Source organism: Triticum urartu, chromosome 7 (assembly GCF_003073215.2).
Source record: "Triticum urartu cultivar G1812 chromosome 7, Tu2.1, whole genome shotgun sequence".
In the NCBI taxonomy this organism is placed as follows: domain Eukaryota; kingdom Viridiplantae; phylum Streptophyta; class Magnoliopsida; order Poales; family Poaceae; genus Triticum; species Triticum urartu.
Window position 1 is genome coordinate 47,684,602 of NC_053028.1, and position 72,089 is coordinate 47,756,690.

General features: G+C 44.9%; 1 long non-coding RNA gene across 20 annotated transcripts; it reads left to right on the forward strand.

The window, feature by feature from the left end:
• The first annotated feature begins 6,320 nt into the window (after positions 1–6,320).
• On the forward strand, positions 6,321–30,126 carry LOC125521666. Of its 20 annotated transcripts, XR_007289376.1 has the most exons (11): positions 6,322–6,793; positions 6,881–6,950; positions 7,412–7,578; positions 8,070–8,184; positions 10,073–10,194; positions 11,189–23,347; positions 23,477–23,548; positions 23,637–24,645; positions 24,685–24,806; positions 25,035–25,410; positions 26,716–27,644. It is a non-coding gene; the product is annotated as an uncharacterized LOC125521666 (long non-coding RNA). The 20 variants fall into 20 exon arrangements; XR_007289380.1 differs by adding an exon at positions 25,818–25,942 and having other exon boundaries at positions 6,321–6,793; positions 23,637–25,410; XR_007289387.1 differs by having other exon boundaries at positions 6,321–6,793; positions 11,189–17,108; positions 17,963–23,347; positions 23,637–25,410.
• The last annotated feature ends 41,963 nt before the right edge of the window (positions 30,127–72,089 follow it).

Sequence of the window (72,089 nt, forward strand, 5' to 3'; positions counted from 1 at the left end):
CATGCTTATCTTATTTTATACCCTGCTCTCATGTATCCCGTGCTTAGAACTTTTGGACTATAAAATATAGGGGGAGTGTTGATCCAAATGTGTGTGTCTTGCATTCCAAAGGCACTACTAACTAGGTGCACATATTCAGGGGGAGCCCATCTATATTTTGTAGTTCTAAGTATCCTTACTTTTATGTCTTTTCCCTGTGCAAATCCCTGGTTGTCATCAATCCACCAAAAGGGGGAGATTGTTAAGGCGTATCTCTCTCGATGTAGTTTTGGTGATTGACGACAACATATTTGCAGACTAACCTTGTGCTTTGAGCATTTCAGAGATTCATCCTTTGGCTCGAGACGATTTCTTTCCTCTCGAAGTGTTTTTCAAGATGGTGTAGCTCTTTCGTTTCTTGTTGGTGGATTAGTTTCGTATAGGAGTCACCGTACTATCAAGAGGGGGTCCGCTTTGGTATGGCTAGGGTGGAATCATCACGTACACTTTCGTTTCACACCCTCTGGGCCTCCCCGTGTCGTTGGAGGTCTTATTCCCTGCTGTTTGGGCAGTCTTTAGCCCCAGCGGTAGTACCGCGGTGCCCAGCGGTAGTACCGCTTGTGTGTCCTCAGCGGCAGTACCGCTGCGGTACCGGGCCACTACCGCCTCGACTCGAGGGGGGCACTTCTCGTGTCGGGTTGAGCAGCACTTGCAGCGGTAGTAGGTGCAGTAGTACCGCTCGAGAGCGGTAGTACCGCCCTGCCACCGCGGCATTACCGCGCTGGGCTTGTCCGGCAGTTCCGCATTGGGCCAGTCCCTCCTCTATCTTCAAGCCCTCTCTGGCTGGGCGGTAGTACCGTAAGGGGGAGCGGTAGTACCGCTGGGTCCAGCGGTAGTACCACTGCCCACTGCGATAGTACCGCCCTCTGCGGGGCTGTTTAGTGGGGTAACGGTTGGATTGTTCCCCTCACTATAAAAGGGGGTCCCCTTCTTCTTCGTTGACCTACCTCTTCCCCCAAAAGCTCCATTATTGCTCCAAGCTCCATTTTCGCCCGATCTCTTTCTCTAGCCAACCAAACTTGTTGATTTGCTCGGGAGTAGTTGAGAAGGCCCCGATCTACACTTCCACCAAGAGATATTTGATTCCCCCACTAATCCCTAGCGGATCTTGTTACTTTTGAGTGTTTGAGCACCCTAGACGGTTGAGGTCACCACGGAGCCATAGTCCATTGTGGTGAAGCTTCGTGGGATTGTTGGGAGCCTCCGATTGAGTTGTGGAGTTTGCCCCAACCTTGTTTGTAAAGGTCCGGTCGCCGCCTCCAAGGGCACCAATAGTGGAATCATGGCATCTCGCATTGTGTGAGGGCGTGAGGAGAATACGATGGCCCTAGTGGCTTCTTGGGGAGCATTGTGCCTCCACACCGCTCTAACGGAGACGTACTTCCCCTCAAAAGGAAGGAACTTCGGTAACACATCCTCGTCTTCACCGGATCCACTCTTGGTTATCTCTTACCTTTACTTGTGCAAGCTTATTAGTGTTACTTCTCTTGCTTGCGTGTATGTTCGTTGTTGTTGCATCATATAAGTTGCTCACCTAGTTGCACATCTAGACAACCTACTTTGTTGCAAAGTTTAATTTGGTAAAGAAAAGTTAAAAATTGTTAGTTGTCTATTCACCCCCCCTCTAGTCAACCATATTGATCCTTTCAGCTGCCCCTATTGCCAGACGTCTCCATGGGTGATCTCTCCGATCCCGAGTCTCATAGCATGGCTCATCCATGCAGGATAATCTTCTCGCCCTACGCCACTGATTGGCACCTTCAGAATGTCCTCGATATCACAGGGAAGCATTGTTCTTTCCAAGGTAGGCACGTCCCATTCTCTTCCTAGCAAATCGACCACACCTTGGAAACGTTGGTGCGGTCCAGCGCTCCCGGTGGTTTCGTTGATCTATCTCTCGGGATCCAACCATCTGCCCACACATCGACAATAGACCCGTCCCCTATGCACCAAACAAAGGCCGACCTTCAACAGTTCTCGCCCAAACATGATGCTACGCCAAGTGTATGATGTGTTCTTTGGGCATGTGACGTCCAGAAATCCTGTCTCTTGAAAATACCGTTCTTTCAACACTCTAGCACAAAGAGACAACGGGTTAGATAAAATCCACCAAGCCTGTTTGGAGAGCAAAATGCTTGGTGGAAAACTTCGAAGTCTCGAAACCCCATGCCTCCCATTCTCTTGCTCATGCATGTCCCATTCTCTTTCCCATTCTCCGCTCCCTGCCCATTTTTTGATGAAATAGATGTCAATTTCTGGCATGTTATTTTTTTGGCAAATTTGAAATAGCTCATGGAGAACATAGGAGTCGCTTGAAGCACTGATTTGATCAACACCTCCGTTCCAGCTTTCGAGTGCCCTTGCATTTGATGAGATCATTTACTAGTTACATAGGCCTCATGGTTGTAGCAGATGTGAACATAATTTTCTTTTCATTTGCGACTCATATATTTTCATAATGTTGATATTGATACTATATTTTAAACATGATAATATTTTATTTATATTTGTTGGAGTACGATCAACATTTTCCTCCCCCCCCCTATCAAATCGCTCTGCCCTTGCACTTGCTAATAAAGGGAGTGGAAAGTTATATAAAAAAGTATAGATTTAAATAGTAATATAGAGAGAGAGAGAAGAAAGAAGGTTTGTTTCTCCAAAAAAAATTATGTATCAATTTTTTTGTACGTCGTCCGCTTCCTCAGAATTCCCTATTTGATGCATACTGCGTCAAATAGTGGGGGCACCGCACATGAGGATCGCACCATTGAACACAATGGGTCGGTCCACGCAGAGGTGTTATGTTCCGGTTTTAGAAACCTTCTAGAAGGTTCCGAGTTCCTGGTTGGTTTTTGTTGTTGGTTTTTTATTGGTTTTGGTTTTGTTTTCTTCCTTTTTGTGTTTTCATAATTTCAAAAATCGTTCATGTTTAAAAAAATTGGATTTCAAAATTTTGTTTGTGTTATAAAAGAAATGTTTGCAATTCGATTTTGTTCATGTTTTAATAAAATGTTCGGAATTCATTTTTTTTCATGTTTTTCAAAATATGATTGAAATATTGAAACTTGTTAAAAAATTCAATAAATGTTCAAATATTTGAAGAAAATGATGCGAACTACAAAATTTTGTTCACGCGTTCAGAAATTCTGCGAGTTTTTCAAAATTTGTTTGAAATTTGGAAAAAAAGAATTTTAAATAAATGTGTGAGAATTCAAAAAAGTTTTGTAATTTTCATTTGTTGTTCACATTTTTCGAAAATGTTGGAAGTTTAAAAAATTGTTCAAAATTTCAAAAAATAATGTTCACTCTTTTTTGAATTTTCCTTCACAACTTCTGAATCGCGAACTACATTTGGGCGCTACAAGTATTTTTACGAGCTGCAGTGGACCGATACAGCGTCGCATTAGTTGGCTTGCCTGCCAATGGGCCATCCCAGTTCGCTGCCCGCCCGTGCTTGCTGGTGCTATACGATAAAAATGTGTCATATAGGACGACCCCGCCTCCACGGGATTCCTATTGGGCGTGTAGACTTCCTCGTGCGCTGGGAGTCGGATGGGCCAACCCATTTCAGGACTTTTTCTTTTGGTTTTCCCTTCTTTTTGTTCTTTTTCTTTTTACATTTCTCTTCCCTTTCTTATTATTTTTCTGTTTTCTTTTTATTTTATTTTCCCTCCTTTACTTTTTCACTTTTGTTTAAGAATTTTCTTTCAAAATTCGCAAACATTTTTTTCATCGAATTCAAAAAATGTTTATCAATGTAAAAAATGTTCATCAATTCAAAAACTGTTTATTGAATTCATTTTATTCCATTGGGATTGAAAAAATGTTCACTAAACTTCAATTTTTGTGCAGGAAATTAAAAAAATATTCATCAAATTCGAAATTTGTTCATCTTTTTCAAAAAATGTTCATAAATATGAAATTTGTTCATCCATTTTGTTCAACAAAAATCGTCGAATACAAAGTTTTTTCATCAAGTTAAAAAAATGTTTGCCAAAAAATGTCCATGAAAATTGTTCATTCTTTTGAAATCCCAAATGTTTTTTGAATTCTAGAACTCTTTTTGAATTCGGTTTTTTTTTTGAATCCGTGAAGATTTTTGAAAGTCAGAATTTTTTCCGAAATCTCAAAGAAAAAAAATAGGAGGGAACCTTGCTCCCCACATGGGCCAGCCCAGGAGGGCGTACAGAAAGCTCCCGGCCTCCACTTACCAAAGTTGTTCTTGAACACGAAGGAGAAGACAAAAAAATCCAACCCGGTAGCCCCCGTAATCGTCCGTCTTCCACACGAAGCAGTTGTCCATCTCCGTGTCCGTCTCCAACACGAACACGAGTGGGGCACTGAAAACCCAATCCACGATCCCTCCCCCCCCCCGCCCCACTCCATCGTTTTTACCTCTCTCATATCTCGCCGCTTTCGCCGTGAATTTGTGCTTTTATGTATGATTTTACTTGTTGCTTTAGAATGGCCAATTGGTATGCTTGGAATCAAATAAAAATGTTACATTGGTATGCTTGGAATTTGTGCTCTATGTATGATTTTACTTGTTGCTCTAGAATGAGGATTAACCATCTTCCCTTTCGACATGAGTTTAATGATAATAAAACCTTGGATTCTTACGCTAATATTGTATATGATTACTATGACGTGAAACAAATAGAAGAACTTGTTGCTTTTAAGGGTGCTTATGAAATTGTTTCTTTGCTTGAAAAATATGATGATGCACTTTACAAATTTGAAAATCTTGCCATACTTAAATATTACTATGAAAACTATGGATACAATGCTCATATTAATTATTTTATTGAGAGAATGTCTACTGCCCTGGACGAGACTAATATTTTGCAGGAATATATAGAAGAAGAAATTGCTGAAACCGTGAGCTCATTAGATGAAAAAGACGAGGAGGAGAGTGAAGGACATAAGGAGGAAGAGCGGATTGATCACCCGTGCCCACCTTCTAACGAGAGTAACTCTTTAACTCATACATTATTTAATTTTCCTTCGTACTTACCGGTGGATGAATGATTAGTTTGAAATGTCCCTTTTTGATGAAGTTGATGCTTCCTATGCTTACCGGTGGATGAATGCTATGGGCATTGTTGATCAACTCGGACAACTTAAAAGTCGTGGAAACTACGAAGAATGAAGGTTGATCAGTGGGGATAGCAACGGTGATTTCGATGACTACTACAATCTTGCTTGCAAGTTTCCTCATATATTTTGTATAATGGCGTAGCTCATGAGCTAGTAAGGATGCCCATTAGAGTTCCTTCTTGCGTGTGGATAGATGATGCCCCATCGAAGTTTCTTCTTCGTTGAATGATGTAACCACGGTCACTTGCTAATAAAAGGGAGAGGAAATTATATAACAATGATATAGATATAAATTGTAGTAGAGATATGAAAGGAAGTTTGTTTCTCCAATCTGTTTGTCTGTATAATGTTTTTTTACGTCGTCCGCCTCCTAGGAATTCACTATTTGATGCATTTTGCGTCAAATAGTCGGGGCATCGCATAGGAGGTTCATGACAGCGAGCGCAATGGGCAAGTCCATAATTTATAGCGGTACGCAGAGGCGTTTTGTTCCGGTTTTAGGAACGTTCTAGATGGTTCCCAGTTCCTGACTGGTTTTTTTGATTCCTTTTTTGTTCTATTTACTCGTTTTCGGTTTCCTTTTTTGAGTTTTCATTTTTACGTTTTTGTGTTTTATGTTTCTTTTTCTTCCTTTTTGTTGTTTCATAAATACAAAAGTTGTTTGCGTATTGAAAACAATTCTAAATTCGAAAATTTTGTCCGTGTTTTAAAACACAATGTTCATAATTTCAAATATTTGTTCATGTTTTTCAAAGGTGTACGCAAATTCGAAACATGTTCAAATATTTCAATAAATATTCTATTATTTAAAAATATCAGCATTTCAATTTTTTTTCACGGTTTTAGAAATTCCGCATGTTTGTCAAAATTTGTTTGGAATTTCTAAAATTCTTCACACTTTTTAACAAATGTTTTAAAATTCAAAAAATGTTTGTTTGTTGTTCAGGTTTTCCAAAAAATGTTCGAAATTCCAAAAATGGTTCAAAAGTTTTATAAAAAAGAAGGTTCCTTCTTTTTTCAAACTTCGTTCAGAAATTTTGGAATCACAAGCTACCGTATTTTTTTGAGAAGGCAGAAGCTACAGTAAGGCGCTGCAGTATTTATTTTTTCTGACCGTTGGTGCGTGGCCTCCACTTACCAAAGTTGTTCTTCAACACAGGAAAGGAAAACCCAGCCCAGTAGCCCACGCAATCGTCCGTCTCCCACACCAAGCAGTCGTCGTCCGTCTCCGTCTCCAACACAATCCGCCGCCGCCTTCTCCTCCCATCACCGTCTCGCATCCCGTCGCTTCCGCCGTCGGCCGATTGATGAGTGTTTCCTGTTTCTTCGTCCGCCGTCGCTCCCCGCACTCACGCACGCGTACAACCATCTTGCTCGCCTCAGCCCACGAACCCTAGACGCCACGGAGATGGAGCATCTCCGCCGCCTCGCCCAGTTCTTGCTCGCCTCAGCTCGCGGGGATGGAGCAGGACGGCGCCACCCGTCCCCTCGCACCATGCCCAGGACGGCGGCGCCGTGGACGGCTGGGCGCACGACGGCACGGAGCCCCCCCTCCCTTACGGCGCCCCGGCAGAGTGCCCCGAGGCCGCAGATCCTCCTCTTTGTCGGCGCTTCCGCGGCCACGTCTCCGCTGCCGCCTCCGCGTGCGCGACCCTCGGTGCGTGCCCTTCAACCATCTGTCGGGAATCCATTGATTGTAAAATTGTCATTTGTTTCTGATCTGAGCGTCCATGGATGGTGGCAGCGGTGGGGAGGAGGCCTGCAACGACCTTGATGCCTGCTCCTCGACCACAACTACTGCGTCCGCAAGAAAGGTACTAAACAAACCACACATCCCCCCTCAGGAATCAGAAACAACCATACATGCTGCCATGAACGACCCATACATTGCATTGCGTTGTTAAGACAAGCGAATTCACATGGTAGGAACGGTTAATAAGATGAGCAGCCGTGGAAGTGGCTATAGAATTTCAGAATCCAGACTGTTGCTGCTATAGATCTACTCTGCTCCGCCATTTGGTAATTAAATGGCAATGCAGCAGTTGTGTGGTTTACCGTTTATGCAGCAGCTAGCCGATCTTCTACCGATCTGTTGCTCGGTGATCAATTGTGTGTGGTTGGTTAATTTACTGGGTAAACTGCGCAACTCAGTAGCATGCACACCTGAATGCGCTTGGAATGACCGCAAAAGTCACATGTTCAGTCAGTCATTCCCTGCCAGCCTATGGCTACGCTTTCCAGTGTTTTCCTTATAATTTCCACATGTTATCTACAGCCGCATGGATTGGGGATATGTACTTGGGTTTGGGTTTAAAGGGGCAATCTTTGAGCATTTGTATCAACTATCAAGGATCTCAAGTTCACATCGATCGCACTATGATCAAGTGCATTCCGGTGCTATGATGATTGTCACAGAAGATGTTAGCTGCAGAAGCAATCGCTGTAAGTGTGACGTCTCTTTTGATCATGCTTTGTTTATTTTTCAATCATTAATATTTCCATTGCTTTTCTTGTTGCATAATTGCTCTAATCTCCAGAAATTTTTCGTTGTTGACAAAAATTGCTAGTATATGCAGTTGTGATCATGAAGTTGTATTGGGCAGAATAGGGAAAGGTCATTTGATTAATGGAATAGATGATGCCTTAACTCTGTTCAAGATAGGTCTCAGCTGTGATCATGAAATTGTATTGGGCAGAATAGGGAAAGGTCATTTGATTAATGGAATAGTTGATGCCTTAACTCTGTTCAAGATAGGTCTCAGCTGTGATCATGAAATTGTATTGGGCAGAATAGGGAAAAGGTCTTTTGATTAATGGAATAGATGATGCCTAACTCTGTTCAAGATAGGTCTTAGCTGTGATAATGAAATTGTACTGAGCAAAACAAGGAAAATGTTATTTGTTTAATGGAATAGATTATGCCCTCATGACAGGTCTCAGCTTCAATATTAAAAATCAGTGCACCTGAATTGCGACACAGTTTTTCTCATTTGGAACTGCGGTTATAAGGTGTTTAATCTGAAAGCTACGCTTTCATGAAATCATCAGGTATGGAAATGCTTGACCATTTCTGTAAATTACATAGTACAACCTATCTTCCTGCCTACTAGATGAAAGAGGGTTTTTATTTACTTAACATGGTTGCCTTATTAACAAAGTCATGGTTTCTGCCAGTTAGTATTTTTTATACACTACCTAAGGAACAACTCATCTTCCTACCTACCAGATATACTACTGTTTGATTGCGTTGCTCCCTGCTTAAGAAGCTCCACCGTTCTTTTATATGATCCTAAAAAAATTGAGTTCTAATTTTGTGGAAAGACATGCACAGTGCTGATGTTTTGAGGGCCGGTGTTCATTTCTAGTGGCAAATAATCTCAGATTTCTATGTGAACTATAATCCCCATCTAGATAATCCCTCTCGATATAGCTCCCTTCATTTGCACAACACAATCTAGCTAGCTTACAACGGTTCTGATTTGGATTATGGGTGTTTCTCCAAAAACTAAGATTATATACCTGAGAACAAACAAATAGCATTATAAACTTACCTCAAAGCCTATGGGATGACTGAAGCTTGATAAATAGTTTCATACACACTATGGTCTTGTAACAGTAGAAATAACCTTTGAGGGAAAGAGAACCACAAGTATATGTCACTGCATAGTAGAAGGCCTGTAATCGTGTTCATATGCACTAGTCTCTGTCAACGATTACGAGTCGAACGACTAGTCTAGACTAGTCGCTCGACTAGTCTATGAGTCGCAAACTGGCTGTCGACTCGGTTTCTCGTGTAGACTACTTGTACGAGTCGAGCCAGTCATCGACTAGTCGACGACTAGTCCAGACTAGTCGACATGTTCGAGTCGAACGACTCAAAAAACTGGGGGAGTATAAATACGATGCCTCATCCCGCGGGAGACCTAATCCTTTCTTTCCCCTCCTCACCTGGACGCGCCGCCGGCTGCTGGACGCGCCCGTCGAGCCCTCCTCGTGCCGCCGGCCGCTGGACGCCCGCCGCCACGGATCTGAAGCTCCACCGTCGCCGGCCCCACGTCGCGGATCTGAAGCTCCACCGTCGCCTTCGTCTCGCGCCCCTCCTGCTCCTTCATCTCGCGCCCCTCCTCACGCCGCCGGCCCCTCGTGCTCTTCTCCTCTTCAGGCAGGTGAGCCTCAGTGCTGCTCTGCCTCGCTGCTGGACTGCTGGTGTTGCTCTGCCTTGCCCCTCCTTTCTCCTCCTCTTTCTTCTTGGCTTGCCGCTGCTGTTGCTCTGCTTCGCTGCTGGACTGCTGGTGCTGCTCTGCTTGCTGTTGGTGCTGCTCTGCTCGCAGATAGACTGCTGGTGCTGCTGTGCTTGCTGCTAGTTGCTGGTGCTGCTCTGCCTCAGTGACTCCACTTTGCTTGTTTCAATTGTATACTGTACTTGTATACTTATATAGTGTAATACTACATACTACTACTAGGTATTATTAGTTATGTACTGTAAGTTCAGTGCTACAGTATGATGTCGACTAGTCTCGCACTAGTCTAGACTTGTCTAGACTAGTCTATGAGTCTCAACCTTGGAACGACTCGTCGACTCTTCGACTCGTAAACGTTGGTCTCTGTATAGAAGCCGACAAAAACAGAGGCATCCTAAATTTGGTTTTCTGTTCTTTCTCGTCAGTTAAGAACAGAACATTAACTCTTGGATTATCAGTAAGGGAATATGCCTTATTAGCATACTCTTATGGTGGTTATTATTGCTCAACGTTGTGAGGGCAAAGAAGAATATCACGTTTTTTTCTTAGGAAAGGGTTGTGGCAAACTTTTTATAAGCGCACCTTGTTATAAGAAATGGAAGTATAGATAATTAGATCAGCTGCATATTTCCTTTGTTATATATGTAATCCAGAAGTGCAGGTTCGTGAACTGAAAAAATGGTAGCTCCATGCAGGATTTTGACCTCCATACGAAATCTGCAAGGGTAACAACAACAAAGGAAACTGGTGTAAGATTGAGTACTAAGACTCGAAGATGAGCTACCATCAAGATTATGTCTCGACAATCAAGTATAGTGTGAGCACTTATTTTTCTTTATACATCAACTAAAATTATCAATTAACTACAAAGTGATCAACATATTTGTCTTAGATATTAAGGAAACTTAGTACTGTCATGTGCCGTATAGACTTAACTTTGTCTCATCTAGTTAATTAGAGCACAAAGAGTGAGTATCAAATTGGCTAACTTGAATTATCTGGAACTTTCACCATACCATCTGTACAGTATCCATTAAAATCTGAAATTGGCTCAGTAGTGGCCTTCCCTACTGATTTTTACTCAAAAAAACTTAACTTAAGACTGCAATGCAATATGGGTGCATGCCATTTTTATGATCCCCGAGTAACCGAGAAAAATAAGTTCATATATAGTTTCGTTGAGTAAACTAAGAAGGGTAAAGTTGCGAAGAAGAAACACAATGATCAACAGTAGTTATATCTTTATTTTTGAATTAAACTAAAGTTGCCATGGTAGCAATATTTTAGAAAAATCTGATTTTGTAGCAGGGCTCTAGGTTTGACTTAACCTGCAAAAAGTTAAATCAGATTGTAGCGCGAACATAGAGGTAAATATTATGATGGCAAGCAGATATGAATGTTTCTGGAATAAGTATATCTGATAAACTTACACACTTTACTGGCTTGATTGATCTAAAAAATTATGGTTATGCACCCACATTATATTTCTATAAAGTTGTTACTATATATAAATTCGAGAAGTGATATAAACAAAGCAGTACGTAAACATGCAAAAAATGTCAGAAGAATATCATATTAGTTTCATAATCACAGTTATGCAAGAGAATACAGAAATAAAGTGTACTATTGCTTGAATCTCGAAATAACGCATGATCCATATTAAGTTAATTACCAATATGGTGTCACTTACATAGCACTTCAGATAATATTCCTCCAAACCTGATGAAAGTTCTTTTACGGTTGAGATTTTTGTTAAAAGGAAATACAAATTCAGTATTTTTGCAATATAACTGGTGTTGGCTGTTATGCAGGATGTTTTTTACCGAACTCACAGAAGCATATTGTGTATCCCATCCAGCGTTCAACCTAATGGACATCGAGGGAACCACTTTGAGTAGGCAATTGTTTGTGTGGAAAATGCATGGTACTAAAGCTAACCTTCCTCTGGTCCAGATGAAATCAAGGCAAGTGGGTCTTCTATCTTCAAACATCAATTTGTTAGTTTTTCCTGGCTTCAGTGCATCCCATCATATTACTGTGTTTAAACATAATTGCAATGTGCTAATTATTTTCTAAAAAAATTACAGTGTACTAATTAAGTAAAACTTATTTGAAGTAGATGTAGCATGACCTTGGATTTTGCACATGGACCTCTCAAATTTCGAGTAGTCGTACTTCTACATATGTGCTCACCAAATATCTGCATGATTATTATGAACGTGGTAAACTCTGAAGCTATTTTCTTTATTAGTCCTAAAAGAAACTAAACTATTTGTGTGGGACCAGAGAAGCGTACTTTCAATACAAACTGCAATTGCTTGGGCAAGAGAAATCAACTCAATACTGCAATTTTCCATATGAAGTAGTAAGAGGAGGTGTACAATTGTAAACTGATTTAGGCTGAAGGCTAGCTGCATTTTGGTATGTGGTCAAACCCGGCAAGCTGCAACTATGTGGAGCATCCACACTACTGCCACCGCATGCTTGCTAAAAGGCTTAATCTGACCGTCCCTGTAGTCCACATCTTCGGCGAGCATGTTTGATGGCAAGCTCGGGCAACTGTTGTTCTGTTGAGTATCCAGATGATAACCGTCATGAAAATCACTACATGGATCGATGTGCCCATCATGTCTGGTAGTAGATGATGCATTATTTGAGCTTGATAGAGTATGACTATATCCCACGCGGTCTTGTTTGCATCAAAAGTGTGGCCCACTTTGGAGACACACCAACCATTTTGGTAGTGGGCATCTTAACAGTTTTATTTGGGCCTCATTCCCCTAATACGCTAGTAATTGTCTCCTTTCTCGTATTTCTCTTAGTCTCACTCCCATACACTTCATGATCTGAGAGAGGGAATGCTAGCAGCCATGGTGGCAGTGTCCCCTCCCAAGAAAAAAAAGTAGGTACAGCTAGTCCTATAGTCAGCCATCGCACTGTAAAAATAGGATAGGTTCGATCTATGGTAATTGAGGGCCTCCTAAAAGGATCTACTAAATTCATCTGAGTTGTTCTAAAGAATAAAAACGATCGGTTGTTCATGCAACTTGAGAGGATGAAGGATCTAGCGATGTTGCGTGAAAGGCATCGGCGCCAGTGAGTTTGCCACCATCCTAGCGACGACGACAATGAGGCAAAGCATATAGTGGAGGGCAGAGCAAGACGGCTGAGGGAGATGGCTCATTAAAAGAATTCACAACACGCAAATGACCAATGTAGTAGAGAAGAGGATGAGGGGGAATCACTGGGGACAAGCCAGGTGAGGTAGTCTCAGGAAATGAATGAGGCGGGAAAGCCGCAGGTGATGATGAGCTTGATAAAGAAGCGATTAGAGGTAGAAGACACCTCAATCCCTAGGAAGTAGCAAAGAGGACCAAGATCAGACATAAGAAACCCACTATGATGAGCCTTCACAAAGGCAATGTACTTAGAGTCATCGCAGTGATGATCGACATATAGAAGGAGAGTGGAAAGAAGTGTAGGATCATGAGCACTCGCCGAAAACTTGCCGCAATCACCACTGAGACAAAATGCTCAAAGTGGGCACGAGGGGTTTGCTTAAGGCCATAAAAGAGCGATGAAGACGACAAACCATGCCATCAGGAAGAGAATACCCAGGTGGTGGGTATATGTAGACCTCATGCAACAGGAAGAGAAATGATATCCCACATGCCTATGCGTGCAAGAGAAATAATCTCTTCTACAATCGCATGCTGCTATTCATGATGAACAAATGCGTCATACTAAGAAGTCGTCTTGAGAAAAGCGACGCTAGAATAACCAATAACCATAGGGCCAATAGGCAGAAGCGAGCGAGCTCGGAAGCCATAAGTAGGCCGAGCTTTACGTGGTGCGTTGCCAACAGGAAAGGCCATTGTAGTCCAGGGAGATGGCTCATTAGAAGGATCCACAACACGTGGACCATAGGTGTAGTGAAGATGATAAGGGGGAATCATCGGGGAAACCTCATGGATGAGCGAGGTGAGGTAGCCTCAGGTAATGAACAAGGTGGGGAAGCCGCATGTGGCGACGTGTGGGGTCTATAACAGTAATATGTGAGGATAAACTGGGATAGGTGGGCGAGGGCAATAAATGAGTGATAAGTGTATCAGGAAAATTGACGGAAGAAATATCGTCAATGGGGGAGGCCCAAGGAGAGGATGGTCTTGGATAGAAAGGACGAGACTCAATCAGAAGTCACATATCAAGGAACACCCATCTGACGACTAACAAGATCCCAACACCGGTAGCCCTTGTGCTTATCACTGCAATTTAAGAAGACACATTCAATAGACTGATCAAATAGTTTGGTGCATGAAGAACGTAGCAAACACAACCAAACAAATGAAGTGTTGAGTAGTTAGGAGAGAATGCTCACAAAGACACTCGAGAGGAATGTCGCCCTGTAGAGCTGAGGAAAGATGAATGTTGATGAGATAGGTGGCTATGGTCATCAACGCGCTAGCCGCCTCATGAAGGTGAGGATGCTTGCGCTCAACAACCCTATTCTAAGCATGAGCACCAGGACAAGAGAACTGAGCAAGTGTGCTTTGCTCAACAAGGAATTTGCGCAACAAATGAGAGAGATACACACAAGCAGAATCTGCACGAAAGACATGGATAGTAGTGAAAAACTGGGTATGAACCAAGGCGACAAACTTCTTATAGATAGATAGACCTCACTACAAGAAGGCATAAAATATATTGACTTGTGTCGAGAGAAATAATTGTAAAGATAATATAGTGGCGATGGCCTCCTTTCGAGGCGAAGAGAGCTAGGTCCCAAATATTAGAGTGAACAAGATTGAAAGTACGCCGAGACACAATCTCGCTATGAGGATACGGTAACTAAACGTGTTTACCTAGCAGACAAACTTGGCCATCTAAAGTTACATTGCGAGACAGATCCTAGAATACCACATCGTTCTAAGGATGAGAGACTAGAGCCACACATGTGACTGAGATGATGTCGCCACAAAGAGTCAGTAGACAAGGTAAGAGAGTCGAAGAGAGTGGCGGATGTGCTAGTGGAGGGAAGGCATAGCCTGGCAAGCTTCAGTGGCTGTGTGAGTCACAACGTCGAGGGCCAACACCAAGCAGAGCACCCGTGTGCCGTTCCTAAATTAGGACAAGAGTTAAAGTCAAGAATATTGGAGATGATGTCGCCACAAAGAGTCGGTAGACAAGGTAAGAGAGTCGAAGAGAATGGCGGATGTGGTAGCGGAGGGAAGGCATAGACTGGCAAGCTTCAGTGGCTGCGTGAGTCACAATGTCGAGGGCTAACACCAAGCAGAGCACACGTGTGCCGTTCCTAAATTAGGACAAGAGTTAAAGTCAAGAATATTGGAGTAATAGAAATATTGTTTGTGTTAGGTTCAATGATACATTTGCTTGGATTCTAGGACGGAGTTAAGCTTGATATTGGGCACTTGGATTTGTGATATTTTGACATGAGCTTGAAACTGGAGAACTTTAGGGTGTACCATGATGAATCTGAGATATATTGAATTTATATAGGTATAGTATGATTAGCATGAATGTGGTATTTGTGGACTATTGGATCATCTTGGATATTACTAGTTGGATTCTAGGTTAGAGATAACTTGAGCAGTTGGATTTGTGATATTTTGACCTAAGCTTAGTAGCTTGTATGTGCCCCATATGGCTATGAGCATGCAGATAATACGATCGTAGTTGGTAGACCATGATGATTTTGCTAACCCTCCCCAAGAATATTACAAGTACAAGATCATCATGGGAGGATGATTTGGATTAATTAGAATAGATGACAATTTCAGTTGTATGAGCTCTGTTGGAGCAGCTGATGTTGCTTTTATTATGTTTTTGTGCTCCTTTAGATGTGGTAGTAGGACGATAGGACTTATGAAGTGATACTATATTGGTGGATAAATAGATCTTTAATAACCTTGAAACTGGAGAACTTTAGGGTAGGACTTATGAAGTATGGATTTACTTGCACGATTGTGATCTTGAAGAAAATCTGGTGGATAAATAACTTCTAAGTTTTGGATCTATAGTCATCCATTGGAAGCTCGCTTTATACTGGACTTAGATAACCATGATAGTGGGCTTGGTTGGATCATAGTTATGATTTGTACTAGATGCACACCTTTAGAGATTGAAACTAGAGAACTTTAGGGTGTAATATGAATATGATCAATTGGATATATTGGATTTATATGATTATAATATGATCAATATGATTGTGAAAATTGATGGAAGAAAGCAAAGATATTGGAGTAATAGAAATGTTGCTTGTGTTAGGTTCAAATGATGTATCTTCTTGAATGCTAGGTCGGAGTTGCTTGGATTCTAGGTCGGAGTTAAACTTGAGATTGGGCACTAGGATTTGTGATATTTTGGCATGTGCTTGAAACTGGAGAACTTTAGGGTGTAGCATGATCAACCGGAGATGTATTGGATTTATATAGCTATAGTATGATTAGCATGAATTTGGTATTGGTGGACTATTGGATGATCTTGGATATTACTAGTTGGATTCTAGGTTGGAGATAACTTGTGCACCTAGATTTGTGATATTTTGACCTAAGCTTAGTAGCTTTTATGTGCCCCATATGGATATGAGCATGGAGATGATAGAATCGGATCGTAGTTGGTAGACTTTGATGATTTTGCTAGCCCTCCCCAAGAATGTTACGAGTACAAGATCATCATGGGAGGATGATTTGGTTAATTAGAATAGATGATTATTTCAGTGGTATGAGCCTTGTTGGAGCAGCTGATCTTGCTTTTATTATGTGTTTGTGCTCCTTTAGATGCAGTAGGAGGAGGCTAGTAGTTATGACGTGATATTATATTGGTGGATAAGTAGATCTTTAACAATGTTGGAATAGTTTGGATTTACTTAGATGATTGTGATCTTGAAAACTAATCTGGTGGGTAAATAACTTCTAATATTTGGATCTATAGTAATCCAGTGGAGGCTGAGGTAGTTGGAGAGGACCGATGAGAAAGCACATGAGAAGCTTTACTCGATCTCCTTAAGATCGACATTGCCGCACGGCTTGGCGCAAAGCCGGTGCGGTTGACAGGGTTTTCACCCTCTCCCACACCTCATGTGCATTGTTCATTCTCGCCAATTCGGCTTGGTGTCCTTCCCTTGTTTGCGAGTTCCGTGCCAATGACTTGATCTGGCATCACACGTTCTCCCGCCGTGCGTCCTTGGTCTTGGCGGTAGGTAATGTCGTGCTCTCGGGCTGTGTCTCGTGGGTTAGCCATTGCGGTGCCGACTGCCTGTGTGGCTATGGCGGCGCCCAGCTGGGAAACACGAGATGTGGGATTGAGGCATCGCACATAATAACCCGAAGCCAGGCAAAGGATGCCGGTCGGACTGGCAGGGAGCGGATGGCACCTGTGGTATGGTGGAAGGGATGAAAACATTGGTGGGAGCGAACTGTCATTGCCGTTATTCATTGTACTTGGAGCCAAGCGTTGCGGGGATGACGATTGGGGAAGGTGGGAAGATGGTTGGATCATAGTTATGATCACTACTAGATTCACAGCGTTTGAGATTGAAACTGGAGAACTTTAGTGTGTAGTATGATCAATTGGAGATATATTTTATTTATGTGTAATATGATCCGCATGATTGTGAAAATTGATGGACTATTACATTATCTTGGATTGAATTAGTAGGAAGAAAACAAAGATATTGGAGTAATAGAAATGTTGTTTGTGTTAGATTCAAATGTTCAATGAAATATGTGCTTGGATTCTAGGTCGGAGTTACGATAGGGCACTTGGATTTGTGATATTTTGACAGCTTGAAACTGGAGAACTTTGGGGTGTAGCATGATCAACCTGAGATGTATTGGATTTATATAGGTATAGTATGATTAGCATGAATGCGGTGTTGGTGGACTATTGGATGATCTTGGATATTACTATTTGGACTGTAGGTTGGATATAACTGGAGCAGTTGGATTTGTGATATTTTGGCCTAAGCTTAGTAGCTTGTATGTGCTCCATATGGATATGAGCATAGAGATGATACAAGTGGATCGTAGTTGGTAGACTTTGATGATTTCGCTAGCCCTCCCCAAGAATGTTACAAGTACAAGATTACCATGGGACGATGATTTGGATTAATTAGAATAGATGACCATTTTGTGCTCCTTTAGATGCAGTAGTGGGAGGAGAGTAGTACTTATGAAGTGATATTATATTGGTGGATAAATAGATCTTTAATAACCTTGGAAAAATTTGGATTTACTTAGTTGATTGTGATGTTGAAAAAAAATTGATGGATAAGTAAATTCTAATTTTTTGATCTATAGTGATGTAGTGAAAGCTTGCTTTATACTGGATGATAACCATGATAGTGGGCTTGTTTGGATCATAGTTATGATTTGTACAAGATGCACACCTTTAGAGATTGAACGTGGAGAACTTTAGGGTCTAGTATGATCAATCAGACATATGTTGGATTTATATGTGTAATATGATCAGCAGGATTGTGAAAATTGATGGACCATTACATCATCTTGGGTTGAATTAGTAGGTAGAAAACAAAGATATTGGTGTAATAGAAATGTTTGTGTAAGGTTCAATGATATATTTGCTTGGATTCTAGGTCGGAGTTAAACTTGAGATCGGGCACTTGGATGATGTTTTGACATGAGCTTGAAGCTAGAATTTTAGGGTGTAGCATGATCAACTTGAGATGTATTGAATTTATATAGGTATGGTATGATTAGCACGAATGGGCTATTGGTGGGCTATTGGATCATCTTTGATATTACTAGTTGGATTCTAGGTTAGAGATAACTTGAGCACTTGGATTTGTCATATTTTGACCTGCTTAGTAGCTTGTATGTGCCCCATATGGATATGAGCATGGAGATGGTACAAATAGATCATAGTTGGTAAACTTGATGATTTTGCTAGCCCTCCCCAAGAATGTTACCAGTACAAGATCATCATGGAAGAATGATTTGGATTAATTAGAATATATGACAATTTCAGTGTATGAGCCTTGTTGGAGCAGTTGATCTTGCTTTTATTATGTGTTTGTGCTCCTTTAGATGCCGTAGTAGGAGGAGGGTACTAGTTATGACATGATATTATATTAGTGGATAAATATATCTTTGATAACTTTGGAACAGTTTGGATTTACTTAAGATGATTGTGATCTTGAAAAAAAATCTGGTGGATAAATAACTTCTAGATTTTGAATATATAGCCATCCAGTGGAAGATTGCTTTATACTGGACTTAGATAAACCATGATAGTGGGCTTGGTTGGATCATAGTTATGATTTGTACTAGATGCACACCTTTAGAGATTGAAACTAGAGAACTTTAGGGTGTAATATGAATATGATCAATTGGATATATTGGATTTATATGATTATAATATGATCAATATGATTGTGAAAATTGATGGAAGAAAGCAAAGATATTGGAGTAATAGAAATGTTGCTTGTGTTAGGTTCAAATGATGTATCTTCTTGAATGCTAGGTCGGAGTTGCTTGGATTCTAGGTCGGAGTTAAACTTGAGATTGGGCACTAGGATTTGTGATATTTTGGCATGTGCTTGAAACTGGAGAACTTTAGGGTGTAGCATGATCAACCGGAGATGTATTGGATTTATATAGCTATAGTATGATTAGCATGAATTTGGTATTGGTGGACTATTGGATGATCTTGGATATTACTAGTTGGATTCTAGGTTGGAGATAACTTGTGCACCTAGATTTGTGATATTCTGACCTAAGCTTAGTAGCTTTTATGTGCCCCATATGGATATGAGCATGGAGATGATAGAATCTGATCGTAGTTGGTAGACTTTGATGATTTTGCTAGCCCTCCCCAAGAATGTTACGAGTACAAGATCATCATGGGAGGATGATTTGGATTAATTAGAATTAGAATAGATGATTATTTCAGTGGTATGAGCCTTGTTGGAGCAGCTGATCTTGTTTTTATTATGTGTTTGTGCTCCTTTAGATGCAGTAGGAGAAGGAGGTTAGTAGTTATGACGTGATATTATATTGGTGGATAAGTACATCTTTAACAATGTTGGAATAGTTTGGATTTACTTAGATGATTGTGATCTTGAAAACTAATCTGGTGGGTAAATAACTTCTAATGTTTGGATGTATAGTAATCCAGTGGAGGCTGAGGTAGTTGGAGAAGACTGATGAGAAAGCACATGAGAAGCTTTACTCGATCTCCTTAAGATCGACATTGCCGCACGGCTTGGCGCAAAGCCGGTGCGGCTGACAGGGTTTTCACCCTCTCCCACACCTCATGTGCATTGTTCATTCCCGCCAATTCGGCTTGGTGCCCTTCCCTTGTTTGCGAGTTCCGTGCCAATGACTTGATCTGACATCACTCGTTCTCCCGACGTGCGTCCTTGGTCTTGGTGGTAGGTAACGTCGTGCTCTCGGGCTGTGTCTTGTGGGTTAGCCATCGCGGTGCCGACTGCCTGTGTGGCTATGCCGGCGCCCAGCAGAGAAACACGAGATGTGGGATTGAGGCATCGCACATAGTAACCCGAAGCCAGGCAAAGGATGCCGGTAGGACTGGCAGGGAGCGGATTGCATATGAGGTATGGCGGAATGGATGAAAATGTTGTTGGGAGCCAACTGTACTTGGAGCCAAGCGTCGAGGGGATGGCGATTGGGTAAGGCGGGAAGATGGTTGGATCATAGTTATATTACTACTAGATTCACACCTTCAGAGATTGAAACTTGTGAACTTTAGGGTGTAGCATGATCAACCTGAGATGTAATTAGATTTATATGTTGGGAGCCAACTATACTTGGAGCCAAGCGTCGAGGGGATGGCGATTGGGTAAGGCGGGAAGATGGTTGGATCATAGTTATATTACTACTAGATTCACACCTTCAGAGATTGAAACTTGTGAACTTTAGGGTGTAGCATGATCAACCTGAGATGTAATTAGATTTATATGTTGGGAGCCAACTATACTTGGAGCCAAGCGTCGAGGGGATGGCGATTGGGTAAGGCGGGAAGATGGTTGGATCATAGTTATATTACTACTAGATTCACACCTTCAGAGATTGAAACTTGTGAACTTTAGGGTGTAGCATGATCAACCTGAGATGTAATTAGATTTATATGTGTAATGATTGACATGCATGCTGTATTGGTGGACTATTGGATGGTCTTGGATATTACTAGTTGGATTGTAGGCTGGAGATAACTTGAGCACTTGGACTTGTGATATTTTGACCTAAGCTTAGTACCTTGTATGTGCCCCATATGGATATGAGCATGGAGATGATACAAACGGATCGTAGTTGGTAGGCTTTGATGGTTTTGCTAGCCCTCCCCAAGATTTGTGATATTTTGACCTAAGCTTAGTACCTTGTATGTGCCCCATATGGAAATGAGAATGGAGATGATACAAACGGATCATAGTTGGTAGACTTTGATGGTTTTGCTAGCCCTCCCCAAGAATGTTACGAGTACAAGATCATTGGAGGATGATTTGGATTAATTAGAATAGAATTTCAGTGGTATGAGCCTTGTTGGAGTAGCTAATCTTGCCTTTATTATTTGTTTGCGCTCCTTTAGATGCAGTAGTAGAAGGAGGGTAGTACTTATGAAGTGATATTATATTGGTGGATAAATAGATCTTCAATAACCATGGAACAGTTTGGATTTAGTTAGGTGATTGTGATCTTGAAAAACATCTCGTAGATAAATAAATTCTTTTTTTTGGGTCTATAGTCATCTAGTGGAAGCTTGGTTTATACTGGACTTAGATAACCATGATAGTGAGCTTGGTTGGATCATAGTTATGATTTGTACTAGATGCACACCTTTAGCGATTGGAACTTGAGACCTTTAGAGGTTGGATCATAGTTAGAGATGCACACCTTTAGAGATTGGAGATATATTGGATTTATATGAGTATAATATGAATTGTGAAAATTGATGGACTATTACATCATCTTGGATTGAAATAGTTGAAAGAAAACAAAGATATTGGAGTAATAGAAATGTTGTTTGTGTTAGGTTTAATGATATATATCTGCTTGGATTCTAGGTCGGAGTTAAACTTGAGATTGGACACTTGGATTTCTGATATTTTCGCATGAGCTTGAAACGGGAGAACTTTGGGGTGTAGCATGATCAACCTGAGATATATTGGATTTATATAGGTATAGTATATGATTAGCATGAATGTGGGATTGGTGGACTATTGGATCATCTTGGATATTACTAGTTGGATTATAGGTTGGAGATAACTTGAGCACTTGGATTTGTGATATTTTAACCTAAGCTTGTGCCCCATATGGACATGAGCATGAAGATGATACAAACAGATTGTAGTTGGTTGACTTTGATGATTTTGCTAGCCCTACCCAAGAATGTTACGAGTACAAGATCATCATGGGAGGATGATTTGGATTAATTAGAATAGATGACAATTTCAGTGGTACGAGCCTCGTTGGAGAAGTTGACCTTGCTTTTATTATGTGTTTGTGCTCCTTTAGATACAGTAGTAGGAGGGTATCACTTATGAAGTGATTTTATATTGGTGAATAAATAGATTTTTAGTAACCTTGGAACAATTTGGATTTACTTATGTGATTGTGACACAGCGGCGGATAAATAACTTCTAATTTTTGGATCTATAGTAATCCAATGGAAACTTGCTTTGACTTAGATAACGATGATAGTGGGCTTGGTTGGATCATCGAACATATAAAGGATGAGCTGGGTGCTAGGCACAACCGCTGTGTCCACGTAGGCTATGAATAGTGCTGGCGAAGTGAGCGTTCTGCCGGCACTGCGTCCACCGCTCCCCCGCCTCGAGCCAGACAACGCCATGGAGCCTCCGCTCCTCCGCCTCGAGCCACCCCGCGCCTCGTCCGCCTCCTCTCCTCCCTCTCCCTCCTCTTCTCTCCCGCACCGCAAGCCCCTTCTCTCTCCTCCCCCGCGCAAGCCAGCCTCGGATCTGGAGGAAGAGGAGATCCGGGCCTCCCGGCGGTGGCTCGACCGATGCAAGGTGATGACAAGCTGCCTCCTCCTGCGTGCCCTCTCCCTCGCCGCCGCCACGGCCTCTCCCACCGCTCATCTCCACCTCCTCCCGCTTTCCCTGTCGCTCACATCCCTCTCAGTCCATGGCTTCCGGCGCATCCCCTCGCGGCGGCCACCACTCCTTGTCTCCTCCTAGGTTCTTGATCTGGAGCGGGAGGGACAGACGAGGCTACAAGCACCGGCATGATTGTCCACAGCACCGTCGCCGTCGTCCTCGACAGTGGGAGGGCGGGCCGCCAAGAAAGCCGGCTCTGTCTTGCTCTCGCGCCACTGTCCATCCACCTGAGAAGCCCGTCCACACACCTGTCATTCACGCCCCTCCTCCTCGGCTCATTCTCATCTCTGTCAGGCAGATGAGCTCCTGCTTCCTCTCTGTCTCCCTTTGATTTTGTGCTTGTGCTGTACTGTGTGTTTGTGCAGTTGCTTTTTGAGCTACGGCTACTACTTGTGCTGCTAGATGTGTGTGCTGGTTCTGGTGCTGCTAGCTGCTGCTGGTTGCTTGTGTTGCTACTGCTACTACCTGTTGCTGGTTGCTTCTTTATTTGGTTAATTGTGACACTGAAAAGCCTTTGTGAAAAGCAAAAATTGATGAGAAGGCTATGAGCTGATGAGATGACCTTCATTTTCAATATTTTATTTAATAATTGATGAAGGATATGTCATATATTCAGTTGCTAACATTTTCTCTATGGTGTATGTACCTATTGTTCATTGCATTCGAGGGAGAGGACAACAAGATTAAGAGAGCCTTGGGACGCGAAGGCAGTAGCATGCAGCGCCAGGTCAAGTGCACCGACCTCGACGACAAGAGACCAGTACACTTAACAAGAGTAAGAGAGCCTTGGGACAACACTGGATGAGGGCGTCGACTAAAGGACCGCGAAGACGTCTTCCTCCAAAATCTTGCCGAGGTGCTCCTCTCTCTTTGCCTCTTCTCTTTTCTCTGTACTTTATATTGGCAGTATTTTCCCTATCGTGTCTGATGTGTTCATGAGCTAATTTGTTCTTATAGTGGTTCCAACTTTATTTCTATGTCGCAGGATTTTGTTGCAACGACACAGTGCTGACAATTTTTGTTTTTGGAATTTGTCAATGAAATTCTGCTTGATCAGGTAAACCTTTTGTTTGGATTGTCGGCCGCCTTGTCTATATTTGTAGATACTGATTTTGTTGTTTGCTTAATGGCTCATTATTTCACAGGGTTCTTAAATATATGTTCACCAATTCAGATGAACTGCTTATTTTATGTGCATACTGGATATTTGTCATATATGTAGAAGGTTCTACAATATATCAAAGAAAAACAAAACAGAGAGGATGCTGGGGCTCGGCCAAGGGAGGCTGCGCTCAGTGCAGTACTGCGGTCTTTACTGCCTTTCACTGTTAATTAAATATATATTCTCTTCATAGTTCATACAGTTTTAGGCTTTTAGCAGTATGAAAAGTCACAGATAATGTGATGGTGACATTTGGGCTTATACAAGTGTTAGTTGTCAGTCTCTGCCCGCATGCATTTGAACGTTGCCTTGGCCATGATCCTTAAGCTTGTCAAAAGTTGTGGATCGATAGGCATTGACAAAAAAAATATAAGCTCTATGTTCTGAAATACAGGTAGAGCAGCAGCTATAGCACCCCTAGAGAGATTGCGTTGATTGATTCTCATCGTATATATAACTCAACTATTTAAAGTATTCTATATACACTGAAATCGTGCTCATAATTTTTTAAAGTATTCTATATGCACTGAAATCGAGCTCATAATTTTTTTATCATGTGCCTTTTCTACTAAAGATCATTACACTTCTCTTCAGTACATCAATGTTACTTCCAAAGCAGAGTCCCTCCTAGAGGACAGTTTCTTTTATCAGAAGGGTGAGTGTTGTATATTTTTCTGTCCACTAAATGAACTACTTCTGGTTACATATTGTGACAGAATTAAGTAGGCATAGGCTTGTTCGTTGATTTTTTTATACCGAAACTGAATTGGTATTGTGTTAATACATTATAGTCATCCTTGAAGGACATGTGTTTTATTGCCATGCTTGCTTAATAATTGCTTGCTGAAGCATTGGTCCTAATTTTCCACGGGTTTCGCTGGCGTTGCATTTTCTTTTTGTATATGGTTGCTGCAGTGGCCATTGAATAGTGATTCTATCCATTAGTAGTATCTTGTTATTATGAAAGTTTGTGTATTTTTGTACATATGAAGGTTTGTGTATTTTTCTGATTTTATCTTGTCATCATGAAGGTTTGTGTATTTGTTTTTGTGCTGCATATAAATTTGAGGAGAATGATTTTATGGTTCAAAGAGACAGTTTAATCATATTTGAGCTGCCAGCTTGCTTCAGCCATGTGATACCGGAGCCCGAGGTTGACAGTGGCCAAATGACTGAACTTTTTCGCAACATCAATAGTACTTCCTCCGTCCGAAAAAGCTTGTCCCAAGCTTGTCTCTCAAATGGATGTATCTAGCACTAACTTGGTCTAGATACATCTATTTTAGGAACATACTTTTTCGGACGGAGGGAGTAGTACTCTTGATAAACATAGCAATCCTGACCTTTTTGTATCGTTCGCCTGTTTGCATGTTTATAACAGGGGAATTAGTCCGAGTGTTATTGGTTCAGTTGCTACAGGTGGAATATATCTTTGGTGTTATTGAATCTTTAACCAAGACATGGCTGGAGGCTGGAGCACACTAATCCTGATTGAATTTGTCATCTCACTTTATAGGTGGAGTAATTGGTGAGATTTTTTCGGTCTCTTGTATTTTACTTTCCAGAAAATCTGCATGATGGTACTCAAAATTTATGAATGGTTTTATTGGCATGTCATGGTGTGGATCGAGATGATGTTCAGTAGACTCCCTCATCACCTTTCCAGTGCTATTGATCGCTCACAGCTTGAATCTGAATGTGCTTCTTCCAGTCTATGCTCCCTCTCTTTGGTTCATTGGCCTCCCAAGACTACTTTGGTATGAAAGTAAAGCCTTCACTTACTGCCAGTGTAATTTTGGCTATTTTTTTCATTTCATTACACATATACGTTTCTGGAGTGATCTTCATAACATACACAGTCAAATTTGTTTTTCTCACAAGCTGGATCATCGCATAACTTATTGGTGGTTGCACTAGCTGAGCTTTGTTATAAGTTCTGGTGCGAATTGTACATCATAGAAAAAGTGTATGTAATCTTCATGGTGAGTAGGTTTTAGAATGATATAAATTTTAAATAATTGAGCTAGCATTATAATGCTTCAGGTTTTTTCTTTCAATCAATTAACTTTTAACTGCTCACTAATTGGTGCCCATGCATGTTCTGTTTTATTTTTCTCACTTCATTAAACATATAAGTTTCTGGAGTGATCTTCATAACATACAGAGTCAAATTTGTTCTTCTCACAAGCTGGATCATCGCATAACTTATTGGTGGTTGCACTAGCTGAACTTTGTTATAAGTTCTGGTGCGCATTGTATATCATAGATACAGTGTATGTAATCTTCTTGGTGAGTAGGTTTTAGAATGATATAAATTTTAAATATTGAAGCTAGCATTATAATGCTTCAGGATTTTTCTTTCAATCAATTAACTTTTAACTGCTCACTAATTGATGCCCATGCATGTTCTGTTACAATTGAAGGTAATTTACAAGAAACGGTAGATGTTTTAGTTTTAGTAAATATATCAAAATGAAATCTGTGGTCAATCTAGGTTGTACTAATATATATGTTTTTAAGAGACTGCTCTGTATTTATTTCCTAGCAGGAATTCCATACCATTTCATGGCCATTGAAACTTGCCTATTAACCACGAGAAACCACTTTAGCTCTCTCTGTACGTTGATCATTGTAGTGCAGTGTTTGATATGTTGCCAATAGCCTTTCCCTTGGCTCTTCCTCTCTATTTAGTTATTCCTCGAATCAAGTGCATAGTTATTTTGCCTATTGCAGGTTTTGTTATCGTTATAATTGTGTACTCACTTTGTTCTAGGATATAAACGCATATTAGTTATTCCTTTATCATGCCTGCAATGTTCTAAACTTTGAAATCATATGGGATAAAGATCACGTCTCTTTTTATTTTGACATGGCCACCTTTATCGTTATACAGTATTTTTTATGAAAAACATTGCAGATATTATTTACAGATGCAAATTTGTATCAGGACTTGAAAATTTGTAGTCACTGCATGTTCTCTTATATACTCTGTCATGGTGTACTTCATTTTAAGCTTCAGAACTAGGAGATTGGTTTAGAGGTTATGTGCCTTTGTTTTGTAGTAAGTTGTGGATGTCAATGTCAGTTCTTCTGCTGCAAAGTTGGGGAAAGAATTGCAGTGCAATCAAGTTTCGTCCGAGCACACAACATCAGGGACGTGACGATGAAGCAATGCCATTGTCTGGCTATTCATACAATTCTATAGAAGATGCAATGGACGTTGCAACTGCTCGAGTAATGAAATATATGGAGACCATGTGTGCCAAGGTATTGAAAGACTATAGTTACAACGAGCTGCAACAAACAAAGGAAAGAGAACTGCATCTGATTGGTTTGTTAGGACAAAGAGAAAGAAATCAAAGAACAGGCTCTGAAGATTAGAGAACTTAGCAAAGACTTTGCAGATCAGGTTAAAAGCACTTCTTCTGAGATTCACCGCCCAGCTAAAGGAAGTGTATGCTCAGCCAATTCCATAAGTGGTCGCGAGCTCGACAAAGCGGCTATAGATATTCACAATGCAATTGCTCATCTTGGCCAGTTGAGTGAAAACTCTATGCAGGTAATCCAAAACACATCGGTATATCCACGTAGGAGAGGATCTACTTCCACAGCCTATGTGCCTTCAGAAGATGCCGATACTACCAGCTACAGCAGCCTTCTTTTTGAATATCAAGTGATTACCTTTGTCTAGAGAAGATCACCGCCATAGTTCATCTGCCAGTCTTTCCAGAGCTTCTATCCCGTTGATGGACTTTGAACTTAAGCTATCCCCAGCTATGTATGTTAGTTGCGGCAATCGCATGTATATAGATTAAACCATCAGCTACGTTCTATGTTGCGAGGCAAATGTCAGTAGTCTCTCAATATAACATGCAGCAGCTTATTACGTATTTCCTACGAACATATGTTCACTATTAATAAACCTACCATGCATTGTAATATATAAAGCTATGTAACACGGAAATCCTCTTTGGTGCCCGAGCACCATGTAGCTCGGAATCACGGCCATCACATTGGCTCGTGATTTCTGCCCTGTGCGCGTCTCATCGAAGTATATGGACCGTATTCCCACCATAGCAGGTCGGTAAGAGACATAAATGGCACGGGTTAAGGTGTCCAACTGATGGGCTAGAAAAGATGCTGGACAGGGGTTTGTTCAGTCTTGACTAATTTATGTCTATCTAATTTATTAGTGCATACTTAGTGAGAACGGACGTTTGGCTCTTGGCCTTCATAGAGGCCTTTAAAAAAAATCAAATTTCAAACTTTTTGGTTTCAAAAGTCTGAAAAATTTGTGCAAGTAAACAAGGATGTTATGTGTATGTATGTAAAATTTCAAGATGAAATACGTTGAAATGCGATCTGTACAAAAAAGATAAATTCATGCTTGCGAGGATGAATAGTATCATGTGTTAAAAATCCCCAGATTTGTCTTTTTTTGCATAGCCTTCATTTCAATGTATTTTGACCTGAAAATTTACACACATGTGTGTTCTGCCTCCATGTATATCTGTATTTTTTTCAGAATTTTTTAAAACATAGAAAATATGAAAATAGACGAAATTTAATTTTTTCAAAATCGAGCTCCGCCTCCAAAGGCAATATCTTATACTTAGCATGATGTCAACTGCATAAACCTTCAATGTTATGAATATTAATGTAATCAAGGGCATAGATCTTCCTGACACAATTTACTAATGTTCTGCCCATGATTTTTAGTAATTGATAGGATTTTTTTTTACTAAAGCAACTAGGGCTGTTATATATTCTCCAGATGAAGACATTCTTATCGGTCAGTTTGGCAATCAAAAAGTACACTTCACTTCAATGTCCTCCATGATTCAAATGATAACACCACAAATTGACCCCAATAAATCAAAATGGGCACATTATGAAATTTCAAAATTAATATGGAGCTTTTATTTCACGATTAAGTACCACATCATGGCATATTGCCCCAAACAAATTATCTGGCCATGCATGAAATGAAGGACAACCAAAGATCCGTATAAGCAAACTTAGAAAAAAAAACAATGTTCAATCACTGCACAGAAAAAGAAAAGAAAAGAAAATGAATTTCAAAAGAAAACATATGTAAAGAAAATGGGAAAACAAGGAATGATGAAAAATAATGAAAAAAATTAACAAAGAGAAAAGAAGCCTTCCTAGTGTTTTGAGCCACTAGAAAAAAGTTCAGTGTTTCCACCATCGTACTTAATCATCATTCTTTTAAGCAATAATGCTACAGTTATACGCAAATATTTATAGATTGGAATTATGGGCTGATGTGAAATGATGGGGTTGGCCGGTTGAAAATCACAAAGGACACATCAAGAAAAATCAGGGGAGGAGATAGGATTACCAGAGAGACCGCCCCGTAAACCATCATCAATAAACATTTGCCTGTCGGTGTAGTAATTTTTTTTCTTTATGGGGCTGTGTCTTTCTTAGTGAATTTCAGGAACATACTTAATTATCTCTTAATGCGCAAAAATAGTTAATTATCTCTTTTCAGAGCCGTAGTTTTCTTTTCTTGAGAATTTATTTAGAGCCGTTGTTAACTGTTCTGCATGTATTACATGGGCCCATACTAAGAAATAGGTGCGCAACAGTTGACTGCCAACCATCCACCTGGGCCACTTCAAAACCAAAGCAAATATTCGCCAATCTGTTCACGTTATGAGCCTGGGCCAGCCGCATACAACAACACTGTTGAAACTCGATGTATTCAAGTCCGTATTGTCTGGCTAAATAAATTTGACTCAGATCCCCATGCTCCACCGAACGATTGGGATACCGAGCGCCATGTCGCTCGTGACCCAAAACGCCGTACTCTATCAATTCTAATTGATCAATAAAAATACAATTCAATGGAATTCCTTTTTTGTTTTTCTTTAGATTAGTTAATCTTTTTTGAAAAGTAAAAAGGGGTGGAGTAAACCTGTTTTTATTTTCTTCAAAACTAGCGCCCTCTTCCTCCGCGTGTAGAAAAGGAAGAAATAAATCAATCAAATTACGAGAAGCCTCCTATGTAACATCATATCTAAGTATCATTTTCCTTATCCTTCAAAAATTTATGATTGGTCTATTAATATTCTTATTTGCTTGGTTCGAATGCTTGGTTTCCTCCCGCCCTTTGCGCCAGGTGCGCCAATGTGGATGAAGCGCGTGTTGCATATAAAAAAAATGCATGTTCTTGCTGGAGCTACCTACTGCTTCAATGGCTATCTGTAATCTCAGACAGGCTCTTCTAAAGATTCATAGTGTCATGGTTGAACTTCAGACCATTTCAAGCGCGGCATCTCTCTCACTGAAGAAGGAAGATATATACCCATAGCAAAAGAAAGTATATACCCATATGATCCAGGCTCAGACTCAAGCTGTGATGAGGATTTTGTCCCTATGAACCAACCTTCAATGTAATATATAATACTACGTAGGAACATCATACCTGTATCTATTTCCCTATGCTACAAAGATTTAATGAACGGTCTCTAAATATTCTATATCTCAGGGTTTGACAGCTTGGTTCGCTCTTGCTTTTTGCACCATCGGCGCAATAGGTCATCTAGTAGTTATAGTGGCGAAGGCACCGCTCGGCGACCATGGGCACTTGCCTGGGCTCACGAGGCCCACGCGCTATGATGCCCCTGATACATCAGGGAAAATCGTCAACGCATCTGGGGTTACCCGGGCAGCTGGGCTAGTTGTGCTTCATTAATCAGCTAATGGGCTTCCTTCCGTCAGTAAATGAACGGGTTAGCTGACCTGGAGTACTGCTACTAACCTAGGCCTACCAATCACCGAAATCAATAATTAAGAAGTACTCGTTGTAAAGAACACTTCACTTTTCCAGGTCGCAACAAGTGGTGCACATGCAGCGCGCCACTTGTTGCAACCCGGGAGTTTTTCCTTTTTTCTAGATTCGTTTTTTCAAAACATTTTATCTTTTAAATCGTGTGTCCAAATCTCGAACCGTTTTCACCATTGGATTCCTCGCGTCGAGATTTTCAAAACTAGATCCATGTTGATAGGTTTTGAGAACATTTTTTTTCACGAAAAAAACCGAAGGAAAAACCGGGCGAAAAAACCGAACCGGGAGCACGGTTTTTTCCCTTTCCGAAAGTGGCACGCCCGTGCCTCTTGCGAAATCACACCCGTGCCTCTTGTGGAAACAAAACCGTGACTCTCGTGGAAGGAAAAAAAACGCGTTTGTTTTTTCCGTTTCCAAGAGGCATGGCGTGACTCTTGCGAAAACACAACCGTGCCTCTCGTAGAAGCAAAACTGTGACTCTCGCGAAAGAAAAAAAACAGAAAACGCGTATTTTTTTCCTTTCTGAGAGGCACGGCCGTGACTCTCGTGAAAGCACAACCGTGCCTCTCGCGGAAGCAAAATCGTGACTCTCGCGAAAAAAAAACAGAAAACGCGTTTTGTTTTTCCCTTTCCGAGAGGCAAGGCCGTGACTTTCGCGAAAGTATAAGCGTGCCTCTCGCGGAAGCAAAATTGCGACTCTCGCGAAAGAAAAAAAAATAGAAAACGCGTTTTTTTCGTTTCCGAAAGACACGGCCGTGACTCCCGCTAAAGCACAACCATGCCTCTCGCGAAAAAAAACCATGACTTTCATGAAAGAAAAAAAACGCGTTTTTTTTGAATATTTTTGATCAAAAAGCTAAGGAAGACCATGGGAAAACCAAAACGTCGAAAACCCCCGAAAAAACCCATTTAAAAAGCCGAAAATGCGTGCGGAATAATAAAAAAACAAAATCCGGAGGGAGTATCCAGAGCGCAACACGTGGCGAATGGCTGATAGCGCGCCAAGTGACGCTGATCGTTACGAGGCTCCCGAAGGAGCACTCGTTAACTAGTTGCTCCCAACAATCACTGTATTGGATTGTTTTACTTGAGGAGAGGACCATGATATTTTTCCTCAAAAAAAAAGAACCATGATCGAGCGTTGGCTCCACCTCCTCGTGATTGCTTGTTAGACTGTTCCGGACGGCGACACCCTGGGTTGATCAGAGACGAAACGACGGTGAGTGGAGGCTGGCCTGGCTGGGCGCAGTGAGTGGGCTGAGCCGGATTGGATCATCCTAGGTGTTAAGTATATGTGTTATGTGTATATTGTGTATTAGACCCGCCTCCTAGTTAATTGTATAGTTGAGGTCCATTGATTCATCTTTATACACCATATATACGTGCCTATGCATGAAGAGCAATACATCATGCAATCATAATCTTCTACATGATATCAGTTTTTAGATTCTAACCCTAATCTTCCGCTATCGCCGCCGCCTAACCGCCGCCGCTTGCTCGCCTCCGCGCCGGCTATCGCTCGCGTGCTACTAGCTAGCCTCGCATCAAGCCTTCCTTGGTTCGCTAGCTAGCTAGCCTCGCATAGAATCAAGCCTCGCCCCGATCGCTAGCTAGCTAGCCTCGTATCAAGCCTCGCCTCGCATCATTGCTGCCGCACCCAGCCTCCCGTCCTGCTAGCATCCACCGCCCGCCCGCCCGTCAGCCACGCGCGCCAGCCACGCACTTCTCCAGCCGCGTAGCCTCGCCCGCCTGACTGCAGAAGCCGCATCGCTCGATCTGCTGCTGCATGCCCGAGCTGCTGCTGCCGCCGCGCGATCCACCCCTAGCCGCCGCGCAAGTCGCTGCCGTCGAACCAGCGATGGCGTGAACCGGCCCGTCCGCCGCCGCCTCTGTTGTCCAGTCGCCGGCACCATCTGGCGCGGCTCCGTTGCCGGCGCCCTACGGCGTGGCCCCGCCGCCATACGGGGCGGCCGCCACCTACGGCGTGTCCGTCGTCGCCCCGCCGCTGGTGCCCTCCGGTGCGGCCCCCACGCATCCATTTCCACGTACGGAGCGTACGGGGCTCCTCCCGCGTACGAGTCTCTCGAGTACTGATGGGGTCATTAACGAGTCAGCACTCGCCCACTGGGCAGCAGCCAGACGGCGCTCAGCACCTGTAGCATCTGTCAGTGGGCCCGCAGGTTTTTTCGGGAGGCCATCTGGCCTATCCGGCATCGCAGTTGCAGCCGGGGCTGTATGAAGCGTACCCACCGCCGCCGTTGAGCGGCGGCTACGGCTTCCCCATGGCGTCTTTGCCTCCCTCGCCGGCCCTGCCGTCGGCGCCCTGGGACCCGGTGCTCCTCACCGGGCTGCATACCGCTCCTACGCCAAACAACTACACTGGATGTGGTGATTGGTACATGGACACCGGTGCTACGGCTCACATGTTTGCTCATCCTGGTAACCTTGCCTCCTTCACTCCTATCTCCATCGACTGTTGTATCATTGTCGGTGACGGTTTCACACTTTCTATCACACATATTGGGCACACTTCTTTTCCTTCTACTTCCACTCCTTTATCTTTGTCTAACATACCTGTGTCACCTCATCTTATTAAGAATCTCATTTCCGTTTGTTGTTTCACTCGTGAAAATCCTGTTACCGTTGAATTTGACGAGCTTGGTTTTTGTGTCAAAGACGCTCGCACCAGGATGATACTTCACTGATGTGACAGCCCTGACGAGCTCTATCTGGTGCACTCGCCTTCATCCATCACCACCGCATCGGTTGCTCTCTCCACTGGTGTCGATCTCTGGCACGCTCGCTTGGGTCATCCCAACCCCGTCACACTTCATCACATTCTTAGGAGTTTCAATTTCAGTTGCAATAAGATCGAGGATCACACTTGTCATGCCTATCGAGTCGGAAAACATGTTCACTTGTCGTTTACTAAGTCCACCACCATTGCTTCTTTTCCTTTTCAGTTGATTCATAGCGATGTGTGGACTTCTCTGGTTCCCAGTAACTCGGATTATTTATATTATCTGGTCATTCTTGATGATTATTCTCATTATGTGTGGACTTTTCCTTTGCGTAGAAAGTCGGATGCACTCTCTACCTTGACGGCCTTTTACTCCTATGTCCGCACGCAGTTTGGGCGTCCCATCCTTGCGTTTCAGACGGACAACGGAAAAGAGTTCGATGTTTGGGCGTCCCATCCTTGCGTTTCAGACGGACAACGGAAAAGAGTTCGACAACCTTGCTTTCTGCACCTTTTTGTCACATCACGGCACAGTTTTCCGCCTCACATGCCCATACACTTCACAGCAGAACGGTCGAGCTGAATGCGTCCTTCGCACTCTGAATGACTTGGTTCGCACGCTCCTGTTTCATGCCAACGTGCCGCCTCGTTTTTGGCCGGACGCACTTGCCACTGCATCACTTCTTCTTAACATTAGACCCTGCCGCCCACGGAGGAACTACGCACCTCACGATCTTCTCTTTGGTACGCCCCCGTCTTATGACGACTTGCATATTTTTGGGTGCCCTTGCTACCCCAGCACTGCTGACACTGCTTCTCACAAGCTTGCACCTTGATCTGTCGCTTGCATCTTCATCGGCTACCCCTCCAACTCCAAGGGATATCGGTGCTACGATCCCGTCTCCCACCGTGTGTTCACTTCCCGGCACGTTTACTTTGATGATCAGGTGTTTCCGTTTCACCAGGTACCCCTGGCTGTTCCTCCCACCACTGGTGATGCGGGCTCCTCGACGCCTCTCCTAGGGCGCTCGCACGCCTCTCTTGGCCCGCCCTTGGATTTGAGGCGTGCCCCCCGCATGCGGCGCCTCCTACAGCCATGGCATTGGCACCCTCGCCGCCCCCGACGTTGGCGCCCGCGCCTCCCCGCGGCCGCGGCCTTGGTGCCCGCGCCCCCCCGGCGCCCCGACGTCGGCCCCCGCAGCCCCCACGGCGCCCGCGCCGCCCCCCAGCCCCCCCGGTGCTCGCGGCTCCCTCGGTGCCCCCGGCACCACCGGAGCCCCCGCCCCCCTCGAAGCCCGCGACCCCCCCGGCGCCTGTGGCAGGTCCGGTCACCCGCGCCCTTACGGGTGTTTTTCGCCCGAGCTCGCGCTACGCCTCGGATGACTACGTCCATGCGGCATCCACCTCTGAGCTGTCGCCGTTGCCGTCCTCCGTTCGAGCCGCTCTTCGTGACCCACTCTGGATGGCTGCGATGCAAGAGGAGTTTGATGCCCCTTGAGCTGGCGCAACCGGACGTGGCAACTTGTTCCCCGTCCCTAGCACGCCAACATAATTACCGAGAAGTGGGTCTTTAAACACAAGCTTCATCCTGATGGTACCCTTGATCGCTACAAAGCGTGCTGGGTCGTTCGTGGCTTCCGACAGTGTGCTGGCATTGACTTCACCGACACCTTCGCTTCGGCCGTCAAGCCCGGCACGATACACACGGTTCTCCACCTTGCGGTCTCCCGTGCTTGGCCGGTGCACCAGATGGACGTCTCCAACACCTTCCTCCATGGTCACCTCGAGGAGCAGGTCTTCTGCCAGCAGCCCACTGGGTTTGTTGATCCGGCGCTTCCTGACCACGTGTGCCTGCTTTCGCGGTCCTTGTACGGACTCAAGCAGGCTCCGCGCTCTTGGTACCAGCGCATCGCGACGTTTCTCCACCAGCTTGTGTTTCGCTCTACCCGCTCGGACACCTCACTCTTCGTCTATCATCAGGACTCTGACACGGCCTACTTGCTGCTCTATGTCGACGACATCATCCTGATGGCATGTACGGCTGGTCTCCTCAGTCAGCTCACGGCTCGTCTTCGCGCTGAGTTCGCCATCAAGGACTTGGGTCCTTTGCACTACTTCCTCGCTGTCGAGGTGGTGCGCCGTCCAGATGGCTTCTTCCTTCATCAGTGGAAGTACGCTCATGAGCTCCTCGAGCGCGCCGACATGCTAAACTGCAAGCCCGCCGCTACGCCTGTTGATACGAAGGCCAAGCTTTCTGTCACGGATGGTTCTCTTGCTTCGGATGCTGCTTTCTATAGGTCTATCGTTGGTGCTCTCTAGTACCTCACTCTGACTCGACCGGAGATCCAGTATGCCGTGCAGCAGGTGTGTCTTCATATGCATGCTCCTCGAGATGTTCACTGGGCTGCCATCAAGCGGATTCTCCGCTATATCTGTGGCACTATGGATCTTGGCGTCATGCTTCACGCCTCCGCCGACACCGCCCTCACTGCCTACTCCGATGTAGACTGGGCGGGCTGCCCTGACACTCGTCGCTCCACTTCGGGCTCGGCAGAACCTACCATGAAAGACACCACAGAACACAATCATCACATGGCAATATGCAACAATATGATGCATGCTATGACAAGGCAGTATGATGTGTCCTGGCTGAATGCATTGTTAAACATGTTGGTTTGAGTTATTTGAATCAAAGATTCAAATGAAAGCTCAAGTTATTAAGTCATATAAGTGCATTAGCTTGTTTCACCTAAACAGCAAGTTAAAGTGTCTGTCATGCATGAAACCATTACAGATGGAAAGATTGAATTTTTCTGATCAAATTTCATATATAAATCTTTGCATTTGGAGTTACAGATTAATTTCTATGAATTTTTGAAGTTTCAGAACATTTTCTGGAATTTCCTGTATAAGAATAATTCCAGTAATTGAATTGCGTCAGCATTGCGTCAGGGTGACGTCAGCAGGTCAACAGGCCGCCAGCCGAGGTCAAACCAGACCTACGTGGGTCCCGTTTGTCAGTGTAACAACTAACTAACAGAGTTAGTTAGTGTTACGTTAGCACTAATCTAGGTTAAGTTAGGGCCTGGGCCCACATGTCAGTGAGTCAACCCATAACTAAATAATTAGGCGATACTAATCTAATTCTAACACTTAAACTAGGGGCATGGCCCTCGCGTCAGTGCTGTACGCCCCCTAATTGGCCCACCCTGTTCGTACGCTGACCCTGTGGCGGGTCCCGAGAGACAGGTCAGGTGTGATTCACGCGCTTGTCACCTGGGACGCGTTCCCGCTGTGCCTGGATAATTCTTCGCGTGTGTGACCAGAGGTCAAACTGGGTCAGCAGGGTCAAACTCGCCGGCGTTTAGCCGCCGGCGAGGCCCGACGCGGTGGGGCAGTGTGGGTTTTGCACTCCAACGACCAAATGGACGGCGGAGACCTCCTACGTATAGCTGGGAGCAAGCCGCATCGAGTGGTGGCAGTGGGTGGAGCTGGGGTGGCCGGAAACGTCGCCGGCGACGAGCGTTGCGGCTCCCAGCTGGGAGCAAGCACGCGTTGATGGTGGCAGTCGTTGGGCTCAGGCGCCGGAAACGACGCCGGCGATTGCGGCTGCCGGAGTTCGGGTGAGGTCGAACTAGTCGCTAGAAGGCACGACGAGGAGCATGCGGGGGTGCTACGTGCTCCTGCGAGTGCGGTGAAGATGATGACTTGCTTGGTTGCGAGGCAACGTGGCTGTGGCCACGACGGCGACATGCGGTGGCCGCGGTGGGTGCGGCCGAGCTTGGTGTGGTCGCGGCGGTGCTCGAGAAGGCAAACTGAGAGGATGGGGAGGTAGCTGAGCTCAAGGCGATCACGGCGGAGCAGATGGCGAGGTCAGGGATGAGCTGGTGCGGTAGTGACGGGGGAGGGGGTCTCCGGCGGCCGGAGTTGGGGAGGTGTGCAGGGCGCTCCAGAGCGGGCTGAGCCGCTCGGGGGCTCGGTTCTGCTCGACGGACGAGCGAGGACGGCAAAGGCTCTTTTGACCGGCAGCGCGACGCGGGACGACGGTGAACCGAAACTCTTCTCTATCCGGCGGCGGGCAAGGGGCCGCGTCGGCCATGCCGAGGACGATAGCGTTTACCTGTGTGTGAGATCGTGTGTCCTTCTCACACGGCTTAGTCTTCCACGGCCGAAGGGAGAGAGACCGTAGAAGTATTCCCTCTGATCTCTTTCGGCGCTGCCTCCTGCACCGTCTACTCCGCCTGAGAGCGCGGCTAGAGTCTCCGTCTTAGTCCTCCTGTCGGTGCATCCTGCCGGTCTCGGTGTCTGCGGGGTCGGGGCGGCGACGTGGAGCTCCCCAGGTGTCCAGGGGCGAGGCAAGCAGGTGGCACGCGTGGCGAGCGGCGGCGTGCGTCACCTCCTGCCTGCCTGGCGGAAGCAGCTGGCTGGCACGGGCCAGCACAGTGCTGGGCCGCCAGGTGGGCTGCCAGGTAAGTCTTTCCCTTTTATTTTCTGTTTTGTTTTATTTCTGCAAGTTTGTGGCATTTCTAAAAATAGCTAGGCACTTTCAAAAATCACCAAACTTCACATGGCCACTGTTTGGAATAAATCCAACATGGAACATTTTCGTTTAGGATTATTTGAGCATTTAAAATATTTATAGCATTTAAATGCCCAAATTCAAACTAATGATTTAATCCAGTGACCTTAGGATGACCTAGAAAATTGTGCACCATTTTTGTCAGAGGTTTAGGACCAAGCAAAGATGATGAACATTTTAGAAGGGCATTTCAGGTTCATTGAAAATATTTTTAGTAAACCCTAGTTGTTTTCAGGGGGGTGCTGGGGGTTGTCATCCCCATGTTCCAATTTTCATAAAGTTAAACATCAGAGCTCTCCTGATTGTCGCGGTCATTTGCGATTCCGTTGACACATTGATTGTTACGAAGCACTCTTAATGCGGTATGCACATCGCGCCCTAGCGCGTGGTACTGGGCTGTGACACTCTCAGCCACCCTTTCACGGATTCCTACGTCATCCCGCAGAGTGTTCGGGTCCTTGGGAAGATGTCGTGAATGCTAGGTGTGACAGACTCACCCCCACTCAAGTCAAGAAGTACTTCTCGCCTTTTCCAAGTGGGGTACTCGAGTCGAAGACGATCCTCCCTTTCCCAAGTGGCTTCTTTCAGAGTGGTGTGACCATTGAACCTTGAGAAACTTGATGTTGTGCGTCGAGTGGTACGCTCGGCTTGATCAAGGATACGAACGGGATATTCCCGATATGTGAGATTATCTTGGAGATCAAGCGTTTCGTGGTCCACTCCACGGATAGGATCCGCGAAGCAACGCCTGAGTTGAGAAACGTGGAAGACATCATGAACTCTAGAAAGATGCGGAGGTAGTTCCAATTGGTAGGCAACTTCTCCTCGTTTGGCAAGAATGCGAAAGGGTCCAATGTAACGAGGAGCCAATTTGCCTTTGATACCGAATCGATGGGTTCCCTTTAACGGAGTAACCCGAAGGTAAGCCTTCTCGTCGACTTCATAAGTCATGGCTTATGTTTACGATCATATTGACTCTTTTGACGAGATTGGGCTGTTTTCATTTCTCATGAATAACACGAACCTGCTCTCTCTGCTTCCTGATCATATCCGGGCCAAAGAATTGTCTTTCCCCGGTTTCTGACCAGTTAAGAGGTGTTCGACACCTTCTCCCATAGAGAACTTCAAAAGGAGCTTTGCCCAAGCTAGATTGATAGCTATTGTTATAAGAAAACTCGTCAAATGGAAGGAATTTCTCCTAATCCATTCCGAATGAGATAACTAAAGCTCGGAGCATATCTTCCAGAATTTGATTGACGTGTTCTACTTGACCAGTTGATTGAGGGTGGAAAGCGGTGCTAAAGGAGAGACGAGTCCCCATAGCATTTTGGAAACTTTCCCAAAATCGAGAGGTGAAGAGACTTCCACGGTTCTGAGTTAATCTCCAATGGAACACCATGAAGAGACACTATTCGAGAGATATACAAGTTAGCTGGCTAGCGGTTATACTCCCGAACAGGTAGGAAGTGGGCTACTTTGGAAACGGATCGATGACAACGAAAATAGCATTATTCCCTTTCTTGGTCCTGGGAAACCCGGTGATGAAGTCCTACCGATTTTATCCCATTTCCATTCAGGAATAGCTAAAGGTTGAAGGGTGCCAGTAGGCCGTTGATGCTCTGCTTTAACACAACGACAGACGTCACAATTTGCAATATATTGAGCGATTTCTCTCTTCATCCTAGTCCACCAAAACCTCTGGTGTAGGTCTTGATACATTTTAGTACTACTGGGATGAATGGTGAGAGAAGATTCATGAGCTTCCCTAAGGATTAGCCGCCTCAGGTTTCGTGCCTTGGGAACTACTAAGCGGTTTCCAAAGAACACGACACCTTGATCATCAATGGAGAGACAATTCGCGACTCCTTTCTGGATGTTCCTCTTGATACGGGAAATTCCCGGGTCAACCTTCTGTGGTTTGATGATCTGATCCGTAAGGGTAGGTTTCGCCACCAAGGTAGATAAGAACCCTTGAGGAACAATGTGAAGATTAAGCTTCCGAAATTCTTCATGGAGAAGTGGTTGACCTTGTTGTAACATCAGATTGTTACAATAGGATTTATGACTTAGTGCATCAGCCATAACATTGGCTTTTCCCAGGGTGTAAGTTATCCCTAAGTCGTAATCTGAGATCAACTCGGAGATTACATGGCCTAGGTAGGTCACTTCTGGCAACCAAAATTCACATTTGGAGAATTTGGCATAAAGGCGATGCTCTCGAAGTTTCGTCAATACTAGCCTTAGATGCTCGGCATGATCTTCCTCATTCTTGGAGTAGATGAGTATATCATCGAGGTATACCACGATGAATTTATCCAAATACTCCATGAAGATTGAGTTCATTAACCGAGAGAAGGTGGCTGGGGCATTGGTTAAACCGAAGGACACGACGGTGTACTCGTATTGGCCATAACGAGTAACAAAGGCCATTTTGGGAATGTCCCCATTTTTGATTTTGATTTGATGGTAGCCCAACCTCAAATCCATTTTGGAGAAGACTGAGGATCCAACGAGCTGATCATACAGGTCGTTGATCCTGGGGAGCGGATACTTGTTCTTTATGGTGACCAAGTTGACGGGTCGATAATCTACAACCATCCAGTCCATACCATCTTTATTCTTGACGAAGAGGAGGGGGCAAGCCCATGGAGAAGAACTAGGACGGATGAAACCCTTTTTCAAGGACTCATCGAGTTGTTTCTTAAGTTCAGCTAGTTCTAGGGGTGCCATCTTATAGGGTCTTCTAGAGATTGGAACGGTTCCTGGTACAAGGTCTATCATGAACTCAACATCCCTGTCAGGTGGAACACCTGGCAATTCTTCTAGAAAGACATCCGGGAAGTCACGGACTACCGGAATATCTTCAAGGTCTGGAAGAGGTTTGGCATTTAGGGAGTAGAGTTGACGCTTGGCCACTCAAGTTAAGACATTGACTGTCTTGCCCGATGGGTGAGTAAGTTGAATAGTTCTAGTGGCACAATCAATCTTAGCATAATGGGCTGACATCCAGTCCATACCTAAGATGATATTTATGTCCGAGGACTTGAGAGCTATTAAGGATGCAAGGAGGACAAGTCTATCGACAAGAATTTCATTCCCATGGCTTACTCTAGAAGTTTGCCATTTGGAACCCGGAGTTTGAATTACCATGGAAGTGGGCATGTCACCGAATGTCGTGTTATGGAATCGAGCATAGCTCTCAGATATGAATGAATGAGATGCTCCAGTATCGAAAAGAACAGATGCCGGATGGCAGTTAACAAGGAGCGTACCAAGGATGACGTTGGGATCATCATGAGCCTCCTCTGCTGAGACATAGTTAACATGGCCTCGTGCAGTGGTGGCTGGCTTGGCATAAAGTACCTTTCCCGCTGACTTACCATGGCCAATGAACTTTCCAGATTGGTTGGGGTTGTTGTTCTGGGGACACTCTCGACTGTAGTGACCCGGCTCTCCGCACTTGAAGCATGTCACAGTGTTGGTGCGCGGAGCAGCATTGGCAGCCGGTCCACCATAAGCCTTACGCGGTGTATACTGCTGGGTTGGGCGAGGCGCCTCATAGGATGGCCTCGGAGTGAACCTGGGTGGTAGAGCTGTGTTTGGAATCCACACCCGGCGCTTTTGAGCACCGAAGCCGGATGAAGAACCAAAATCACGGGAATGCTTACGTGTAGCCTCATAGTCAGTCTGCCCGGTCTCAACACTGATGGCTTTGTTCACATGCTTCTGGAAAGGGGAGCACTCGTGCAAACGTAGGTCACGGCGAAGCTCGGGGCTAAGTCCCCTCCGGAACCTTGCCTGCTTCTTGGCGTCAGTGGACACTTCCTCAGGTGCATATCGTGCCAAGTTCCCAAACTCACGGCTGTAGGCGTCCATGGTCAGTCTGCCTTGGGGTGAAGTTATAGAATTCCTCTCTCTTGCGATCCATAAGACCCTCCGCAATGTGGTGTTCACAGAAAGCCGTGCTGAATTCATCCCAAGTGGTAACCTGGCCGACTGGGCGCATAGCTTCATAGTTTTCCCACCAAAAGCTAGGAGGGCCCTCAAGGCGATAAGCAGTGTAAGTGACCTTGTCAGCTTCGGCTACGCGTGCAGAACGTAGCTTATGGGTAATGCTACGAAGCCAAACATCCGCATCGAGAGGCTCGACCGAATGATGGAAGGTTGGTGGAGTCAGCTTGATGAAATCATTGAGAGACACCAAGTCGTTCCTCTGGGAACGTGCAGTGTTTTGCTTGATGCGTTCCAAGAACCGGTTGGTCTCGCGTTTGTTCCTTTCTGCCTCCAACATGACTTCAGCCAAGGAAGGTGGATGGGGCAGATTCCCATCCCTAGCTCCACTGGCTTCACCCTGCTCCTGAACAGCAGGGGTGCTTCGGGTGTTCACCATCCTAGGAAATCAAAACAATGGTTTAGACAAGGATGGCAAAACCGTGGCATAAGAATGCAGAATGTAATGGATGACACCGAATGCAGAGATGTTCATCCGTACGACATGGTAATACAGAAACTGCTATATATATACCATCGGTCATACACACCAAACATAGTTTAGTACAAGCCCAGGCTCAAGTACAACTACGGTGAGGAACATTACATCTCATCAGAGGCATTCCAAGCTCCTATACATTATTTTTCTACACCTCCGGAATTCAGTACACACTAAGTCATATTCCACCAAACGCGCAGGACTGTGGAGATACAACTGTTACAGTACTAGTGAAGCTACTACCAACTACCAACTCAGATGTCTCCGTAGTAATCTTCATAGAGATTACCACCATATCCTGGGAGCTGAACATGATCATCTGGAAACAGTCGGTCCTGTGGAGCTTGCGGTCCATAAGGACTCGGATGTGGCCTTGGTCCAACAAACGGCAGCAGACGGGATCCACGGGGAGGAGTGATGCCTCCTACACCACGCCAGTCCATACGATCCGGCAAGCCAGACCGCACGGGGTACAAGTCCCTCATGTCCATATACCCAGCCCGCACGGCAGGTGCAAACCATGTCAGAGTGGCCCAGTGGTCAGCTCGACTATTTAAAAGCTCCATTCACAAGGCACGATTCTCATGGTCCTTGTCCTCAAGCATCTCTGTGGTGGTGCGGAGTAGTGAATCCTCATGGGAGGAGTCAGTGTAGAGAGCCCGATAGTAACCTTCTGCACCAGGAAGTGATGCTGGCATATAGCGGAACTCAGTGTTCCGAAGCAAGGGAAGTCTAGCTCGCATGATAGTCATCATCGAGTAAGCAGTGTCCTGTATAGACATCTCGATGGTAATCCCAAGTCCATATGAACAATGGAGGGCTTCAGGAGCTCCAGGATAGGAAGGGTATATCCTGATTGTGCATAGGTATTGGCTCTAGTTGAAGTCTCGATACTGCTCCTCAACGGTATACTCAGGATAACATCGATAGCCCGCCTTGGTCATCACACGGACTAGCATGGTAGTGTGACCAGGTACATCGAGGCATCGAGTCAAATGAACCACATGACTCTGGGTGCGGGTGGCCATTTGAAAGCATGAAATAATGCAAAGGCATTAGAAATTTTCTAGGAGAAATCGGACAGCATAACAGCTGTAAATGCTCAGAAAAAGATTTGAGACATTCACAACAATTGGCAAAATCACTCAACAACATCATATCAAGGTTCTAGTTCAACTGACAACATACTAAAAGTAGTAGAAACTGAACTGAGGCCTGGAACCAACAATCCTAAGATTCTACGGATTAGTAACACGTGAACCTGATAGAAGATGAGATCCTAGTCCTTAACCCACATAGAAAGAGAAGAGGATGCCTCAGATCAGAGGGCATAAGGTAAAGGAGTAAAAAGAGCCTTACGTTCCCTCCCACAATCAATTCCCCTACATATAACTAAAGCATTTCTAGACTCGACATCGACCAGCTTGGCTTAACGAACCTACAGGCGGTCAGGCTCTGATGCCAACGCTGTCAGGACCCCGATTCCAAGTCACACTGATCTAGCCTGTAACACCTGATATCACTTTGCGGCCTCACGCACGGTATTCCCACGGGTGTCGCCTTACCATGGCCCGGGACCATTTGCGCCTTTTGGCTCACGTATATGATAGTGTCGCTAGTATCCATATGACAGAGAACCCGGGCCGACATGACTAGTCCTGAACCCAAAGTGGCACTAACTTACGGGGCCATGCATACATGAATCAACATCGAACATGTCGGTCAACAGCGTATGAATCCGGGCTATAGCAACTGGGCTAACAAGACTCCGGGAACCCAGGCTGTAGCAGGCTAACACGACTCCGGATACCTCCGCGTGACATTTCCCCGAAGGGACAGACATAGGAACGAAGTGAATCACATGCCGGCCAGTCAAGTGTTCCGGAGCAGTAGTGCTGGGCTAGCAGGACTCCGGTGAACCAGGCTGTAGCAGACTACTATGGCTCATGGAAGCACAATACTACATTTCCCCATAAGAGAGGCTACCAAGGATAAACAACTAGATTGTCGAATCCCATACATACCAAGCATTTCAAACATACACACAATATGCTCGATATGTGTAAATACAACTTGGCATCACAACAAAACTCTACAACTCAAAGTACTTTATTCAGAAGGCTCCAGAGAGCCTTACATAATATGTTCATACATGTAGGGGTCACATGACCCGACACTCAAGTCATACAAACATACAAGCACATGCGGAAGCAAACTTGTCTGAGTACAGACAACTAGAAAGCAAGAAGGCTAGACGAAGCCTGTCTATCTACAAGGCCCTCCATGGCTCGGAATCACCACCTGGGTGGCAAGTCACTCATCAACGTCGAGATCTACATAAAACCCGTCGGAGGGGGCGGTGTTCTCTTCTGCAACAGTAATTAAGCAAACATGAGTACAAAGGTACTCAACAAGTCTTACAACAGATCCTACTATACATGCAACATTCTCAAGAAGGAAAAGGGGGTTATTGCAGCAAGCTAGCTTTGACTCTTGGCTAAGCTATCCTACTAGACAACAATTTGTAAATGTTTTGCGCACACGAGTCCACTACTCATCACAATAATACACTACCGTGGATCCTCCTCCGTCATCCTACGGAAGGGCCATCCACGACACTCACACTTGTCTTGAGGCTTTTAGGAGTATCCATTTACTTGTCTATGAACTGTATAGGCAACCAAGTAGTCCTTTACCACGAACGCGGCTATTCGAATAGATGATGTTAACCCTGCAGGGGTGTACTTCTTCATACACGCTCTCACCACTTACCGCTGTTTACATGACCTGTACTCGGCAACCTTCAAGCGGAAGCCCAACGAGGGTGTCGGCCACGGCCTACCTAAACACTCAAGTCTCTAGTCCAGGTTTATCGCCTATCTAGGTTCCATCCACAGGGAGTCCGGCCGAGGTTTCCACATACGGCCCCGAACGATGTGTACAGGGTTCCCGAGACACCAAACGGGCGACTCGGTACACCGTGCCACGGTGTATCTACCGCATCATAGCCCACCCCTAGGGTCAGCGCTACGCACGGCCGCCAACACATATCCTATAAACACTAGAAACTAGTTGCAACTCCTAGACAGAGAACTAGGGTGGTTAAGAAGCTGAGAGGGTCAATTAAGGATCCCAATGCATGGTAGTAACTCATTCTTAAATCACACATACAGATCTCGGTGCTTAAGGACAGTTCCAATGAAACAACCCACCATGTACTCCTACATGGCCTCTCATCGATACCTTTACCAAATCGTGTTCAACACATCACTCACATTACCGACATATTCATTTCACTCTAGCCCATCACCTAGATGAACCAGACCTGACACAACTCTAAGCATAGCAGGCATAGCAAGGTAGGAAACACATACATGACTCAATCAACTCCTACACATGCTAGTAGGTTTCATCTAGTTACTATGGCAATGACATGTCATGTAGAGGAAAAGGGTTCAACTACCGCAGCACACAGCAATTTGAAACATTGTTGTCTTAAATGCAGTAAATCAGAGCAGGAGTGAGAACATGGGATTGTATCGATATGATCAATGGGGCTGCTTGCCTGATGGAGTAGTAGTAGGGTACTGCCCTTCAGCCGGATATTCGAAGGTATCCTCGGAGGCAGAACCTACCACGAAAGACACCACAGAACACAATCAATACAAGGCAATATGCAACAATATGATGCATGCTATGATATGGCAATAAGGTGTGTTTTGGCTAATGCATTGTTAAACATGTTGGTTTGAGTCTATTTGAATCAAAGATTCAAATGAAAGCTCATCTTATTAAGTCACATAAGTGCATTAGCTTGTTTCACTTAAACAACAGGTTTAAATTGTTCTGTCATGCATGAAACCATTATAGATGGATAGACTGAATTTTTCTGATCAAAATTCATATATAAATCTTTGCATTTGGAGTTACAGATTAATTTCTATGATTTATTGAAGTTTAGATCATTTTTTGGAATTTCCTATATAAGAATAATTCCAGTAATTGAATTACCGCATCAGCATTGCGTCAGGGTGAGGTCAGCAGGTCAAAGGCGCCAGCCCAGGTCAAACCTGACGGCTGGGACCCACATGTCAGTGTAACAACTAACTAACAGAGTTAGTTAGTGTTACGTTAGCACTAATCTAGGTTAATTAGGGCCTGGGCCCACAAGTCAGCGAGTCAACCCATTAACTAAATTAGTTAGCGATAACTAATCTAACACTAAACTAAACAGGGGCATGGCCCACACGTCAGTGACCCTGGGGGGGTCAAACTGGGCCCACCCGAGGTCAAACTGGGTCAGCGGGGTCAAACTCGTCGGCGTTTAGCCGCCGGAGAGGACAGAAGCGGCGGGGTAGTGCGAGTTTTGCACTCCGATGGCCAAATAGACGGCGGAGACCTCCTACGCGTAGCTAGGAGCAAGCCGCGTCGAGTGGTGGCAGTGGGTGGAGCTGGGGTGGCCGGAAACGTCGCCGGCGACGAGCGTTGCGGCTGCCGGAGTTCGTGCGAGGTCGAACTAGTCGCTAGAAGGCATGGCGAGGAGCATGTGGAGGTGCTACGGGCTCCTGCGAGTGCGGTAAAGATGATGACGTGCTCGGTTGTGAGCCAACATGGTTGTGGCCACGACGGCGACGTGCGGTGGCGGCGGTGGGTGCGGCCGAGCTTGGTGTGGTCGCTGCGGTGCTCGAGAAGGCAAACAGAGAGGATGGGAGGTAGCTGAGCTCATTGCGATCACGGCGGAGCAGACGGCGAGGTCGGGGATGAGCTGGTGCGGTGGTGATGGTGAAGGGGATCTCCGGCGACGGCGAGGTCGGGCGAGGCTGTTGCGTGGCTCCAGGGCAGGCGAGCGCTCGGGGCTCGGTCTTCTCGATGGAGAGGAGGACGGTGAAGCTCTTGCACACGACAGCGCGGCGCGGGGACAACGGTGGACGTGAGAACTACGGCGGCGCGGGCGAGGCAACGTCGGCCATGGAGAGGAGAGGGCGAGGGAGAGAGACAGAGGAGTGAGGGAGGTGTCTGCGGGGTCGAGGCGGCGACGTGGAGCTCGCCCAGGTGTCCAGGGGTGAGGCGGCAAGCAGGTGGCGCCTTGGCGAGCTCGGCGGCGTCGCGGTGTCCCTCCTGCCTGCCTGGGGAACACGAAGCAGCTGGCTGGCATGGGCTAGCACAGTGCTGGGCCGCCAGGTGGGCCGGGAGGTGGGCTGCGGCCAGGTAAGTTCTTCTCTCTTTTCTTTAATGTTTTGTTTTATTTCCTGCAAGCTTGTGGCATTGCTAAAAAATAGCTAGGCACTTTCAAAAATCACCAAACTTCACATGGCCACTGTTTGGAATAAATCCAACACGGAACATTTTAGTTTAGGATTATTTGAGAATTTAAAATATTTATTTGCATTTAAATGCCCAAATTCAAATAGCTAATGATTATTCCAGTGACCTTAGGATGACCTAGAAATTTGTGCATCATTTTTATCAGAGATTTAGGACCAAGGCAAAGATGATGAACATTTTAGAAGGGCATTTCAGGTTCATTGATAATATTTTTAGTAAACCCTAGTTGTTATTAGGGGGGTGCTGGGGGTTCTGTCATCCCCATTTTCAAGTTTCTGATAATTGAACATGATGCAAGCACTCTAATGCATGTGCTAGCTAGGGTGTGACACCCGAACCTGGGTAAAACTTCGTGTCCCTTGTCTCCTGTTACCATCAACCTTAGAAACACAGTTCGGGACCGCTTACCCGAGATCCACCGGTATTGACATCGACAAGAGGGCCGGCCAGAGGTGGCGCCCCCCCTTGCCCAGTCTGAATTGGACAAGGGAAACGGGGGCGCCCCCTCCTTCCTTCTCTTCTCTCCTCTTTCCCTTCTTCTCCTTCTTGGACTAGGAAAGGGGGAAACCTACTCCTACTAGGAGTAGGATTCCTCCCCCCTTGGCGCACCCCTTGATTTACTACTTCTCTCCTAAATATTTCCCTGCTCATAAGAAACAAGCTGCTTCAAAGGAAATATACAACTTTGTGCAAATTAAAGAAGAGAGTCTTCCACAAGCTTGGGGGAGGCTTCTCAAGTTACTTAATGCTTTGCCTGATCATCCTCTTAAGAAAAATGAAATACTTGATATCTTTTACAATGGACTAACTGATGCTTCTAGAGATTACCTGGATAGTTGTGTTGGTTCTCTTTTCAGGGAAAGAACACCAGATGAAGCTGAAATCTTATTGAATAATATGTTGACAAATAAAAATAATTGGGCACCTCCTGAGCCAGCTCCTGCCCCAATTAATGATCCTATTCCTAAACCAACTCCGAAGAAGAGAGGTGTCACTAGTAGAAAATGGGCCTATTGTCCCGGTTCGTAAGGGCCTTTTGTCCCGGTTCCTGAACCGGGACTAAAGGGTCGTTACTAATGCCATGTCCCTTTAGTCCCGGTTCAGTCCAGAACTGGGACAGATGGGCCTCCACGTGGCCTGTGCGCGGAGCCCAGGCAAGAGGGCCTTTGGTCCCCGTTGGTGGCACCAACCGGGACCAATAGGCATCCATGCGTCAGCATTTCTGTGGATGAGGTTTTTGTTTTTTTGAAAGGTGGGGGGGGGGTTGGTGGTTTTGGGGGGTTAATTTAGGTGTTTCATATATTGTGTTAGCTAGCTATAATTAATAGAGAGAAGTGTCCTCTCTTATGTCCGTGCTTGGTCGACGCTACGTACTATACATACGTATAGAGAGGACTAGACACGCTAGCTAGCTAGTAAGAAAATGAAGGAAACAGAAGATCGTCATGAACATATATGCATATAGAGAGAAGTGATATCGACCACCTCTCCTTCTCCGAGAGATTGGTCGAACAACAAGTTCTCATATATCTATCCGACACTACCGGCTACATATATACAATAATTATCTCTTACAAATATAATCTCCTAACATACGGATGCATGGTCCACATAGTATTCTCCATCTTCAGTGATCACGTGGTCAAGAAAGAATGCCGCCAATTCCTCTTGAATTGCTTGCATGTGAGCTGGTGCTAGGAGTTCATCCCGCTTCCGAAACATCTAATTTGAAGAAGGGGGTCAATACATATATATATGAATGAATGAAACTCAACACAAATGATGGTAATAAAATAAAATTCTGAATGTTGTTATTTACGCACTTCATATTGTTCGTCAGAGTAGCCCCGCTCACAGGTCGTGTGGCGGATGGACTCGCAAACGTAGTATCCATAGAAATCATTCCCTTGTTCCCGCCCCAACCACTTTACAAGAAATAGATTTCAATCAAACTGATAAGCAACAATGCCAAATGGTATTGATGAAACTAGCGCTTGAATCACTAGGAGATGCGTGGAACATGCTACTATAGTACTTACTTTCGGGTGTCTAAATTGCAGCTTCTTCGGCACTCCCAAAGCTTTTTTTGGAGAATTTTCTCCAAACCCTGCCAGACAAAGAAAACAATTACTTGATATATCAGGAAATGAACAAAGTTGCTGATATGGTGGATAATGATTGATTTAACTTACTTCTCGAGCATTTGAGTCATGTCCGCATAGTCCTGGGGATCTTTTCGTCTCAAGTCTAAGAATCTTTTCATCTCGAGTCTAAGACGGTTACTAGTCCCTGCTCAAGCTTAATCTCTAGGAGAATATAGTGGAAACTGCACACGCATGCATAACTCATCAATTACATTACTATAACCTTGACTAATATATAAGGGAAACCGAATATGCACAAGACAGTAACACTCACTTGAAGTTGTAAGGAAAGAGTATTATATCTTTGTTTTCATTTATTACCAACGATCGTAGCAAGTTGGCCTCGGTATCCGCGGCATGAAATTTAACCTCAGTTGCATCTATGAGATTTGTGTTAATGAACCCAATATCACCGATTTGTCTTTTCTTCAATTCGACGATCTTCAATCTGCATAATATAGTGAGGATAATTATAAATACATGCAATGAAAGAGCTGAGCTATATAGAGAGACTTAATGACATAAGTAGTACTACTTACAGACAGTAGGAGGTGACCGTTGCTTTATCGAGGGCCAATTGATTGAAAAATTGAAAGAACTCCTCAAATGGAACAAGCAACAGTTCAATTCCAACGAGGTCATGCTCCTTTTTAACTCTCACATACAAAGTATTCCTCCCCCCAGACTCTCTGCAGATTTTCAAGTACCAAGCATGCAATCTTCGCATCATCGTTGATAGAGATCTTTCATCTTTGACGAGAGGCTTCCTGTACTCGTATCTTTGTATCTGCACCTCCAAGAAATCATAATGTACATCGTCGGGCAGATGATCTCCAAGATTGCTATAACCGGGCACCATCCTCGGATCATTAGCGATGATGTCGCTAGGCACCTTGAGCGGGCGGCACGATTGCTTCGCTTGTTCACCGAGCTGGGCAATTTGTTTCCCAGCTCGTCAGTCTTTCAGCCTTTGATCACTGACAGTACTTCCCGACCGCTCCGCTTCGGCAAATGCCTTTCCAATAATGCGCTCATAGTTGCCTTTCAGCGGAGACTTGGGTGGTTTTGTCAGGGCAGCCAGAGTGCGCTTCGCTTTCACCGGATCTACCTTCTCCTCCGGAGGTGGATGTTTCTTTGCTTTCACCCCTTGAAAGAAGTTCCTCACTTCTTCTCGCGCGATCTCGGCATTCTCCTCCGGGGTCCTCTCATATGGTAACTTCTCTGGAGTCTTTAGAGAAGGACCGAATCTGTATGTCCTCCCGCCTCTGGCTGTACTGCTAGACGCCGACAGAGCAGACGGAGCAGGTGTCTTCTTTACTTGCTTGCAAGGCGGAGGAGAAGGACTACGACGCGCTGGAGCAGCCGGAGCGGCGGCGGGTCTCTTCCGCTCTTGCTGACAGGGCGGAGAAGGAGGAGGCTGGCCGCTCGGGCGCGCCGGCGCAGGCGGAGAAGGAGGCGGAGTGCCACCACGCGCCGGAGAAGGAGCCGGCCGAGTGCCCTGATCGTCACTCGTCGGAGGAGGAGGCAGTGGAGGAGGCGGAGTGCCTTGACTCGCCGGAGGAGGAGGAGGAGGCGGAGGCGTCCACTTCGGAAGGTTGATGAGCTCCTTCCGCCATAGGCATGGAGTCTTCAGAGCAGAACCAAGCCGAGTCTCCCCTTCACCGGTAGGGTGGTCAAGATGGAGGTCTTCAGATCCCTCCGTTATTTCATCCACCATCACCCTAGCATATCCTTCTGGAATCGGCCAGCAGTGAAAATTTGCGCCGGGTTCAGTAGGAAAAACAGAGCCAACAGCCGCCTTGACCTTCATATTAATCCATTGCATCATAAGGTGGCAATTTTGAGACTCCGTGATAGCATCCACGGGATAGCTGGCAGGAGCCGTCAAGACATGCTCCGGCTGAAGCAGCTCGGTGGAAGCCACGCTGCTTCTCCGCTAAGATGGCGGGGTAGCTTCGGGGAAGCTTCGGCAGTTCGTTTGCTGCGATTTGCTTCTCGTTCCTCTATCACTTGTACCCTAGCATGCAGCGCCTGCAGTTGGGTATGCTCCATTTCTTCCTCCTCTCGTAGCATTTGTAACCGCCTGCGTCCGGAAACCCAGCCTTCCACGGAATGGAGCATGGCGTGCCTCGTGTCTGTCCAGGGTGCTCAGGATTCCCGAGGGCCATTGTGAGCTCGTCATTCTCTCTGTCTGGAACGAATGTCCCTTGCTGCGCTGCTTCGATATAGTGCCTAAGCCTCTTGACTGGTATTTCCATTTGCTCGTCCGTCCAAATGCACTTCACAGATACAGGGTCCAGGTTTCCGCCTGCCCTGAAGAACCAAGTCCGGCAACGGTCTGGCCAGTTAATTGTCTCTGGTTCGATCCCTTTATCAGCCAGATCATTCTCAGTCTTGGCCCACTTAGGCCGGGCTATGAGGTAGCCACCTGACCCCGTGCGATGGTGATGCTTCTTCTTCGCAGCATTTTGCTTGTTTGTCGCCGACATCTTCTTACTCCTTTTCGATGTCTTGTGGGCCACAAATGCGGGCCAGTGATCTCTGATCTTCTCATAAGACACCTCAAGGTCTTCTGCAGCCGGCTTTAACCATTGCTGGATGCTGATCAGGATCTTGTCCCTAACCAGAACCCCGCACTGAGCAACAAATGTGTTCTTTTTCCGAATGGGTTCAATCGGTTGGCCGTCGGGCGCGATTGCTATGATCTCAAACCTTTCATCCGAGCTCAACTTTTTCTTCGGGCCTCGTCTCTTTACCAAAGTTGTGGTCGATCCGGAGGGCTAGAAAAAAAACAAAGACTTAATTAATATGTGTACATACCAAAACAATGAATGCATCAATTAGCTAGTCAGCACAGGCTTAACTAATATATATACCTGGCCGGACTCGGTTCGGTCACGGGAGCCGTCATCACGGTCTCCTTCTTGCACCGGCATTGGGTCATCGGAGCCATCCTCACGGTCTCCTTCTTGCACCGGCATTGGGTCACCGGAGCCATCATAATCACAGCCAGCTGCTTCCAGACCATCGGTGTCGTTGAGAAACAACGAGCATACGACATCACTTCCTCGTGCGATTATGTCCCCCAACAACTCTTCTTGTACTTCGTCTCGGGCGGTGTCCATAGTTTCTACAAATATTTACAACATGGCATTTATTATTCAAACATGACAGATGGATATATTAGTGGCAAACGTAGAACTAATATTAATTAGTGGCCTCGACACTGCTTCTCTAGGGTTTGGGGTGGCCTCGACAACGCTTTAAGGGTTTGGGGTATATTGACAACGACGACATACGTACATGGGAAAATAATATTATCGGGGAGGGGGTATATCGACCCCCCTCCCGATAACTTCAACATGAGGGGGGGTCGATATACCCCCTCCCCGATAATCTATCTTTTGCATATATACATGTGGCTTGTGGGACGTGGATGTAGTGTCCGACACCGACGGCCACATGTATCTCACACCGACGATACTTGCTATTTAGGGTTTCCTCTACCACTCGGCGACCCTCGACGACCCTCATTCCTGATAAAAAAAAGAGGAAGAAGAAGAAAAAAAAAGAGGAGAAGAAAGAAAAAGAGGAGAGGAAAGAATAGAGGAGAATAACTCCTCTATTCTTTCTTCTCCTTTTTTCTTCTTCCTCTTCTTTTTTTATCCTCTTCTTCCTCTCATGTTCGATGACCCTCGACCCCTCGGCGACCCTAGACCCCCTCTCGACCCTCGACCCCTTGGCGACCGTCGACCCCCTCTCGACCCTCGACCCCTCGGCGACCCTCGACCCCCTCTCGACCCCTTGACGATCCTAGAACTTTTTTTCTCCCCAATAACATTTTTTTTCTCCGAGAGAGTTAGTGTTCCCGAGTGAACCGGAGGGGGACATTGGTCATATCGGATTCATCATATTTTCTACGAATGTTCTATATACATACAACCATCGATATCATTCCATACATACATAGACATCTACATTATATATGAAAAAAATATCAAAATTTACATATACATACACACATACATACATACACATGACCCCCTCATTCATCATATCAAATTCATCATATCAATATTTTGCAAGGGGAAGGAAGGAATGGGGGAGGATGGGGCGGTAGCTACCTCTCCCGGCAGGATCGGGGAGGAGACGCGGGCGGCCGGCGTCGGAGGCGACGACGACGAGGATGGGCTCGGGGTCAGTGAGGGCGACGGCGAGGCGCGCTCGGCGACGATGGCGAGGCAGGGCGTGCACGGGGGCGGCGGACGGGCTCGGGGGTGCAGGGGGTGCGGCAGGGCACGCTCGGGGGCGGCGGACGGCAACGACGTGGGCGGCGGACGGCATCGGCGTGGGCTCGGGGGCGGGGCAGGGGCAACGGCGTGGGCGGCAACGGCGAGGCAGCCTGGCGGCGATGAGCTCGGCGGCGTCGGGGGGAAATGGGCGATGTAAACTGAAACCTCTAAGTGGTGGGTATATATACATGAAGCATTGGTCTCGGTTCGTGGCACGAACCGGTACCAATGCCACCTGTGGTCCCGGTTCGTGCTACCAACCGGGACCAAGGGTCTCATTTTGGCAGCCCAAAGGGCGGGAAGCAGAGGCCATTGATCCTGGTCCGTCGCACGAACCGGTACCATAGGTAGGCATTCGTACCGGTTTGTGCCACGAACCGGTACGAATGCCCCCCTATGGTCCCGGTTCTTGCGTCTAACCGGGACCAATGGCCTGTGCCGCGGTGCGGTGGGATTTTTAGTCCCACCTCGCTAGCTGAAGAGCTCCCGCACCTGTTTATAAGCCCTGCTTTGTATTCCCTTTCGAACTCCTCTGAACTGCAGGCTTACGGGCCTAATGGGACACTGCAATGCCTATGGGCCTACTGGGCCTGCTGCGGGCCTGAATCCTGGCCCATGGTTGGGTTTCTAGTCGTATTCAGGTTGTGCTGGCCCAGTAGGTGGCATTTTTTTCTTCTTTGCTATTTTTTTCATTTCTACTTAGAACTAAATACTTATAGTTTTTAGTGATTTCTTTTTTCTTTTAGGTCACAAAAATTATAAACTTTATGTTAGTGCCATTAGTTTTAAAATTTGAATAGTTTAAATTTGAATTTTTTAAAATTTGTGTGAATGACTAGTTTATGAACAACTTTACTATAAAAATTGATTTTTGAGTCATTCTTTTTCCTGCTATTTAATATTACTGTGTTTTATCATTATACTCAATTTGGTAATTTTAGTTAGTCATAACAAATATTATAGGCATTTTTTTCTTTTTTGCTATTTATTTTTTCATTTCTACTTAGAACTAAATACTAGTTTTTTAGTGATTTCTTTTTTCTTTTAGGTCACAAAAATTATAAAATTTCTGTTAGTGCCATTAGTTTTAAAATTTGAATAGTTTAAATTTCAATTTTTTAAAAATTTGTGTGAATCACTAGTTTATGATAACCTTTACTATAAAAATTGATTTTTGAGTCATTCTTTTTCCGGCTATTTAATATTACTGTGTTTTGTCATTATACTCGATTTGGTAATTTTAGTTAGTCATAACAAATATTATAGGTATTTTTTTCTTTTTTGCTATTTATTTTTTCATTTCTACTTAGAGCTAAATACTTATAGTTTTTTAGTGATTTCTTTTTTCTTTTAGGTCACAAAAATTATAAACTTTCTGTTAGTGCCATTAGTTTTAAATTTTGAATAGTTTAAATTTGAATTTTTTAAAATTTGTGTGAATCAAAAGCTTGTGATTAACTTTACTAAAAAAATGAACATAGATGCACCTATAGAGAAAATTCAACCTAAATTCATAATCAATTTCTATGAATTTCAGAGAAATTCATTATGGAATATAGGTCAAATTCCCTGTATAGGGGCATCTATTTTCACTTTGAGAGGAGCTCAACAAGGCAGAGAGGGACGGGCTTATAAACCAGTGTGGGCGCCCTTCGGTTGGCGAGATGGGACTAAACTTTGAGTGCAACGAGGACCAACCCTTTAGTCCCGGTTTGTGGCACAAACCGGGACTAATGGTCATGGGCCAGGGGCGAGCCCTATTTTTTTCCAGTTTTTTTGTTTTGTTTTCTGCATTATTTGTTTTCTTTTGTTTTTTGCTTCATTTTTAATTCTTTTTGCTTTTAGTTTTAGAAAAACTATAAACTTTCTGTTTGGGCCATTAGTTTTCAAATTTGAAAACACTTTTTTAGTTTTTTTTGTTTTCTTTGTTGCTTTATTAATTTTATTTTGTTTCTACTTACAACAAAATACTTATTGTTGCTATTTTTATTTTTTTTCCAGTTTTTTTGTTTTGTTTTCTGTATTATTTATTTTCTTTTGTTTTTTGCTTTATTTTTTAATTCTTTTTGGTTTTAGGTCAGCAAAATTATAAACTTTCTGTTAGTGCCATTAGTTTTAGAAAAATTATAAACTTTCTCTTAGTGCCATTAGTTTTCAAATTTGAATAGTTAAAATTTGAATTCTTTGAAATTTGTGTGAATCACGAGTTTGTGATTAACTTTAGTAAAAAAAATGAACATAGATGCACCTATAGAGAAATTCGACCTAAATTCATAGTTTTCAAATGAACTCTGAAAAAGTTGGCATAGCACACTCGTGTGTTACAAAGTTGGCATGGTATCATCATAATAGTTGCGGGAGAAAGTCTTCACTTTTTCTTCGCTTGTGTCATTTGCTTATTGCGCCGTAACCATGGATAATCTTCATCGTTTATCAGGATGCTTGGATCAGCCTTGACATTGAAGGGAGGAATTTCATGAAACTTTTCATAATCTTCAGACATGTCTGTCTTGCCCTCCACTCTCAGGATGTCCCTTTTTCCTGAAAGAACAATGTGGCGCTTTGGCTCATCGTATGATGTATTCGCTTCCTTATCTTTTCTTTTTCTCGGTTTGGTAGACATGTCCTTCACATAGATAACCTATGCCACATCATTGGCTAGGACGAATGGTTCGTCAGTGTACCCAAGATTTTTCAGATCCACTGTTGTCATTTCGTACTGTGGGTCTACCTGTACCTCGCCTCCCGATAGATTGACCCATTTGCACTTACACAAAGGGACCTTAAAATCATGTCCGTAGTCAAGTTCCAATATGTCCACTATGTAACCATAATATGTGTCCTTTCCGCTCTCGGTTGCTGCAGCAAAGCGGACACCGCTGTTTTGGTTGGTGCTCTTTTGATCTTGGGCGATCGTGTAAAATGTATTCCCATTTATCTCGTATCCTTTGTAAGTCAATACAGTCAAAGATGGCCCCCTGGACAACAAGTACAACTCATCACAAACAGTGTTGTCACCTCTAAGATGTGTTTCCAACAAACTGCTGAAAGTCCTGATGTGTTCACATGTAATCCAGTCGTTGCACTGCTCCGGGTGTTTGGTGTGCAGACTGTTCTTGTGTTCATCAACATACGGGGTCACCAAGGTAGAGTTCTGTAGAACTGTGTAGTGTGCTTGAGACCAAGAATATCTGTCCCTGCATATTATTGAGTCACTTCCAAGAGTGCCTTTTCCAGTCAGTCTCCCCTCATACCGCGATTTAGGGAGACCTATCTTCTTAAGGCCAGGAATGAAGTGAACACAAAACCCGATAACATCCTCTGTTTGATGGCCCATGGAGATGCTTCCTTCTGGCCTAGCGCGGTTACGGACATATTTCTTTGGGACTCCCATGAACCTCTCAAAGGGGAACATATTGTGTCGACTAGATGAACTAGGACGTGCGTCATGATATTGAAGAAGAACTGTGATTGCTGCTTTGCTCCCCGAAAGGATTAATGCCATCCGCGCTTAAAGAAAACCATACGTTCCTTGGGTCCTTTGCAAACTCATCCCAGTACTTTCTCTCGATTTTTCTCCACTGTGACCCGTCAGCGGGTGCTCTCAACTTCCCGTCTTTCTTACGGTCCTCACTGTGCCATCGCATCAACTTGGCATGCTCTCCGTTTCTGAACAGACGTTTCAACCGTGGTATTATAGGAGCATAACATCACCTTCGCAGGAACCCTCTTCCTGGGGGGCTCGCCGTCAACATCACCAGGGTCATCTCGTCTGATCATATACCGCAATGCACCGCATACCGGGCATGCGTTCAGATCCTTGTATGCACCGCAGTAGAGGATGCAGTCATTAGGGCATGCATGTATCTTCTCCACCTCCAATCCTAGAGGGCATACGACCTTCTTTGCTGCGTATGTCCTGTCGGGTAATTCGTTATCCTTTGGAAGCTTCTTCTTCAATATTTTCAGTAACTTCTCAAATCCTTTGTCAGGCACAACATTCTCTGCCTTCCTCTGCAGAAATTCCAGTACGGTACCGAGCTTTGTGTTGCCATCTTCGCAATTGGGGTACAACCCTTTTTTGTGATCCTCTAACATGGGATCGAACTTTAGCTTCTCCTTTTGACTTTCGCATTGCGTCCTTTCATCGACAATGACCCGGCGGAGATCATCATCATCGGGCACATCGTCTGGTTCCTCTTGATCTTCAGCAGCTTCACCCGTTGCAGCATCATTGGGCACATCGTCTGGTTCCTCTTGATCTTCACCAGCTCCCCCCGTTGCAGCATCACCGTATTCAGGGGGCACATAGTTGTCATCGTACTCTTCTTCTTCGCCGTCTTCCATCATAACCCTATTTCTCCGTGCCTCGTCCAAACATTATAGTGTGGCATGAAACCCTTGTAAAGCAGGTGGGAGTGAAGGATTTTCCGGTTAGAGTAAGACATCATATTCCCACATTCAGTGCATGGACAACACATAAAACCATTATGCTTGTTTGCCTCAGCCGCATCGAGAAACTCATGCATGCCCTTAATGTACTCGGAGGTGTGTCTGTCACCGTACATCCATTGCCGGTTCATCTACGTGCATTATATATAATTAAGTGTCCAAATTAATATAAGTTCATCATCACATTAAAACCAAAGTACATACATAGTTCTCATCTAACAACATATAGCTCTCCAGAGCATCTAATTAATTAAACCATACATTGAAACTATGTAAAACATTTCAATGTGAAAACAAATGCGATCATAATCGCAACCAAGGTAACAATTGATCCAACGGCATAATGATACCAAGCCTCGGCATGAATGGCATATTTTCTAATCTTTCTCATCTTCAAGCGCATTGCATCCATCTTGATCTTGTGATCGTCGACGACATCCGCAACATGCAACTCCAATATCATCTTCTCCTCCTCAATTTTTTTTATTTTTTCCTTCAAGAAATTGTTTTCTTCTTCAACTAAATTTAACCTCTCGACAATAGGGTCGGTTGGAATTTCCGGTTCACATACATCCTAGATAAATAAAATCTATGTCACATTGGTCGGCATAATTTTCATAAACAATAAATGAACCAATAGTTATAAAGATAATATATATACCACATCCGAATCATAGACAGGACGAGGGCTGACGGGGGCGGATACCAAAACCATCGCACTATATAAGATGAAATAATAAATTAAGAAAATAATACAAGTATCTATGTAAACATACAAGTAAGAATATTTTTTCCTTTCAGAAAAAAGATAAGAACAAGAGGCTCACCACAGTGGTGTCGGCGATGAGCTCGGCGCGGGTGATCGACGGCGGTGAAGACAGGGCCGGGGCATGATGGATCGCTAAACCTAGACAAATATTGAGGAAAATGGAGCTTGGAGGTCGAGCTTGGAGAGGAGAAAGCTTAATTAGTGTGGCTCGGGCATTCCATTGAACACCTTGTGTGCATAGGAGGTGAGCTAGAGCACCACCAAGCCCTCTCCCCCTCGGCCAGAAAAAACAGAGCTGTGTGCTCTGCTCTTACGCGAGGGGGTATATATAGGCACCTCATTGGTCCTGGTTGGTGGCATGAACCAGGACTAAAGGGGAGTCTTTGGTCCCGGTTCAAGCCACCAACCGGGACCAATGGTGGTGGGCCAGGAGCGAGGCCCATTGGTCTCGGTTCGTCCCACCAACCGGGACCAAAAGGTCCGGATGAACCGGGACCAATGGCCCACGTGGCCCGGCCGGCCCCCTGGGCTCATGAACCGGGTCCAATGCCCCCACTGGTCCCGGTTCTGGACTGAACCGGGACTAATGGGCTGACCCGTCCTGGACCTTTGCCCCCTTTTCTACTAGTGTGTTCTATTTCTCAGCCCCAAAGATATGCAAGAGGCAAAGAAATCTATGAAAGAAAAAGGTATTGAAGCTGAAGATGTTAAGAATTTACCTCCTATTAAAGAAATACATGGTCTTAATTTACCGCCTGCCGAAGAAACATATGATCTTGATCCTTTACTTATTGAAGAACCTCCAGACCTTGATAACCCGACACAGGTAGTAAAGGTAAATTCTCTCTATAGATATGATAAAGCTGAAATCCCTCCTCCTAAAATTGCTAGTCAATGCTTTGATGAGTTTGATAATTTTATGTTTAAGCAAGAAAACTTCAATGCTTATTTTGGTAGACAATTAAAACAAGATGATGATATGATTAAATACTTGGGTGATTATATGGCTAATATTAGAGGTGAACTTAAACTTGTTAGCAAACATGCTTCTATGGTTACCACTCAAGTAGAACAAGTACTTAAAGCTCAAAAGGAATTGCTCAATGAGATGAATAGTAAGAAAAATGATTATGCTGTTAAAGTGGCTACTAGAACTGGTAGAATGACTAAGGAACCTTTGTATCCTGAAGGCCACCCTAGGAGAATTGAGCAAGATTCTCAGCAAAATAATATTGATGCACCTAGTTCTTCTAAAAGGAAGAAAAAGAAAAATGATAGAACTGTGCAAACTTCTAGTGAACCTATTGCTGAACCACCTGATAATCCAAATGGTATATATATGTCTGATGCCGAAACACAATCTGGCAATGAACATGGACCTAATGAAAATGATAATGATGATGTTCATAATGATGCTCAACCTAGTAATGATAATGATGTAGAAATTGAACCTGCTGTTGATCTTGATAACCCACAATCAAAGAATCAATGTTATGATAAGAAAGACTTTGTTGCTAGGAAACATGGTAAAGAAAGAGAGCCTTGGGTTCAGAAACCCATGCCTTTTCCTCCCAAACCATCCAAGAAAAAGGATGATGAGGATTTTGAGTGCTTTGCTGAAATGATTAGACCTATCTTTTTGCGTATGCGATTGACTGATATGCTCAAAATGAATCATTATGCCAAGTACATGAAAGATATTGTTACAAATAAAAGACAGATACCAGAAGCTAAAATTTCCACCATGCTTGCTAATTATACTTTTAAGGGTGGAATACCAAAGAAACTTGGAGATCCAGGAGTACTTACTATACCATGCTCCAGTAAAAGAAACTATGTTAAAACTGCTTTATGTGATCTTGGAGCCGGTGTTAGTGTTATGCCTCTCTCTTTATATCGTAGACTTGATTTGAATAAGTTGGCACCTACTGAAATATCTTTGCAAATGGCTGATAAATCAACTGCTATACCTGTCGGTATTTGTGAGGATGTGCCTGTTGTGGTTGCAAACGTTACTATTTTAACGGACTTTGTTATTCTTGATATTCCCAAGGACGATAGTATGTCTATTATTCTTGGAAGACCTTTTTTGAATACTGCAGGGGCTGTTATTGATTGCAACAAAGGCAATGTCACTTTTCATGTTAATGGTAATGAGCATACGGTACACTTTCCGAGGAAACAACCTCAAGTTCATAGTATCAATTCTATCGGAAAAATTCCATCGATTATATTTGGAGGTTTTGAATTTCCCCTTCCTACTGTCAAGAAGAAATATGATATACTTATTATTGGGGATGTGCATATCCCCGTTGAGGTACCCTAGTGTTATTCGAAATTTCTCCGGTTTCATGCTAATCGGAATGAGTTTGTTAACAAGACTTGATCAACCTTGTTAGTGGATTCCTTTTGATGAGCATGAGATGGATGAAACTAGAAGCACAACCTTCTGTACCCTCTTTATACTTTCTGTTATTTAGTTGAAATAAAGTAAAAATAGTATTTTTTTGTCTGTTATCTGATTATCCGCGCAATATAAAAATACCTCGAAAAAAAGTTCTCCAAATGCCCTGAAAATTAAATATGATTTTTTCTAGAATATTTGAGGATTTATGGAACAAAGAACATACCAGGGGGGCCAACCACCTAGCCACGAGGGCCGAGGGCGCGCCCACCCCCTAGGGCGCGCCCCCTGCCTCATGGCCCACGGTGTCCCTCCTCCACTTATTCCTGCACCCATCTTATTCTTCTTCCTCCCACAAACATGAAAAACCAACTCAAGCACGAGTTCCATCCCTCTTTGCTGCCATTTTCGATCTCCTTGCTCAAAGCACCTCTCACAAAAATGCTTGGGGAGATTGTTCCTTGGTATGTGACTCCTCCATTGGTCCCATTAGTTTTTGTTCTAGTGCTTTATTCATTGCAAATTTTTGCTTCTTAGGTGACCCTATTCTTGAGCTTGCATGTCAAATTTATATGGTCAAAAGTAGTTTTGATGCATGATATAGGCCCTAGGCACTTGTAGGAGTAGTTGCTATCAATATTATTGAGTTTGGTTTACTTTTATTTTGAAGTTACTAAATTTTTTTAGAATTTTTCAGAGGAAGAAATATGCTTAGGAAAATGTTCCAAGGTGGTTCTTCAAAGAAGCAAGGACCCAGGCTTGCAATGCGTGATGCTGACGAAGAGCCACCAAGAGACGCTCCAGTGCGTCCTTGTGAGTGGCCTTCTGAAAATTTTATGAATCGAGCGGGAATAAAAGAAGAATTCAACGCATATTTGCGTAATGCTGATCTCGTGAGCTTCGAGGAAGAGAAGTGCAGTCAGTATCATAACCTCACTAGTTCCTTCTGTCACATCCCTGCTTTTAGTCATGCATTAGGGTTGGATGAACTTGTGCATCATGTTTAAATTTCTCTTAAACTTGAAATGGGGCCTAATCAAGCCCAACACCCCCCTGAAAATGCTAGTTTCCAACAATTGGAATTTCAATGAACCCAAAATGCCCTACATAAAAGCCCACCATTTTTGGTCTTGACTAAAACCTCTGCCAAAAATGGTCTTGCAATTTATGGAGCCATTCTGGATTTTTTGAACAAGCCATAAGTATTTGAATTTGGGCATTTTAAATGCTATAAATATTTTAAAGTGCTCAAATAATCTTGGAAGCATTTTTAGGCAGTTGAGAATATTCCCAAATGTGCCTCTGAATATTTCCAGAGTTTTTGGAAATGAAATAGTATTTATTCTATTTCAATACACATGGCAGGAAATAAATAAAAGAAAACAGAAAGAGAGAGAGAGAGTTAGAGGACTTACCTGTCGCCTGGCCTGGCCCAGCTCGGCCCAGCCCACTGGCTCCTGCCAGTCGTCCTCCTCCTCTCGCCAGGAGGACGAGAGGCGCGTGGCCGGCGCCCGCGGCCACACGCCGGCCACCTCTTGCTTCCGCCGACACCCCGGGCGCGCCTACGAGTGCCACACACTCCCCCTTGTTCCCCTCTCATTCTCCCCACTCTCCCCGTGCCCTCTCCCTCCTCTGGTTCTCTCCCCATCCCCTGCCGAGCGCAGCCGTCACCGCCGACAAGCACCACCGCGGCCACCGCCTCTCCCTCGCCTCTCCCTCGCCTCTCTGACCGGCCTAGAAGCCCCGCCTCATCGCCCTCGTCCTCTCCGCCGTGCCACGCCGCCCCGGACGCCCCCAAACGTCATCACCGCGGTCGTCTTCTACCTCGAGCAACCGAGATCGCCGGGAACGCCCCGACATTGTCCGACCTCCCCCGAGCCCGCTAAGACGCATCCTGCAACCGCCGTGAGCTCCTCTACCAAACCCCTCGCTCCCTACCGTCTATTTCCTCCTTTAGCCTTACTAACCACCGCGGCTGAAGCTCGCCGCCGCCACCGCACGTCGCTGTCGTGGCCACAGCCACGTTGGGTCGTAACCGAGCACGCCATCATCTTCAACGCACTCATAGGAGCCCGTAGCACCCCCGCACGCCCCTCGCCATGCCTGCTAGCGACTAGTTCGACATCGCCTGAACTCCGGCCGCCGCGAACGTGCTCGCCGCTGTCGTTTCCGGCCACCCCAGCTCCACCCACGGCCACCACTCGACGCGGCTCACTCCCTGCATCACATAGATGGTCTCCACCGTCCTTTTGGTCGCCGGAGTGCAAAACCCGCGCTGCTCCACCGCGTCTGGCCTCGCCGGCGGCTAAACGCCGGCGAGTTTGACCACTTTTTGACCGTGGACTGACGCATGGGCCCAGGTTAACTTTCCCCCTGAGCCTATGATAGGTGGGGCTGGCCTGCTAATTAGTTTAGGATTAGTGTTAACTAATTTTAATTAGTTTAGTCACTGACATGTGGGCCCAGGCCCCACTGACAGTTAATTAGTACTAACTTAATCCTGTTAATTAGCTGAGACACTGACAGATAGGGCCCACCAGTCAGGTTTGACTGGCCCTGGCGCCTTTGACTTGCTGACGTCATACTGACGTAGTGCTGACGCATTTATTCTTTTTCTGGATTTATTTTTATATAGGAAATTCCAGAAAATAGCAAAAACTTCTAAAAATCATAGAAAATCAACCATAGCTCCAAATCAAACAAATTATATATGAAAAATGATCATAAAAATTCAATATATCCATCTGTAATGGTTTCATGCATGACAAAACAAGTTAACCTTGCTGTTTAAGAAAAACAAGATAATGCACTAATAAGGCTATGTTAAATGAACTAACATTTGAATCTTTGATTCAAATGAGTTCATTCCTTTCTGTTTTAGCTTGAATTAGGCCAAGACACATTCATTTTGCCATGTCATAGCATGCATCATATTGTTGCATATTGTCATGTGTTGATTATGTTCGGTGTGTCTTTCGTGGTAGGTTCTGCCTCCGAGGATAACCCCGAGTATCCGTCTGAAGGGCAGTACCCTACTACCACTACATCAGGCAAGCAACCCATTGATCATTCCGATACAAACCCATGTTCTCGCTTCTTCTCTTGTTTACTACATTAAGACAACGCGATTCAAACTGCTGTGTGCTACGGTAGTTGAACCCTTATCCTCTGCATGACCTGTCATTTCCACAGTAATTAGATGAAACCCACTAGCATGTGTAGGAGTTGATTGAGCCATGTATGTGATTCCTACCTTGCTATGCCTGCTATGCATAGAGTTGTGTCAGGTCTGGTTCATATGGGTGATGGGCTAGAGTGAAATGATTATATTGGTAATGTGAGGGATGTGTTGAACATGTTTTGGTAAAGGTATCGATGAGAGGCCATGTAGGAGTACATGGTGGGTTGTTTCATTGAGGCCGTCCATAAGAACTGAGATCTGTATGCGTGATTTAAGATTCAGCTACTACCACACATTGGGCCCTGAAATATGACCCCGCTTGACTTACTCACCCCTCTCGTCCTCTGTCCAGGAGTTGCAACTAGTTTCTGGTGTTTGTAGGTTATGTGTTGGCGGCCGTGCGTAGCGCTGACCCTAGGGGTGGGCTATGATGCGGTAGATACACCGTGGCACGGTGTACCGAGTCGCCCGTTTGGTGTCTCGGGAACCCTGCACACATTCGTTTGGGGCCATTGAGGACACCCTGGCCGGATCTCCTTGCGGATGGAACCTGAGTAGGCAATAAACCTGGACTAGAGACTTGTGTGGTTAGTCAGGTCGTGGTCTACACCCACGTCGGTTTTTGCTTGAAGTCTGCCGAGCACATGTCGTGTGCAGACGCTAAGTGGTGGAAACATGTGTGATGAAGTACACCCCTGCAGGGTATAAATCTATTCGAATAGCCGCGTCCGCGGTAAAGGACTACTTGGTTGCCTATACAGTTCATAGACAAGTTAATGGATACTACTAAAAGACTCAAGATAAGTGTGAGTATCGAGGATGGCCCTCTCGTAGGATGACGAGGGAGGATCCCCGGTGCTGTATTGTGTTGGTGAGTAGTGGACTCGTGTGCGAAAACTATTTTACTAGTGGAGTCTTGTAGGATAGCTTAGCCAAGAGTCAAAGCTGGCTTGCTGCAATAACTCCACCACCTTCTTAAGAATGAGCATGTATAGTAGGTTCTGATGTAAGACTTGCTGAGTACCTTTGTACTCATGTTTGCTTAATTACCGTTTTCAGACGACAACACCATCCCCTCCGACGGGTTTTATGTAGATCTCGACGTTGATGAGTGACTTGCCACCCAGGTGGTGATCATGGCCATGGAGGCCCCTATGTAGATAGACAGGCTTCGAGAAGCCTTCTTTGTTTCTAGTGTCTGTACTCAGACTATTTGCTTCCGCATGTGCTTGTATGCTTGTGTGACTTGAGTGTCGGGTCATGTGACCCCTACCTGTATGAACATGTTATGTATGGATCTCTGGAGCTTTTAAATAAAGTACTTGAGTTGTAGAGTTTTGTTGTGATGCCATGTTGTATTTGCACATATCGAGCATATTGTGTGTATGATTGAAATGCTTGGTATGTGTGGGATCCGACAATCTAGTTGTTTATCCTTGACAGCCTTTCTTATGGGGAAATGTAGTCTAGTGTTCCTTGAGCCATAGTAGTCCGCTACAGCCCGATTCACCGGAGTCCTGCTAGCCCAGCACTACTGCTCGGGACACTTGACTGGCCGGCATGTGTTTCACTTCGTTCCTATGTCTGTCCCTTTGGGGAAATGTCACGCGGTGACATCTGGAGTCCTGCCTAGCCTGCTACAGCCCGGGTTCCCCGGAGTCCTGTTAGCCTAGTGCTACAGCCCGGATTCACACGCTGATGACCGACATGCTCGATGTGATTCACGTATGCCTGTCTCCATAGGTCTATGCCGCTTTGGGTTCACGACTAGCCATGTCGGCCTGGGTTCTCTGTCATATGGATGCTAGCGACACTATCATATACGTGAGCCAAAAGGCTCAAACGGTCCCGGGCCATGGTAAGGCGACACTCGTGGGGATACCGTGCGTGAGGCCGCAATGTGATATGAGGTGTTACCGGCTAGATCGATGTGACTTGGAATCGGGGTCCTGACAACGTTGGTATCAGAGCCGGACTGCCTGTAGGTTCATTGAGCCAAACTGGTCGATGTCGAGTCTAGAAATGCTTTAGTTATATGTAGGGGAATTGATTGTGGGAGGGAACATAAGGCTCTTTTACTCCTTTACCTTATGCCCTCTGATCTGAGTCATTCTCTTCTCATTCAACGTGGGTTAAGGACTAGGCTCTCTTCTTCTATCAGGTTCACGTGTTACTAATCCGTAGTAGCTTATAGGATTGTTGTTACAAGCCTCAGTACAGTTTCTACTACTTCTAGTATGTTGCCAGTTGAATCAGAACCTTGATATGATGTTCTTGAGTGGTATTGCAAACTGTTGTGGATGTCTCAAATCTTTTTCTGAGCATTTACAACTGTTATGCTGTCCAATTTTCCCTAGAAATTCTAATGTCTTTGCATTGTGGTTGTGCTTTCAGATGGCCACTCGTGCTCAAAACCAAGTGGTTCGCCTGACCCGGTGCCTCGATGTGACCGATCATACTGCTATGTTAGTCCGGGTAATGATCGAGACGGGTTACCGTTGGTATCCCTAATACACTGTCGAGGAGAAATTCCAAGACTTCAACCATAGCCAGTACCTCTGTACTGTCAGGATATATCCCTTTTATCTTGGAGCCACTGAGCCTCTTCACTGTTCCTATGGACTCGGGGTTACTGTTGAGATGGCTGTGCAGGATGCTGCCTATTCCATGATGACCATCATGCGAGTCTGGACTGGCCTGCTTCGGAACACAACTCTAAGCATAGCAGACATAGCAAGGTAGGAAACACATACATGACTCAATCAACTTCTAGACATGCTAGTAGGTTTCATCTAGTTACTATGGCAATGACAGGTCATGCAGAGGAAAAGAGTTCAACTACCGTAGCACACAACAGTTTGAAACGTTGTTGTCTTAAATGCAGTAAATGAGAGCAGGAGCGAGAACATGGGATTTTATCGATATGATCAATGGGGCTGCTTGCCTGATGGAGTAGTAGTAGGGTACTGCCCTTCAGTCAGATATTCGAAGGTATCCTCGCAGGCAGAACCTACCATGAAAGACACCATAGAACACAATCAGCACGAGGTAATATGCAACAATATGATGCATGCTATAACATGGCAATAAGGTGTGTTTTGGCTAATGCATTGTTAAACATGTTGGTTTGAGTTAATTTGAATCAAAGATTCAAATGAAAGCTCATGCTATTAAGTCATATAAGTGCATTAGCTTGTTTCACTTAAACAGCAAGGTTAAAGTGTCCTGTCATGCATGAAACCATTATAGATGGATATATTGAATTTTCTGATCAAAATTCATATATAAATCTTTGCATTTGGAGTTATAGATTAATTTCTATGATTTATTGAAGTTTAGATCATTTTCTAGAATTTCCTGTATAAGAATAATTCTAGTAATTGAATTACTGTGTCAGCATTGCGTCAGGGTGACGTCAGCAGGTCAAAGGCACCAGCCCAGGCCAAACCTGACGGTTGGGACCCACATGTCAGTGTAACAACTAAATAACAGAGTTAGTTAGTGTTACATTAGCACTAATCTAGGTTAATTAGGGCCTGGGCCCACATGTCAGTGAGTCAACCCATTAACTAAATTAGTTAGCAATAACTAATCTAACACTAAACTAAACAGGGGCATGGCCCACCCGTCAGTGACCCGGGGGGGGGGGGTCAAACTAGGCCCACCTGAGGTCAAACTGGGTCAGCAGGGTCAAACTCGCCGGCGTTTAGCCGCCGGCGAGGCCCGACGCGGCGGGGCAGTGTGGGTTTTGCACTCCAACGACCAAATGGACGATGGAGACCTCCTACACATAGCTGGGAGCAAGCCGCGTCGAGTGGTGGCAGTGGGTGGAGCTGGGGTGGCCGGAAACGTCGCCGGCGACGAGCGTTGCGGCTGCCGGAGTTCGGGCGAGGTCGAACTAGTCGCTAGAAGGCACGACGAGGAGCATGCGAGGGGTGCTACGTGGTCCTGCGAGTGCGGTGAAGATGATGACTTGCTCGGTTGCGAGGCAACGTGGCTGTGGCCACGACGGCGACATGCGGTGGCGGCGGTGGGTGCAGCGAGCTTGGTGTGGTTGCTGCGGTGCTCGAGAAGGCAAACGGAGAGGATGGGGAGGTAGCTGAGCTCAAGGCGATCACGGCGGAGCAGACGGCGAGGTCAGGGATGAGCTGCTGCGGTGATGACGGTGAAGGGGATCTCCAGTGACGGCGAGGTCGGGCGAGGCTGTTGCGGTGGCTCCAGGGCAGGCGAGCGCTCGGGGCTCGGTCTGCTCGACGGAGAGGAGGACGACGAAGCTCTTGGACACGGCAGCGCGACGCGGGGACGACGGTGGACGCGAGAACTATGGCGGCGCGGGCGAGGCCGCGACGGCCATGGCGAGGAGAGGGCGAGGGAGAGAGACAGAGGAGTGAGCGGGGTGTCTGCGGGATCGAGGCAGCGACGTGGAGCTCGCCCAGGTGTCCAGGGGCGAGGCAGCAAGCAGGTGCCGCCGTGGCGATCTTGGCGGCATCGCGGTGTCACTCCTGCCTACCTGGCGAAGACGAAGCAGCTGGCTGACATGGGCCAGCACAGTGCTGGGCCGCCAGGTGGGCTGCGGCCAGGTAAGTTCTTCTCTCTTTTATTTAATGTTTTGTTTTATTTCCTGCAAGTTGGTGGCATTACTAAAAAATAGCTAGGCACTTTCAAAAATCACCAAACTTCACATGGCCACAGTTTGGAATAAATCCAACAGGGAACATTTTAGTTTAGGATTATTTGAGCATTTTAAATATTTATTAGCATTTAAATGCCCAAATTCAAATAGCTAATGATTTAATCCAGTGACCTTAGGATGACCTAGAAATTTGTGCATCATTTTTGTTAGAGGTTTAGGACCAAGGCAAAGATGATGAATATTTTAGAAGGGCATTTCAGGTTCATTGAAAATATTTTTAGTAAACCCTAGTTGTTATCAGGGGGTCCTGGGGGTTCTGTCATCCCCATTTTCAAGTTTCTGTTGAACATGATGCAAGCACTCTAATGCATGAGCTAGCTAGGGTGTGACAACTCAGCCCCACTCAAAAGAATCTCGTCCCAAGATTTAGGGTCCGGCGGGAAGAAGGTGGGGTACTCAAGTCGAAGAAGATTCTCCCTTTCCCAAGTGGCTTCTTTCTCAGAGTGGTGTGACCATTGAACCTTGAGAAACTTGATGTTGTGGCGTCGAGTGGTATGCTCGGCTTGATCAAGGATACGAACGGGATATTCGCGGTATGTGAGATTATCTTGGAGATCAAGAGTTTCGTGGTCCACTCCACGGATAGGATCTGAGAAGCAACGCCTGAGTTGAGAAACGTGGAAGACATCATGAACTCTAGAAAGATGCGGAGGTAGTTCCAATTGGTAGGCAACTTCTCCTCGTTTGGCAAGAATGCGAAAGGGACCAATGTAACGAGGAGCCAATTTGCCTTTGGTAGTCATGGCCTTATGTTTACGATCATATTGGCTCTTTTGACGGGATTGGGCTGTTTTCAACTTTTCATGAACAATGTGAACTTTCTCTTCTGCTTCCTGGATCATATCCGGGCCAAAGAATTGTCTTTCCCCGGTTTCTGACCAGTTAAGAGGTGTTCGACACCTTCTCCCATAGAGAACTTCAAAAGGAGCTTTGCCCAAGCTAGATTGAAAGCTATTGTTATAAGAAAAATAAAGTAAAAATATATTTTTTGTCTGTTATCTGATTATCCGTGCAATATAAAAATACCCTCGAAAATAAAAGTTCTCCAAATGCCCTGAAATAAATATGATTTTCTAGAATATTTGAGGATTTATGGAACAAGAACACACCAGGGGGGCCAACCACCTTGCCACGAGGGTGGAGGGCGCGCCCACCTAGGGCGCCCCTGCCTCGTGGGCCCACGGTGGCCCTCCTCCACTTATTCCTGCACCCATCCTCTTCTTCTTCCTCCCACAAACAAAAAACAACTCAAGCACGAGTTCCAGCCCTCTTTGCTGCCATTTTCGATCTCCTTGCTCAAAGCACCTCTCACAAAACTGCTTGGGGAGATTGTTCCTTGGTATGTGACTCCTCCATTGGTCCAATTAGTTTTTGTTCTAGTGCTTTATTCATTGCAAATTTTTGCTGCTTAGGTGACCCTGTTCTTGAGCTTGCATGTCAAATTTATATGGTCAAAAGTAGTTTTGATGCATGATATAGGCCCTAGGCACTTGTAGGAGTAGTTGCTATCAATATTATTGAGTTTGGTTTACTTTTATTTTGAAGTTACTAAAAATTCAGAATTTTTCAGAGGAAGAAATATGCTTAGGAAAATGTTCCAAGGTGGTTCTTCAAAGAAGCAAGGACCCAGGCTTGCAATGCGTGATGCTGACGAAGAGCCACCAAGAGACGCTCCAGTGCGTCCTTGTGAGTGGCCTTCTGAAAATTTTATGAATCGAGCGGGAAATAAAGAAGAATTCAACGCATATTTGCGTAATGCTGATCTGTGAGCTTCGAGGAAGAGAAGTGCAGTCAGTATCTATAACCTCATAGTTCTGAGAATCTGTCACATCCCTGCTTTTAGTCATGCATTAGGGTTGGATGAACTTGTGCATCATGTTTAAATTTCTCTTAAACTTGAAATGGGGCCTAATCAACAACACCCCCCTGAAAATGCTAGTTTCCAACAATTGGAATTTCAATGAACCCAAAATGCCCTTCATAAAAGCCCACCATTTTTGGTCTTGACTAAAACCTCTGCCAAAAATGGTCTTGCAATTTATGGAGCCATTCTGGATTTTTGAACAAGCCATAAGTATTTGAATTTGGGCATTTTAAATGCTATAAATATTTTAAAGTGCTCAAATAATCTTGGAAGCATTTTTAGGCAGTTGAGAATATTCCCAAATGTGCCTCTGAATATTTCCAGAGTTTTTGGAAATGAAATAGTATTTATTCTATTTCAATACACATAGCAGGAAATAAATAAAAGCAAACAGAAAGAGAGAGAGAGTTAGAGGACTTACCTGTCGCCTGGCCTAGGCCCAGCTCGGCCCAGCCCACTGGCTCCTGCCAGTCGTCCTCCTCCTCTCGCCAGGAGGACGAGAGGCGCGTGGCCGGCGCCCGCGGCCACACGCCGGCCACCTCCTGCTTCTGCCGACCCCGGGCGTGCCTACGAGTGCACACACTCCCTCGTTCCCCTCTCATTCTCCCCACCCGTCCTCTCCTCTGGTTCTCTCCCCATCCCTGCCGAGCGTAGCCGTCGGCCGACAAGCACCACCGGGCCACCGCTCTC